General features: G+C 32.0%; 8 protein-coding genes across 9 annotated transcripts in view; 4 read left to right on the top strand and 4 right to left on the bottom strand.

Moving 5' to 3' along the window:
* Positions 1-4,858: 4,858 nt before the first annotated feature.
* LOC137832825 (double-stranded RNA-binding protein 2) lies at positions 4,859-8,709 on the bottom strand. Its single transcript, XM_068641217.1, has 3 exons — positions 7,854-8,709; positions 7,123-7,342; positions 4,859-5,808 (listed from the first exon to the last, which is right to left on the bottom strand). Exons 1-3 carry the CDS (start codon positions 8,097-8,099, stop codon positions 5,042-5,044), a joined length of 1,233 nt encoding a protein of 410 aa, XP_068497318.1. The 5' UTR covers positions 8,100-8,709; the 3' UTR covers positions 4,859-5,041.
* Positions 8,710-11,552: 2,843 nt separating this feature from the next.
* On the bottom strand, positions 11,553-18,118 carry LOC137832680 (vacuolar fusion protein MON1 homolog). 2 transcript variants are annotated; one of them, XM_068641101.1, is made up of 15 exons: positions 17,586-18,118; positions 17,415-17,494; positions 16,467-16,538; positions 16,246-16,285; positions 15,396-15,497; positions 15,112-15,233; positions 14,889-15,021; positions 14,728-14,819; positions 14,158-14,239; positions 13,777-13,841; positions 13,397-13,687; positions 13,187-13,278; positions 12,718-12,782; positions 12,010-12,129; positions 11,553-11,785 (listed from the first exon to the last, which is right to left on the bottom strand). In XM_068641101.1, exons 1-14 carry the CDS (start codon positions 17,832-17,834, stop codon positions 12,034-12,036), a joined length of 1,581 nt encoding a protein of 526 aa, XP_068497202.1. In that variant the 5' UTR covers positions 17,835-18,118; the 3' UTR covers positions 11,553-11,785; positions 12,010-12,033. The 2 variants fall into 2 exon arrangements, with proteins under 2 accessions (XP_068497202.1, XP_068497119.1); XM_068641018.1 differs by lacking the exon at positions 11,553-11,785 and having other exon boundaries at positions 11,962-12,129; positions 17,586-18,112.
* A 7,836-nt stretch (positions 18,119-25,954) lies between these two features.
* On the bottom strand, positions 25,955-26,839 carry LOC137827677 (protein S40-4-like). The gene has a single exon (XM_068633926.1). The coding sequence runs from the start codon at positions 26,691-26,693 to the stop codon at positions 26,187-26,189; it is 507 nt and encodes a 168-aa protein (XP_068490027.1). The 5' UTR covers positions 26,694-26,839; the 3' UTR covers positions 25,955-26,186.
* Positions 26,840-37,586: 10,747 nt separating this feature from the next.
* Positions 37,587-38,396, top strand: LOC137821498 (large ribosomal subunit protein uL11). Its single transcript, XM_068626121.1, has one exon. It carries the CDS (start codon positions 37,664-37,666, stop codon positions 38,162-38,164), a length of 501 nt encoding a protein of 166 aa, XP_068482222.1. The 5' UTR covers positions 37,587-37,663; the 3' UTR covers positions 38,165-38,396.
* Positions 38,397-50,025: 11,629 nt separating this feature from the next.
* On the top strand, positions 50,026-52,188 carry LOC137821491 (aquaporin PIP2-7). Its single transcript, XM_068626108.1, has 4 exons — positions 50,026-50,856; positions 51,072-51,367; positions 51,464-51,604; positions 51,747-52,188. Exons 1-4 carry the CDS (start codon positions 50,550-50,552, stop codon positions 51,858-51,860), a joined length of 858 nt encoding a protein of 285 aa, XP_068482209.1. The 5' UTR covers positions 50,026-50,549; the 3' UTR covers positions 51,861-52,188.
* A 5,581-nt stretch (positions 52,189-57,769) lies between these two features.
* On the top strand, positions 57,770-58,183 carry LOC137823211 (uncharacterized). The gene has a single exon (XM_068628385.1). It carries the CDS (start codon positions 57,770-57,772, stop codon positions 58,181-58,183), a length of 414 nt encoding a protein of 137 aa, XP_068484486.1.
* Positions 58,184-59,127: 944 nt separating this feature from the next.
* On the bottom strand, positions 59,128-60,734 carry LOC137821484 (uncharacterized). The gene is made up of 3 exons (XM_068626096.1): positions 60,580-60,734; positions 60,381-60,482; positions 59,128-59,454 (listed from the first exon to the last, which is right to left on the bottom strand). The coding sequence occupies exons 1-3, from the start codon at positions 60,598-60,600 to the stop codon at positions 59,338-59,340; spliced, it is 240 nt and encodes a 79-aa protein (XP_068482197.1). The 5' UTR covers positions 60,601-60,734; the 3' UTR covers positions 59,128-59,337.
* Positions 60,735-70,513: 9,779 nt separating this feature from the next.
* The window catches only part of LOC137810634 (protein disulfide isomerase-like 1-4), a 3,986-nt gene continuing 2,410 nt past the window's right edge, over positions 70,514-72,089 (top strand). The window contains exons 1-3 of the mRNA XM_068612019.1: positions 70,514-71,283; positions 71,398-71,527; positions 71,977-72,089. The exon at positions 71,977-72,089 is cut by the window's right edge and continues 53 nt beyond it. Of these exons, the coding sequence (XP_068468120.1) occupies positions 70,694-71,283; positions 71,398-71,527; positions 71,977-72,089 (833 nt within the window). The 5' untranslated portion in view covers positions 70,514-70,693. The remainder of the gene's footprint in view (positions 71,284-71,397; positions 71,528-71,976) is intronic.

The following is a 72,089-nucleotide window of genomic DNA, read 5'->3' as shown; positions in this document are numbered from 1 at the left end:
GGAAGCTTGAGATAACCCTTCTTCTTCTTCTCTTGTCACCATTATCTGAGATTTGCATTATTTGCAAAGTGAAATTTATGTCTCTTTGAACAGTGCTTCATCAGGGCTACACTGGAAGGTCTTGTAAATCAGCCACAGCATGAAAATGACTTGACAGGTTAGCATGCCATTTCATCTGGTTTAATGTGATTTCACATTTGAACCACTCAGTGTTTTCAACCCTCTCAGAACAACATTGAAAAACAGAAAATAATTGCAATGAAATTTTCTAGGCAAAAGGTAGGGTGAGGTTTGTGGATGGAGAATATTAAGATTTATAGTATCACTTTATATGTAATTGTTGAAGAAATTATTAGACGGTACTATATACTAATTTTAACATATACCTTACAAAGAGATGAAATAAAAATTCATAAGTATTTTTTTTTTAGAGAGAAACATGATATTTAAAGTTATTAACGCAACTTTTTTTTTATCAGTAATAAAAAATAAATAAAATAAATGCGAACCACTTCAAGGTGGTTTAACCCTTATATAATATTAACGCAGCCTAGCCATAGTTTTTGATAAAAGACCATTTACTAATTAACAAATAAATAAATCACTACTAAATAAAAATTAATTTTAAAGATAAAAATAATTAGTTGTTATATTAACTAAATTAGATATATTTTAAAGACTAAAAAATTATTGATATTTAAATTAATTTTTATTATTGACAAATAGTTTATAAATTAATATCTAATTAGCTATGTTTTAACTATCAATTATTTAAATTTTAAAGTTTCTTACTAAAACTTTGATATCTAATTAAATATTAATTTAGATATCAATAATATTTTATTCTCTCAAATTTAATTAATATAATTAATTATTTTTTTAAATTGATTTCTATTTTATAATATTATTGAAGTTTAGGCATTTAATAGAAGAAAAATCATTAATAATCATAGTAATAATGATATCTTAAAATAAGTCATTACACCATCCAATAATTATTAATTAAATAACCTTTTCTCAAAATTCAAATATTGAAATTTCTTCTGGATAAATTATATTTACAAAATTTTATATAAATATAAAATAATTTCATATAATATCTATATGCATCAAGATGAAGACACATTTCCAAATAAATATGAATAGTTTGATTAATTTTGTTATTATTGTTTAATTTTCAAAAATTTGAACAAAGGAAATATAACTATAAATTCAACAATTACGTTGTTAAATTTTACATTCTATTTAAAAACAATAATTATAAATTACATGGAAATAATTTATTATTTAATAATAAGAAGAATAACAAAATTATTTCAATACCTAAAAAATCTACCTCAAAGGCTAGAACTATTAGGTTTTGAATTGGACTAGTGGTGAAGTTGATGTGAAGACCACCTAAAAATGAGGTCACTTTTCTAGTACTGTGAACTCATAGTCAATCCAAGGCAAATTTATTGCACCATTATTGAGTTTTATTGCAGCTGTAATTTTATCAAAATCAAACAATAATACAAATATAAACAGATTTTTTATATTTTAAATATATATAGACACATTAAATTTATATAAATGAAGTTTCAAATTATTTTGAATTTATAATATATGATTAGTAAAGAAAAATGAAAAAGAACTTCAATAACTTAATTTTTCTGAAGGAGTTAGTGAGATCGATACAAATATTTGTAATTAGTTTGTCATTTACAAATCCATTTAAATCATACTTTAAAATAAAAGTGTTGAAGATCTCGTGATAATTAGAAATAAGATAAATTCATAACATACAATAATACACATTATTATATGTCGTTAAAATTAAAAGCTTCTATGTCTAAATTATATTATTATATATTTTCTATAAACATAAAAAGATAAAAATAATAGATAAATAAACAAATAAATATTATTGTATTTCTTTTATAATTTTGGTTATTTATTTTTAGTTTCTTAGAGAATGTTTTTTTTATCTTTATAAAACTAAAAATTTGTGTACTTTAATAGTGTTGTTGTTGCACAAAACTTATAATATTTTTACTCAGGTAATAATAATACATAAACTTTAAGTTTTTACATGAAGAAATACAAAGAAAAAACTCACATTGGAATTGTAAGCCAAATAGATGACATTCTAGAAAGAGAAAAAAACATTGATCCAATATTTTCAATTGTCTAAGATGATAACAACAAAAAATTGTAACACATCTTTTTACATGTTCCTTTAAAGATCAATATAGTTGACTTTATGGAGAGGCATTAAGCACAATTACACAAAATGAAAACATACTATATAGAAACAATTCACTTTTTCCGACCACCAACATCACAAGCATAATTGAAGGTATTGTTCTGATTGTCTTAAAAACAACAAACCTAAACCTAATATATTAGAATAATGACCATATTAAAATTTGTTGATTCCAAACAAATATTTTTTTATTGGTTGTCTTTAAATACAAGAAAACATAGTAAAAAAAAAGAACAAAATAAATATTTAAAATATGTTAAATCCTTGAAAAACATGTTTATATTAGAAAATTTTGTAGAAATATATATAATTGTTCCTATAAAACCAGATGTTTTACTCTTAGTCTCAATATTTTGAATATTCGATTTTTTGATTTTTTGGTAAGAATAAATACTATTATACTTCAATACCAATTTAGGTTTAAGTAAATGGTACAAGTTTATGGTCATAATTTCATTATCTTTCACCTTAAGATGTTCACCTATTTATAATAGTTGTGTTGAATCTTTATTTTTACGCATGACTAAATTGAACCAAATTATCCTTAATCATGATTTTTGAAAATATTTACTATGCAACTAATAATATTGTTAAGTTTGTCATGTTATTTGAACAATCACTCGTATAACGTGACGTCAGATAAAGTTTCAACGGATACTCGAGTGTATAATGTAAATTTAGTTTGATTAAGAAAAACAACTACATTCTAAATCCACTATTTGATTGTTGAATATTTTTTATATATACCCTTTGTGTGACTCCGTTTTCAAAAAAAAAAATTGTCTACCTTAGAAAAATACGTTATTCATTGATAATCCTTTAATTTTACAGTCATTTCAATCAATCTTACATTTACCTTCAAAAATACAACATAGATTACAATTCCTACACCGTCTTATTCATAATCAAATATTCAACAACAACAAAAAATATTAGGTAATTTAATACATCTTAAATGAGTTGTCACATATAGAGCATTACTTAAGTTACTAACTCAAAAGTTAATTTTTAAGATGTTTTGAAATTCATTACTATTCAAGCAAAACCAGATATTTTTTTTTGAAAACAATGCTACGGTGTGGGAACTACAAAACTACTAAAAATAATTTAAAAAACTTTTATAAAGAATTCCTAACAAAAATCAAATTTGATACGTTTAAATTTTGTAAAAAATAAAAAGCTTACTAAAAATCTTGAAAGCATTAAAAGTAAATTACCGATTTAGAAGGACTGAAAAACCGTATTTTACCTTTTAATGGTTTATTTAAATCTATATAGGCTAATATTTTATTTATTTATACTAATAGCTCTTTAGTTTATTTGGGCTGAAAACTTTGTTGGCTAGTTTATACAAGTTTTAACCTAAAACAAATCCTTAAATAAATGTTTAGGCTAGGTCAAACTCAATATAAAAAGTTAGATTGAGCTAAAATAATTAGGAATTGGATAAGATTAAAGTTTGCTTGAAAGATTAAAATAAAAAATGCACCTGACATTAAATCTTCTTATACGGAACATATTAAGCAATTTTCTTAACTATAACCAATAAGAATTATAAATCTAAGTCGTACAATTATAAATAGATTTTTTAATGTAATTTTTTATCCAATAATTGACCAAGAAAATTTAAAAATATTAAAATAAAAAAATAGTAAACATAATAAAATTTATTGTTTTTATTTTATTTATTTATTGCATATTTTCTTGACAAATTTATAAAAAAGTATACATAATACCTCTATTGTGTTTCTATTAATATAGGATGAATAATTAAATTTTAAATATTTGAGAAACTACAGAAAAGTATCATAAGTAATTCAAATTACTACAGTAAAATCGAGTATTGGCTAAAAAGCATTAAAAATATAATTGCATCATATACACATACACATTACATACATTATGAAAAAAAATATCATTTAAAAATGTAGAAATAGTAAGTTTAGAGATACAATCATGTATGAGAATTCAAGATTATAAAATAATCAATACATATATATTTTTCAAGAAGGCAACAAATTCTCTAACTCTATCATATTGTTTAAAATTCATTAGGAACTATAAAATAATCATGCTTAATAAGGTTAACTATGCCTTCTCTCTTAATTTTTTTAGCAATAATAATAGTACTTTCTTATAATAGACATGTATTATTGTTTATGGTGACAAATAGCTCCGTACTTATGATGCATCAATTTTTTTGTGTACTAGTAGTACACATTCAATTCATTTGACTTAAATTTATTATTATATTTATGATTTCTCAGATTTAACATCAACCTATCCAAAGGCAATGAACTACTTTCGAGGGAAAAATTCAGAAGTTGGAGAATCTGATGATGGTCAGATAGGTGCATTGACATGTCAAGAACAGTGAGCTAGGATGAGTCTAATGCAATTCGTGTCTGATGCTTAATGGCAATGAATGAGGGTTCTGTGACTGAACTAACAAGCAAGGGCGCCGTGTCCCACCTTTTCATTTCAAAACAGACAAAAACTCAAATCATGTCCCAAAAGAAACAAAGCCCCAATTGCCTGCTGAAAATAAGAGTGATGGCGCATGAATATGCATAATAGATAATATATGACTAACTACATAAAAAAAAGGGCAAATTATATGGTAAGCCGCTCTTGAATTTCACAGACATTTGGACCGCTGATGCTAACCGGCACCAACTGTCGGATTTTAACAGGACAAAAGGAAGGGATGATATTACATCACTCATTATAACATGAGAAGCAAACTCCACATATGATCACATTCTCATGGATTCAGACCTCAACTCCAATGAAACATCAAATTTTCAGCTGCATCAACCTCTGCACTGTCTCAGATTCAGCTGGAATTTTCTCGGTCTTGATCTCTATCTCTGGAATTTTAACTGGTAGTTTCTCTTCCTGGCTGGGGGAACTAATAGTTGGAGCATCATCTTTTGGGGTAGTAACAGGTTCTAGGCTAGTAAGGCTGGGAACAGGTTCGTCTATTTGAACAGGTGGAGCAGCAAATACTGGAACAGCTTGCCTAATAGTGACAGGAGGAGCAACTCGTACAGGAGGAGCTCGTAGTACTGGAAGGGACAGCGTGGCGGCTGTTGGCGGTGGTGGAGAGAATACAGGTATAGCAGTCCTTATCGTCACTGGAGGTGCCATTCCATGGCAAGGTGATCTCATTTGTCTAATGGGAACGTAAGGTGCTGCTCCAGCAGCAGGGAACTTAGGGCGACGAATTCTTCGGCTATCTGATGTGGCAAAAAGTTGTGGCATCGCAGAATTGTCACTGACTGCTGCTGCTGGAGATGCTGCGACAGGATGCCTGCTTCGAGAAGCTGCCTTTTGGCATATTAAGGGAAGAATCTTTGATGTAGCAGCAGGAGGAGGCTGAGGACTGGTTGGCCTGGGATTTTGAATCTGAAACTTCTTTGGAAATGGAATTGGCGCATTTGGATTTGACATTGAAATCTTTTCCTTCAGTCGGTAGGTCCGCAAAGCCCGTGCTATAGTGATCTGTTCTAGTTCGTCGTTGTTCTCAGGTTCAGTTGAAGACCTTGCAGTTTCTTTTGCCACTGTCAAGAAAGAAAGTTATCGTTAATTCATACTTCATCGTCTATACATAAAGTGTCCACATTTGTTAATGATAGATGATAGCACATAGCAGTCTGACCCGCAAACTCAAATTTGACCAGTATATTTAAATGTTATGGATACAAGATAAGTAATTTATCCTACACAAGAAAAAATAGTCAAAAACAAAAAGCTATCGAAATTAAAGGCTACATTATTAGTCTAGGTGCACAATCATACTCAACCTAAGGAAAAAACAAGTATATCAAACACAGGAAAATGAAAGCAGGAAAGTTGGAATGGCTGGAAATAGAGCAGTGGCTGGGGACTACTACTGTCTAACAAGTTTGTACGCTGGTCTGTCTATATACCGAACGAAAAAAAAAGAGTCGGTAAAGTAACAGGTGTAATCAAATAGAGAGGACATACTGTATCTATAAAGTTGTAGGAAACAATAGTGACAGAGAAAAGACCTGATAACATGCATATACTGGTCTAACCCAAAGAAGGTAGTTTTGACAGGAGAATGCTTGAACTTCTAGAATACAGTTGTAAAGCTAATTGGAAGAAAACTGAAGTGTAAACAGGTGAGGCTTTTTTTCTAAAGATAGAGTGTTTAGTTCACCTTAATTTGGAAAAATGATTACTTATTCTTGTAAACTTCCAGAGTTGAAAAATAAAAGATTATTTCATTGGATTTAAGCTGAGACAGACATGCTAGCAAGGATCTTAACCGTAAAACAGGGATTACACCCCTAGAGTTTCCAGTGCTATAGGTGCAGTTTTGCCCCAATTAATATTAGCTACAATTTGCTCTAGGCAGAAGCATTAAAATAGAGAATAATTTACAGCAGTCATGAGCCACCCCACCCTGCATTGCCACTATAGCAGTGTGATTTGCTGATATTAAAACTCACTAGAACAAAAAAGAGTGGATAAAAGGTAGTTTAAAGAGGCACATTCGCAGGTAAACCATCTGGCACATAATATTATGTTTCTCAAGGGAAAGTCGCAAGAGGCAAGGATGAATCATCGAAGATGGTCTTGGCCTTTACCACGAATAAGTGGGAACTATCAAGAGAATATATAGGGTAGGAACAGCAAGTACACTACCTCAGCAGATCCATAATATGAAAATTTCCACATGGTTAATTGCAACATTAGTTACACGAATCTGGAATACAGGGATGGGTCGAAATTGCCACTGTTCCCTTTTGTAACGTCTTGAAGCAATATCCATACGACAAACTGATGTAAAGTTCCACATCTTTTCACATGAAAGAAAAACATTCAGACAAAAGCTAGGTAGCACTTACATTGCTTTAGAGAAGACCAAGCCGCCATAGCTGCATTTTTCTCCGCCTGTTTCTTGTTCTTAGCAGGTTCACCAGTGAACATAATTCCAGCTAACTCCACTGTCCCAGTAAATACAGGAAGATGTCCTAGGCCTGACCTGAACGTAAAGTACTGCGGCAATGGCGCCCCAACCCTCTGTGCAATTTCCTGCAGGAGGTTCTTGTACACTCCCGTTTCATCCTAAAAATTTACATCCAATAACCACATCAACCCCAAAAATATAATAAAAACACAAACCACAAAATTACCTATAATATCTTCATACCTACAGTGAAAACGAAGCATTTTAAACATAAAATTCGAATAAAACGCTCTTAAACGTGCACAAAATATTCACACAGAGGAAAGAAGAGAGCAAGTTAACAAACAATGCTTACAATTATTCTCAAGTTAACACAACAAAAAGGAAGAGTGTGAGCATAAAATTACGAAAATTAACAACAGAGGAGTGAAAAGCTGAAGCACTTTTTAAGAAACAAATCTCACGATCTCATTCACAAATCCGTTTCTAATGATAAGAAATACTCAAATTAGCTCCCAATAACCTTAAATTCAAAACCAAATCATTTCACTGCAAACAAACAGCATTGCACAACAAACGAAGGGGAAAGGGCAGAGTTCACAGACCAAGGACAGTTCGGTAATTTCCACACGCAGAAGAAAAAAAGCAGCGATGGAGAGAGAAACTCACGAGGATCCTGGCGGCAAGGGAGTGAGAGGGAGCACGGTTGGAGAGCGAATTGAGAGCGACCTCGGCGGCGGAGTGCTCCGCCTGACGAAGCGTGGAGCAGTACTGAGGGCTCTCGAAGATCTCGCCGTTAAAGTTGACGGTAGCCTTAAAGCGCGGCGCGTGATCGGGACCTTCCCGAATGCACGTGTAAGAAGGCAGGTTGAAGCAGCTTCGCTGTGCCAGCTCCTGAAGCTGGTTCTTGTACATTTTCCCCCCTCACTCTCTCTCTCTCTCTAACCCCCAACCACACTTTCTCTCTCAAGAACTGATCCGATCCCCCTCCGCCGCAAAAAATCTCGCCGGAGATTCACCTCCGGCAAATCCACCCCCTCTCTCCGGTCACGCTTCTAACCCGCGCAAATGAGAATAAGACAGTGCAGTAACAGCACCGGCACAAAACCAGAGAAGAGAGAGAAAACGAAGAAGCAAAAGAAGAAGAAGAAGTTGAAGAGTTAGATAGAAGAAAAGAAAGAAAGATAGCTCTTACAACACAAGTACATTTATTTCGTGATTATTATATTAGTAAATTAAATTGCATTAATATTAATATTAATATATTATATTGAAAATTGAAAATTGAAAGCTCTTATTTATTGCTGTTGTGGTGGGAGTCAACTGGAAAACGTTTGAGTTGCATGGATTTCATCTTTCCCTACATTTTTTTAATCCCCTTCTTAAACTAATCATCTCTCTAATTACCTTAATTAAGCAACTCCAACTCCAACTTGTGTTGTTAAGTGCGATTAGTTCAATGAAACGTTGTTTGAGGGCGAGAGACAATTAATGAAACGCGTAATTGAATTGAAATGCGTTCTTTAGGTTTGTTTTTAGTGGGATCCTGCTATTTAACTCCAAACACGCACCAATCAATAAAGTTGTGCAATGCTTTATTTTTTTTATTTATTATATCACACAATATAGGAAAAGATGAAAAAGTTTTGGAGTGAAATAGTTTTGTAGAGGTGGAATCTAATTATGTTAGCATTAATAAAGAAAACATAGAATTGAATGAGTTTGGTTTGGACCACTTGGGTTTATTTGTGATTGATTTGAGGATATTTGAGTGCAGTGTAATTAAAGGGTGTGAGGGTTCTTAAGGAGAGTTGTTGGAAGTTGGAAGAGAAGAGGCATATGATGATTGTAAAACAGTAAGGGAGGCACTTAGTGTAAAGTAAATAATGGAAGATGCACTTAGGGTTGATTATGGTGGTGGAGTTAAGTGGGGAACATAACTTTTTGTGATGGGTTTGACAAAATGGAGGCAACAATGAAGAGATGAAGATGAAGATGGGGAACGTAAATGATGAAAGAGGGTTGGGAGCAAAAAGTTTGTTCTTATTTATTATATTTTCCCCACCCAACTAAATTGAACGCACCTTATCATCATTCACATCCATGCATTTAATGGGGCATCATATCTTCCTACACATGCCATTGCATCCACCATTATACACTCACTAATACATATCCTATGCTTCTGTTCTTTATCTTCTTTACAAAAATATTTCTCTTTCAATAAAATCACAATCCCTCCTCTTCATTTCTCCATTTAGTAACTTCTTCAACTTCCTCTTCAAATATATTTATTTCTAATCAAGTATATTTATTATCGAACTAGAACTATATTATATTTCTGTAAATTTTGTATATAGAGTCCATTTCTCTCAACCCTCTCAGAAAAATATTGTGAACTACAAAATAATTTATACATTAAAATATTCAATTGTCATAACTTTCATCAAATAATAACTAGGATTAATTCATATTGCTAAGTCTATCAATGCGACATCTCCAATAAACGATGCTTACAATAATTTTTTTTATAGATAAAAACATTAGTTTGATATGAATATAATAGATGAGTGATTTAAAATGAGAGTTTGCAGTAATCCTCTTTACTTTATGTAATAAATAACCTTTTTAAGTAACTCATATATGTATGAAATGCATATTAAAATAACATTTTTGTTTATAAACAAATCTGGTAAACAAATTTCATTAGAATGCTAAAACATGATAACACCATGGCTAAGATTAATCAATGGGTATTTTATAATAATACAACTTTAAAATTAGTTATTTATTAAAAAAATAGTCCTGATACTATCTTCATTACTGCAAAATGGTTAAGTCGTTATATAACAGTCCGTATATATATATATATATATTTATTTGTAAGTACAACTATTAAAACCAGAAATCTGAGTGAAATATCTCCTTTTAAATCGCGATTAGCACCTTATTGTTGCATTGCGTCTTCTGTGTGACAAAGTTGGAGAAAAGGCAGTTGTTAGGAGAATTGAAAAAGTTAACCCTTTCAAAATGAAGGAAAACACTTAAAATTGAGTTCAGTAGGTTAACAAATACAATAATTTTGTTTAAAGATACAATTTAATATTTGTAATTCGCGGAAATGTTACAATCGGAAAATTATTTCTAGGGATATCAAAAATACGTTTGGTTAACTTTTCATATTTCTGAAAATACTTTTAAATTAAATAAAAATAAAAATGGAAGTTATAATAGATGTTAGAAAATAATTTCTCCCCCATTCTTAGGAGAATATATCATTACTACAAAAGTAAAAGATACATAAGAATACATACATTTTTATATAACCTTGGTATAAAGATGAAAAAAATACATTCCCATAAAAAATGCAATAAACTCCTATGGTGGGGTGAGGAATACAAAAATACATTCCACATATAATAAGGTATGCAATCTTCATCCTGGGCTTTAAAGATACCCTTTATGGATTGGATCTTTGCTGGAGCAAAAGAGTTGAGAAACTCATTTGCTTTTGATTGAGCTTTTTGTGAGTGTGTGCATATTCATCAACATAATTAGTTAAAATTTGTTTAAAAAGTTCAATTATAAATGAGGTTTATTATATAAAAAAACTAGATCCAAAAGAATTATAATTTAAGAATAAGAGAAAAGAAATAGTTAATATTTTGGATACCCATAAACTAAAGGCAATTTCTTCCTACACCATATCATAATAGCACCCATTGCAAAATTTAAAACCCAACATTGCACTTGATTTCATTTACTTCTGAATGATCATTTTCAGAAGTGAGTTATGAATTTTTATGAATTTTCATATCCAGAATGGTGTGCTGTAAATAGTGTTGGGAATTGAGATCCAAAACTCATTTATGTTTGCTTACGAATCTTGACATCCGAAGGTTATTTATGTTGTCCAGGTAAGCTTCCGGATGATGAAATCCAGAAGTGACATATTAGTTTTGGATTTGTATATCCAAAACTTTGTGATTTAACTTACGAATATAAATATCTGAAAGACAAAAAATTTAATTCATTAAGGATAAAAAAGACATCCCACTTCAGTGTGTTGGGTCAGGTCCAAATTGATATGGTGTAGGGAGAATCAGCCTAAACTAAATGGCCAAACCAACCAAACTCATATAATGGACTAACCTTTAACCCGCTGACATTTATTTTGTTTGAAAAAGACCATCATCACTTTTGGGCTTTAACATTAGAAATCTGATCCAGTTAGTTCTGGGGAAAATTGATCAATAAAATTTTAAAAACTTAATAAAATATTGAAACAAGAAAGAAAGAAACCTTTTTTTCTTGAGTTTGGTCAAGTTCAAGCTGAGTCCTTACGTGAACATTAAAAAAAAAAACTCGTAACGTTCAAGCTGAGCACCACCTCCATTCTTTCTGTTGTTTCAAACTAAGTCACTCACAGGCAAGATTGTTTTGATATAAGATTAAAACAAATCGAAATTAAGTATACAAATACGTATCTAAATTGGGCTCTGGAAACAAACGTCCAAAAGAACTGCTTGCAATTGCAAATCCCTTATATGGTATCGGTATCTGTTCTATCGGCTGCCTCCTCCAAATACTTCTTCATATTACTAGAAGCGCAAAAACCAGTTAAACGTCTTTTTTAGATGTAAGGTAACAACCCTTAATACAGACTCACAAAACAATGAACACTTTAGGGCCAACACTCCACAAATTCTTAATATAACGATTGTGCAAGGAAGATTTTTTTTTTTCTATATGAAAAAAAATTTAAGCAAAAGGAATATTAAAAAGAATAAACTGCAGGAATTTTATTGAATAAAATTTACCGTACATGTTTACAGCATTTGCAAGGAAATCACCATGAAAAGGGGCTAGCTCCTAGCAAAAATATTTCATTTTCCACATCTTTTATCCACTGACAAACATGGTTGCATGTCTTGATTGCCAAGGCCTGCAAATATAATCATATACAGAAAAAATATTTGAAAACCAAGCCATCAAGAGTGGCACAAACAAATGCACTTTGTAACATTTGATAATTGTTGGCCACTTGTTTCTATTTTTGTTGAACATAAAGTACAGAAAATGCTTTTTCCAAGTCATAGGTCCAGTTTTCACAAAAAAACATTTCTTCCCCCTTCACCTGTTCTTTTTACTCTTTTCCCCAAAATCCCAACGATTAAAGATAAGATCATGAGAGTAAATGGCAAAAAGCTATCTAGTGTCACAAGAACACTAATTAAGGAATAAAAGGTGATTTTTATTATTATAAAGCGTTATTAAAGCCTTTTCACTATGATTTTCAATGCATCTCCGAAAGCAAATTTCAATAAAAAAAAACTTCGTTTATTGATTTCTTAAGCAGTGTCCTAATTGAATTGGTTAACAAGACCCATATAACTTAAAACATACTAAAGACGTAGTGCTAGATTCCAAACATGAAATATTTTTTACCTAGGCACTGTAGATAACATAGGTGATGGAAAAGTCACCATGATTAAAAGCTAATCAAGATATGAGAAACAAGCAAAAAATGTACCTTGTCTGCAAGGGGATCAAAGGCAGCATAGAGCTCAAAATCCTGTGTCACCCAACAGAGAAGAACTGCCACAAAAAGAAGTTTCTAAGTTTCATCTTGTTTTTAATTAGCGCAAGTCATAAAGAAGAATACTAACAATCTTAAACATACTTTTTCAAACACAGATCCATTAAATAATTTACACAAATCTAATGTAGCACCTCATAGTGAACATTTCCATAGGATAAAATCCTTTCTAAAAGTACCAGACCAGACCATCAACAAAGCTTATCGTTGAGAACAAAAGCCACAAAACATAAATTTGAACAGTCCAGCCCCCCCCAAAAAAAAAAAAAATTATCCATGATGCCATGCACGACCAAAACAAAAGGTTCACAAATTTCAAATAAAAAAGCTGCATCAGCTCATAACTTCATAATCAAACACTTCAGACCAAAAACCAAACACACTATGAGGTGTGATTTATTACCGTAGTTTTCATCTCTTCTAAATTGAGTTTTGTGAGGCCCAGTTCCTTTATCATGCATGGATGCAAAAAGTTTCTCGTAAGCTCTATACAGTCTGCAACAATGAAGACAAGTAATCCTTCTAACTAGAATAGATATGCATAAAGAAAATGAAAAAAAAAATCCATAATGAAAGGAATATGAAGTGAATAGGTGGCTATAACAGTTCATGCCTTTTCTGCAGCTGAGGCGTATTAATTGATGATGGGAACTCTGAAGAGACATACTGGTCCAGATATATACTGCGATATATGAAATGCCACAACCCAGCAGGACCCCCAATGCCAGAATTAGCTTCCCTAAATCTGTCAGGAGAATCTGATGGAAGCATGTGCTGGCCCAAATGAGATGACCCAGAATGAGATATAGGTGGCAGATCTTCAACATGCATTCCCCCGTTTAACAAGGATCTCTGAACTTCACTAAGGACACAAGACTTCAGAAGAACATTTTCAACACGAATCCTACAGAGATGGCAGGTAAACTTCTGAACCGTGCAAAAGAGATAATTACTATATAGAAGCATGATTGATTTTAAAGTATAAACCATTACCTGCAATCCTTAAGATGATAAAATGCATCAGAATTAGTGGTTAGTAACATCAAGTACGTATCAGCCTGTAACATAAATATAAAGCTCGGTCACAAATGTTCCATTGTCCAAAATATAAGAGGTCTACCTACGGTTAGAGAAAATGTTTTTAATTTTCACTTTTAATTACAAAATACCACCTTGTTTTCACTTTTTTTTTTCCAAAAGTTTGTATAGGAAATAGAGAAAACAATTGTTTTTATGTTTTTTAACAAATCTTTGAAAACAGATAATAAAATAAAAACATGGCTTTATTTTATGTAATTAAAAGTGAAAACAAAAAACATTTTTTCTGAAACCAAACGGCCATTAAATGTTCCAATGATGCATTATCACACTCACATCAAAGTAATGGATATATGCATACAAAAATGCTGAAGGGTTATATCTTGGCAAGCATATTGGAGAAAAGGATTCTGATGTCCTGCAAAATTTAATCCCCAGAAATAGAATTACAAGGAATGGATATTTAGACAACGCTATAAATAAGATAACTTAGAATGAAGCTAGAAATACCATAACATTGTCACCTCATCTAATAGAACAATATAAATTGCTTAGTTTCAAAAACTACGGTACAAACTCTACATGTAAACTTAAGTAGATTTCGGAGAAGTCCAGGAGACTACATGATATCTAACTTAATTACTTAATTAAATCAGTTCTTTATAAATAAATACCACATTTGCTACTCTTTGAACACCCTTATTTATTACCATTAGAGTGGTTCTCATAAAACATAATTCGCCTATAATTATTTCTAAAAGAAAACATCAGAATGTCTAAAAGTTCTATCACCAAAATGAACAATTAGTTAACTCTAATTAATGAGAGTAGACTATACAATCAAACCATCTCTGAGACTGAATGCATTTGATAAATAAAATCTGGATTCGGGACAATTCCACTTGCCTGAAGGATTCAGATGACATGACAAAGTTGGCCAGAAGCAGCATATCATCTGGATGAAGGGAAGCTTTCTGAGCACCGACAAGACTGATTACCTGCATTCAACCTTAAATGTATTATTTTAAGTCACTGGTAAATAGACAAAATCAAGCGCAGAGTCAAACCTTGTGCCTGCACATCAGTATTGCAAACAAAACACCTGAATCAGCAACATCTTGCAAAATAGCTCCTGCAGCTTGCCTTGTTGCGTATGCAAGAGGGAGACAAGTATAGGCATGAAGAAATGTAGCTGGGTTCCTAAATGACCAGACAAATAAAAACATTTACTACAAAAATACAAAAATAAAAAATTGGAAAACTACGCATGCAAAGAACATAGAAACAAACCAGCTGAAAGAGTGTATTAGAGAAGAGAAGACAATTTCTGTTCCACCTAGCAAGGGTGTCATATCAAATTTTGGGTTCTTCTCAAAACATCTATTTATCGATTTTGTTAGTATAACAAGCATCTGCACATAAATGAAAAACATGGAAGTATAATATATTCGTCACAACACAAGGTGTTCACTTGAATGTCCAAAAAAAGTAATAGCAATTTGAGAAGCATAGAAACATTAAAAAATGAGCAAGCAAATGAATCCAGAAACTTTTACAGTCCAATTCAATTATACCTGACCATATATTAGCTCTAACTGCCCCCTTAATGACTCGTAAGGTTCTTCTGTGGAGCTGATGCAGACTAAGTAAATTGGTCCTTTCACAAGAAAAATCACCTACACCATGATATCAAAATAGAGATTTACATCACGGAATAATTGCAAAATTCCTGAAGGAGACATAACAGAAAAACAAGATTCCTATATAAACACAATTTATATAAGATGAGCAGCTCACTCACAAAAGAGCCACTTTAAGGCTACGCAAGGATTAAATTTTGATTTTCCTTAACATATTCTTTGTGAAGGGTCAAGGAGCTGGTTTTGAAGTGATGAATGCTAAATGCTAAATAAAAGGATTGACATGGCAAAGCAATAATATTATTTGAAATTTTGTATTATTAGTGTTATTAAGGACCCCAACAATTGGTGAACTCATCCTCAAAAGCTAACAATTAAGGTGGAGAACTAAACACTTAAATAGTCTACTAATCATCCCATATTACTAGATGTGGAAGTTAGGCACCCCATACTACCCAAGTTCCTATCATAGCCCCTAAGAACTGACACCTTAGCAGCTTTAGTATGCGGTACTTCACTCAAATCCCCATCGGTCAGAACCCTCCAATACTGAGAACCATATGAACAGCTCTTTTCGAGACACCAACAAACCAGCTTTGATACTAATTGATAAGTTCATTGGATTGAGGGGGAGAACCAAACAATTACAATATGACTTTGCTTAACATATTCTTTGTAAGGGGTCAAGTCAAGGACAGGGAGCTGGTTTCCAATTGATGAATGCTCAAATGAAACATACCATTCAAGCACAAAAGTATGAAGAGATAAAAATGTATGACTGCACCTGATGCCTTCCAGCCTTCACCAATTTGACAGAATCGCCCCTAAAAACAGAAACCGAAGGGTTCATTGCAAATTATATTCAAATATCCAGTCTGTCAAACACATGAAAGGAATACATATAATTAACTGAAACCAGAAACAGTCACAATACCCATTCTCAACAAACAAAAACACATTAAGGGAATACATCTAATTAGCTGAAAACAGAAACAGTCACCATACCCGTTCTCAACAAAGGAAATGATTGCTTGCAAAGTTGCCGAAAACCCTGCAAGTCTGTGTTCATCTCCATACCTAGAAAGTAGTGATCGGTGTAAAAACAAGAACAGTACAAGAAGTGTAAAAGTACCAAGTCAATTATGCACCAGATATAAGTCAATTTGGTTTTTAACATTTATCATACAGCAAATTCATTCACTGGCTTGGACAACATTAATCAATTTGATCAGCGACCATTAAATAGTTTGGTTTATGAAATTACCAAAACTGGTTTGCAAAATACCAAATTTGATAACCTGCAGTTAATTTGGCCCCTAATGTTAAAGATCAAATTGACTTATGCACACCAACGAGAGAAACTATTAGTGGTTCCAAACCATTATGGTCTGTACTAATATCAATATGACACAAATACAAGTTACGCAGAAATTTATTTGGACCATGGACATGTAATGGTATGATACTACCTCATAATTTCTCCGCCAATGGAAGACTAAATTGACAAATAGTTGTCAAAATCAAATACTAGATCTATTGACAATTAATAAAGTGATCGAAGTACTCGATTGGTTTTCACAATGTCAAACATTTAAATTGATAGAAAGGGTCCACATGGAAATACTTTTCCATAGGCACTTGTAGGAGAAAAAATAAGAAGGAAAACTTGAAGTCAGTTTCTCCGTTAGCTAAAACTAACCCTTACATGAACTAATTTGTTGAAGTTGTTTTCTAATAACTTCTCTAAAATACGTCATTTAACTTAATTTTAGATTATGGACAAAGTTTTCTCTGTTTATGAAAATGTTCTCTCCAGGGAAACCCAAAATCATAAACTAAACTCGCTTTTTTAACTTAAACTATCAAACTGACCAGTGCACTAAATGAATGTTCTACCTTACCTTGAAGTTACCAAAGCAAATTGAGGCGCAGACAAAGTAGAACAAAACTAACCTGGAATATATAGGTTTGCCGGAATGACTGAGAACGAAGAAATGCTTCTTCCTTTTCCTCCACGATATGGAACCATCATCCTGCACTATAATCAATAAGCCAACAGAACACGGCACTTATGGGCATCAATCTTCACAGCGTGAGTGCTCGCACCAAAATCAACGCACATACCTCATCGAAGTGCCGTTTTCCGGCAATCCACGACGTGTGGGAATCCGATATCGAGATTCTGTCCATAGCAATCGTCGTGTCCTCTTCTATTTCTTCATGCTCAATTTCGAATTGTGAACCGGTGGTTGCGCTGGTGCTGCCTCCTTCGCCGATGTACCCGCTGCTACCGGGGCTGGATGGAGCGTCTTCCGAAGCGAGTTCGACGGAAGCCCTAATCTCTCCCTCTGACTCTGTTTCGTCGTCGTTCATAGTGATGATTTTAGAGAGAGAGATAGTGTGTGTGTGTATGAGTTGGTGGAGCGAGAGAGAGAAAGACGGTTGGGGTTTTGAAGCAAATTGTTGTTGCGCTGCCAGTCGCTGCTGGTCTCGGCTGGGTCTGACAGGTAGCTGGATGCAGTCAGCGGACGTTCGCGTTCAGACCCCGCCACGACTCGCCAGCTGAGAGAGCGGGCCGGGTTGGGCTAACACACTTTCTCCTCAGGCCCATTACTGTTTCTTCCTGCATCTTCCTATGTTCTTCTGTCACTTCATACAAAACGTGAAAATATATTTTTATCCTTCTTGTATCATCATTCCATAGAGTAGCTTCCAGATTATGTAATCCAGACACGTATTTGAAAAAAGACTTTTGGATTACATAATCTTGAAGTTAAAAAAGACTTACGGATTATATAATTCAGAAACTAATCATGCATCTAAAAAAAATGCTTATGGATTATGTAATCCGGAAGCTAATTACAAATTTGATAAAAGACTTCTGGATTATGTAATCAAGAATATTACAGAGAAATATTTTTTAAAATAGAAAAATTTATGAAGGTGAGAGAAAAAAATAGGGAGGTGCAGGAAGAAACAGTTCAGGCCCAATCCTTTCTGGCACCACGCTGGTAAATTCTTCCTGCACCCATGTTTTCCTCCTGCACCACCATACTTCTTAAAATATCAAAATTACCCTTTTGAAAATGGATTTAGGTATTGGTGAATGTTGGAGTTGGTAGTTTGTGGTGTTCCCTCCTTTAGTGATTTTCCTGGTGGTTAGTGGATGGTAGTGCGGTGGTGATATTAAGTGGTAGTGTAAAATTTGTTTTTGGTTAAAAGAATAATTTTGATTTTTTCATTTAAGATTATACAATCTGAAATACAAATTTGTATTTATAATATGCAATCTATAATACAATTGTACAATTCAGAATACAAATTTTGTTTTCATATTTTTTAACATAATTGTAGGACAATGATTGTTGAATTGTGGAGATTGAATCTTAATTTTGGAATAAAATATCTAATGAAATAGATAAAATATTGAATATAAAAGAATTCAATTTAATGAAGTTTATGGTCAAGACAAATGATATGGTTGGAGAAGATTGTGTTAGGGATTTTGCAACAAGTGAGGTAAATAGAGTTTTATTCGTTTGTGTAAAAAGTTTGGCAACTCATGCAATTATGTTGTAATGTATTTGTGTAGGTATTTGGTATGCGAACTTACTTTAATGGGTGTGGAGGGTGTCCTTCTGACTTGGTTTTATGATTGTCATAATTATATTTGATAAAGCAAATGGATAATATGGGAAAAAAACATATGTTTTGTTAGTTTGTGAAATGGGTGGCAAGTATGGAAAATAAAAACACGTTTTTGGAGGTGTGTATAATTGGTACATTAAAGAGTAATTATATTTTTTAAATTAAGGGGTAAATTTATGAAGGTGAGAGAAAAAAATAGGGAGGTGCAGGAAGAAACAGTTCAGGCCCAATCCTTTCTGGCACCACGCTGGTAAATTCTTCCTGCACCCATGTTTTCCTCCTGCACCACCATACTTCTTAAAATATCAAAATTACCCTTTTGAAAATGGATTTAGGTATTGGTGAATGTTGGAGTTGGTAGTTTGTGGTGTTTCCCTCCTTTAGTGATTTTCCTGGTGGTTAGTGGATGGTAGTGCGGTGGTGATATTAAGTGGTAGTGTAAAATTTGTTTTTGGTTAAAAGAATAATTTTGATTTTTTCATTTAAGATTATACAATCTGAAATACAAATTTGTATTTATAATATGCAATCTATAATACAATTGTACAATTCAGAATACAAATTTTGTTTTCATATTTTTTAACATAATTGTAGGACAATGATTGTTGAATTGTGGAGATTGAATCTTAATTTTGGAATAAAATATCTAATGAAATAGATAAAATATTGAATATAAAAGAATTCAATTTAATGAAGTTTATGGTCAAGACAAATGATATGGTTGGAGAAGATTGTGTTAGGGATTTTGCAACAAGTGAGGTAAATAGAGTTTTATTCGTTTGTGTAAAAAGTTTGGCAACTCATGCAATTATGTTGTAATGTATTTGTGTAGGTATTTGGTATGCGAACTTACTTTAATGGGTGTGGAGGGTGTCCTTCTGACTTGGTTTTATGATTGTCATAATTATATTTGATAAAGCAAATGGATAATATGGGAAAAAAAACATATGTTTTGTTAGTTTGTGAAATGGGTGGCAAGTATGGAAAATAAAAACACGTTTTTGGAGGTGTGTATAATTGGTACATTAAAGAGTAATTATATTTTTTAAATTAAGGGGTAAATTTATGAAGGTGAGAGAAAAAAATAGGGAGGTGCAGGAAGAAACAGTTCAGGCCCAATCCTTTCTGGCACCACGCTGGTAAATTCTTCCTGCACCCATGTTTTCCTCCTGCACCACCATACTTCTTAAAATATCAAAATTACCCTTTTGAAAATGGATTTAGGTATTGGTGAATGTTGGAGTTGGTAGTTTGTGGTGTTTCCCTCCTTTAGTGATTTTCCTGGTGGTTAGTGGATGGTAGTGCGGTGGTGATATTAAGTGGTAGTGTAAAATTTGTTTTTGGTTAAAAGAATAATTTTGATTTTTTCATTTAAGATTATACAATCTGAAATACAAATTTGTATTTATAATATGCAATCTATAATACAATTGTACAATTCAGAATACAAATTTTGTTTTCATATTTTTTAACATAATTGTAGGACAATGATTGTTGAATTGTGGAGATTGAATCTTAATTTTGGAATAAAATATCTAATGAAATAGATAAAATATTGAATATAAAAGAATTCAATTTAATGAAGTTTATGGTCAAGACAAATGATATGGTTGGAGAAGATTGTGTTAGGGATTTTGCAACAAGTGAGGTAAATAGAGTTTTATTCGTTTGTGTAAAAAGTTTGGCAACTCATGCAATTATGTTGTAATGTATTTGTGTAGGTATTTGGTATGCGAACTTACTTTAATGGGTGTGGAGGGTGTCCTTCTGACTTGGTTTTATGATTGTCATAATTATATTTGATAAAGCAAATGGATAATATGGGAAAAAAACATATGTTTTGTTAGTTTGTGAAATGGGTGGCAAGTATGGAAAATAAAAACACGTTTTTGGAGGTGTGTATAATTGGTACATTAAAGAGTAATTATATTTTTTAAATTAAGGGGTAAATTTATGAAGGTGAGAGAAAAAAATAGGGAGGTGCAGGAAGAAACAGTTCAGGCCCAATCCTTTCTGGCACCACGCTGGTAAATTCTTCCTGCACCCATGTTTTCCTCCTGCACCACCATACTTCTTAAAATATCAAAATTACCCTTTTGAAAATGGATTTAGGTATTGGTGAATGTTGGAGTTGGTAGTTTGTGGTGTTTCCCTCCTTTAGTGATTTTCCTGGTGGTTAGTGGATGGTAGTGCGGTGGTGATATTAAGTGGTAGTGTAAAATTTGTTTTTGGTTAAAAGAATAATTTTGATTTTTTCATTTAAGATTATACAATCTGAAATACAAATTTGTATTTATAATATGCAATCTATAATATAATTGTACAATTCAGAATACAAATTTTGTTTTCATATTTTTTAACATAATTGTAGGACAATGATTGTTGAATTGTGGAGATTGAATCTTAATTTTGGAATAAAATATCTAATGAAATAGATAAAATATTGAATATAAAAGAATTCAATTTAATGAAGTTTATGGTCAAGACAAATGATATGGTTGGAGAAGATTGTGTTAGGGATTTTGCAACAAGTGAGGTAAATAGAGTTTTATTCGTTTGTGTAAAAAGTTTGGCAACTCATGCAATTATGTTGTAATGTATTTGTGTAGGTATTTGGTATGCGAACTTACTTTAATGGGTGTGGAGGGTGTCCTTCTGACTTGGTTTTATGATTGTCATAATTATATCTGATAAAGCAAATGGATAATATGGGAAAAAAACATATGTTTTGTTAGTTTGTGAAATGGGTGGCAAGTATGGAAAATAAAAACACGTTTTTGGAGGTGTGTATAATTGGTACATTAAAAATTAAGGGGTAAATTTGTTCGCAACTCAGAAGGTTGAGTATTGAAAATAATATGTGAGAGTCATAATCATGAAATTATTGAGATATTAGTTGGTCACATGCTCGCAGATTAAACCCGAATAAACATTTTGTGATTATTAACATGATTAAAACTCTAGTAAAACCAACTAAGATATTACTTACTCTGAAAGACAATTATTATAATGTCACAACAATAAAACAATTGTACAATTTCAGATATGTTAGAATGTATGGCTGAAACAAAAGGGTGAATTGTTTTTGCAAATACTAAAGAAGATTGAAAAGATCAGATAAATCACTTGTTTTATCGAAATAACTGATTGTTTACTGCAACAGAATACAAAACAATATATAAAACATTTTATCAGAGTAAGGGAAGAGAAATTCACACAAAAAGATTTATAATAGTTTACTCTTAACAAAATACTACGTCCAGTCATCAAATTTACTGAGTAATTGAAACTAGATTACACCACCCAAGAATATTGATCTTGAATCCCTCAAGAGAACAACAAAACTCTTAAACAACACCACAATTTTCAAAAACACTATCTAAAACTCTTTTACGACATAATACATAATTGAAAGAAAGAAATAAAGTACACTTTGGCTTTACAAAGTTGTAGAACAATGAAAGGCTCTAATCTCTAGTCAATGTGGGATCTCCAACACACCCCCCTCACGCCGAGAGTGATAGATAGAAGCTCGTGCGTGGGACTATATATTATGGATGGTCCGATAGAGGCCCGATAGCGGGTGGCACAATAGGCCCAACACAAACACTCGCTAGGATAGACTCGAAATGGCTCTGATACCATATTACGAAGTGGACTTTAAGCCTAACTCAACCCCATAAAACCGGCTCATGGGGTGAGGTTTGCACCCACCTATATAAAATAAAAGGCTCTAATCTCTAGTCGATGTGGGATCTCCAACAAATCCAGATTTCTACTTCACACAAACAATGATCCAAGACTCTAAGAATGATTTAAAAACTCTTTTATCTTTCTCTTGAAAACGTTTTTATTAAAACATCCTTCTTCTTTTTGAAATGATAATAAAACCCGTCTTTATATAGACTTTAAAAAGTGGTTTAAATGGTTTGATCATTAATTGAAATTAGTTAAAAGCATTTAAAAACAATTTGAAAAACTTAACAAAATTATGTTAAAAACACTTGATTGATTTTTCAAACAAACTGATTGAATTTTTTTTCTCTTATAAAACTGAACATAAAAAACGAGTTCATTAATCGAAATAATTGATTGTTTTTTGCTTTACATAAAAGACAAAAGAAAACAAATCAATTTTAAATTCTTTCAAAAACTGTAAGTGTAATAAAATTGGTTGTCGCGATAAATCAACTTGTTGAAAAAGTTGTTGTAGTCACCTCACCAGACTTTAAACCTAAGCTTTCTCAACTGATTTAAAACACGAAACAACTAACTAAAACTAACACGAATTTGAAAACCAAAACATTCAAAAGAGATTTAGAATCATACAAACTTGGATTATAACTAAGTACAAATTAACAATTCAAAATCTACCTAACTACATACACACAACAACAAATTCTTCAAGTCTTCAAGCTTGATTTGGAAATCATCAAAGCAACCGTGTTCAACAAGATATGCATACAGAAGATCATTAAAAGAATTTAGAATTGAAATACAACCGTTAATGATGTTACTAAAGTTTGACAAATATATTCATTATAGTTCATTATAGTAGATGCAGTGAGTCTTCACATATGTGTTTTTTTTTATTCAGCAAAATGGTTGAATGCATTTAGCACTCTGTTGATGATAGATACCACTTACAACAACAAATATCACTAAAAAAAAAATGGTGTATGTGATGATAGTTATCATCATGGTAAGCACAAGTTCATTGGAATATGATATAACAATGCATTTTAAAGAAGTAGTTTTTAACATGTAGTAAGTCAACAATGCATTTTAAAGAAGTCGTTTTAAAAATTGTATTTACCAAATAAGATTTTTTGCAAAAAAATTACGTATCCTACATGCACGACTTGACCAATTCCAAAATAAATAAAAAATTACCCATTTCAAAAATTAGAAAATAGAATTACACCATTTAGTAGGGAAATGGCTATTGCATTCTACACCTAAAAATTGAAATTTGAATTTTACCTTATGAGATTTTAATATAAATAAGTTACTTATATTTGGGACCCACATCAGGGTTCACCTTCAAACCATGGACTGCATAATGCTATACATGTCTGAGTCTGTGTTGAACAATGTTCATAAAACAGTCCTTTTTTGTTACTTTTTATCTCAATTCACTCATGAGGGATTTGGAACTATTTTTTTTTAAAAATATTAAAATGTTAAACTGTTAAAAAAAGTATATAGTATAAGTTCATTTAAAAGAAGTAAGAGTTTAATTATATTTATGGATGTCCTCTTTACATTATTTAACGGTAATGTACATAGAAGAAGATAAATTTTAGTTATTTTATTAAAATTCACCATAATAACCCAAATCTATGAATATCTAGATTATTATATTATGATTAAAATTCACGATGAAAAAACATTTTTAATAGTAAAAGTCTTACTCTTTAAATTGAGAATTTTAAATTATAACATGAAAGCGTTTTTAATTTTGGAAATAAAAAAACTTATTAATGAAAGTGAAAAGAAATAAATAATAGAAAAAATAAAACTAATTTAATTGGGGGTTATTATCTATCAAATAGTAAAAGCTTGATGACAATAGCACATTTCGATGTCTAGTTTCAATAATGATGGAATTATATTTTGCATTATCTTGTCTAACTGGAATATTAAATCAAGTTGTATTGTTTTGTCTTGATGGAGTTGGATTGATTAAATTCATTTTGTTTTGTTGCATTCATATCACACCTACTTTTCTTCAATATTATTGGTAAAGAGAATTGTGAAGGAGATATTGTTCCACGTTTGGACAATTTAGTGAATATAATACTATAAAAGGGCCTCAATTTTTAGGAATTATTTTTGGGGTTACCTTTTGCATTTCCCTTTCTAATCACAATCGGGGATAATAACACAAGTAGGGTCACTCTCATCTTTGTACTGATATTTATTAAGTGAATCCTATGAATTTATCAATATTTTATTTTTAAAAAAATATTTCCATCGTTATTTTAATTATTCTAATAAATATAATTTAAGATAATTTTTAAAAAAATATATGGTAAAAATTGTTCGGGTCATTCTTCAACGTAAATTATTATTCCCTTCAAGCTTCTTGAAATTGTGAATGTTGGTACAAAGATCACAATGTCCAAAATGGGTTGGTTGAGAAACTAAGTGGCTCTAATTGCTTCAGTTTTTAACAGAACTGAGATATTTGTCTCAGTGTACTTTGTGTTCTAAAGATTTGTACATGAAGAGTGAAAATAGCTTTATTTATTTTCTCTATTTTTAACAATTACAAAGCAAATATTTTTAATGATTGTATTATGGGAAATATTGAGCACACGTATTTTTCTTTTAAGATATTGTATCAACTTAAGTAATAATGAACCAAAATAAAATTAATAGGTTGTTTAGGGTAAAAAAGAATCATACTAATTCTTAGAACTTTTGTTTGAAGTTTCAATTTGATGTTCCATCAATTTTAAATGGTGTCCTTCACCATCTCTCATTCACTTTTTTTTTTTCTTGAATGTAAAGTTGAAGAGGCTAGGAATGGATATTTGATGATTAGTGGCCACTAAGTTTGTGGTGTAGAATCATGTAGCCTTAGTCCATTGGTCCCAACCCTAAACGGCTAAACCAAGCCATATCATCAAAACCCTAACCCCACCACCAATCACCCAACAAGGCTACCCTACTTTCCTTTTCAGCTCCTATCATGGCTCCACCGTCCCCAACTTCCACTCACCCATTTAGATTTTTCATCAACACGACACCTTCCATCAAACTCACCCCGTAACAATCACCCAGAAACAAAAACTCAAGCTATCTATCTACACACCCATGCCGTAATACCACGATCAACGTTGAATGAAGAAAAACTTTTCATAGAGATATTTCTTAAGGGTACGCACAACGTAATTTTACAAAAGTAAAAACCTCAGGTTTCGGATTCATAATATTAGAAACCTCTTACAATCAATCACCTCGTCATATACGTGAACTTAACCCTCAAAATTAACAAAAAAAAAATGTCAATCAATTACAGTAACAAAAGTAGAACCAGAAAAAGACGACGAAGATTCTGTGTTTTTTTTTTCAGTCTTGGAAACCAGTTTTGGCCCAAATGGCGTTTCGGAGCGTGCTCAGATCCCTCCCCTTGAGGGTTCTCCCTACACCTTCATGCACGGAGAAGGAAGCAACCCGTGTTCTCGCCAGAAACTCGTGCGGTGGCACTCTCACGCTCCTTTCAAATTCATCATAACCCTCGTAGTGATCTTCGTCGTCGTTGTCGTCGTTGTGGTTGTGGTTGTGGTTTCTCTGAGTGTACTCGTGGCCGAGGATTTTGGACCAGTCGGGGATGTTGACCGGCACCGACGCCGAGGCGGGAGCGGCCGAGGAGGAGGGTTTTTTCTTGGCGGAGCCGCGGCCGTGAAGCGATCTGCTGAACTCGAACGAGTTAGCTTGACCCGAGTTGTAAATCTCGGACTCGTCGAATTCGAAAGCGGATTCGGAATCCATGGTTAGCGCTAGAGAGTCTCTGTTTGAAGCGACGGGGAGAAAACGGTGCCTTCGTGAAGTGAAGTAGTTCTTTCTGCTTGCCATTGTTCACATGCAGAGGTGGTGATGATTTTATAACGTTGGTTTTGTTTTTGTTACGTGAATGGAACTGTGGAAGAAGGTTCTGTTGTTTTTGTTTTCGCTTGGTTTTCTTTTCCCTTTCTCCAATGTTGTTGTTTATTTGGTTCCTTTGATGTGCTTTTATAAAGGGTTTGTTGCTATCTACTTCCCTTTTCTTTGAATAAAAATAGGTGTTGCGAACTAATTAAATCTCATTTTTTTCATTATTATTTTTGGATAAGAATAAGGAAAAAGAGAGAAATTAGAAACCGGTATATAAATCCTGTTATTCTTGTTGTCTTGTGTGAAATTAATAATAACAATAATAATAAAGAGAAAATGGCTCGTTACATTCCGGATAAGGTTCCATCTTCTTCGTCTTTTTTCTTTCTCAGACACTTGGGAGAAACTACCAAGCACCACGCACCCAACAAAATCATCTAGTTTGATTCACACAATTATACTTTGCCATCATTTTTATGCTTCAATCCTTATACTCGTTTTTTACCTTTTTTATGCTTTATTATGATATCCCTTCCATTCTATTTTATGCTTCAAGTCATAGTGCTTTAATTAGGAGGCATAATTATAATATTTTAAATTTCATAAAATCTATTATTTATCTTTCTCAATATGTATAAGACTAGTAAATGTTTCTCTCATTTGTAGTGCTTCTTTTTGTATATAAATTTTTTTATTCAGCACATGCTAATATATTTTATATCTTAATATAAAATAACGTATAATTTATTTGTTATCGTTGTTTTTATCAAGACAATTGCCATTGCATATAGTTGTATGGATATTTACAATAACTTAAGCACACCACTCAATCAACTTACATACACTCGCTTGCCAAATACAAGTTAATTTACAAAAGACTTTCATAGCACTTAATGCAAAATTATTTGTCATTTTATTTCTATGTAAACCATTTTAATTTATATATGGTTCCATTTGTTATCTTCCCTTGTAAAAAAAATATAGCTGGTTATACATGTAAATACTAAATATCACACATTCACTAGAAGATTGCTGAAATAGAATGCATTGAAGCATTAGTATCAATTTCGGTCCCATTGATTGAGTTTTTTTTTTAAATTGTAAACTATTTTTTAATAAAATAAATAAATTATTGTTTCGATTTTTAAATTATGTCTAATCTAAACTTTAATCCAAATAAGCAATATACTGAATTAGTGAAAAAGAATAATTGTTTACAATTGATCAAATCAAAATTGAATTCCATTAAAAAATATTTATTTATTTAATATTGAATTATATATCGAAACGATTGATTAATAAATGATAAAGAAAAATAAAAAAGTTGGTTCATTGTGTGTGAGAGAGAGGACAAATGCGATTATGCGATCTTATTTAAACGCGTTAACGTAGATAAATGTAGAACACGTGGCGTGCAATGATTTGGAGAAAGATTAAGGAGCATGATGGCACATGATGTAGGACCTCACTCTTATCATCTACTACAGCATATTCATTTTCCGACTTTGACCCTACACTTTAGTGTTTAGTTTGAAATAAAGAGAAAAAAAAATTGTGGTTAATATAAAATTAATTGCTTATTAATTATAGTCTTATTAGTTTACTTCTATGACATGTTGTTTTCCTACATCATCACAAACTTCTTATGTACATGTAATTTCTTTTTCAGATCCATTTTTAATAAAATCGTGAACCAACCAATAAACATACATCATAATATAAAAACCAATGCAACCAAAATTTATTTTATTCACATAATTACATTTATTATTGTTGATAATATGATATACTAATCTAATTAATATGGTAAGAGGTTACTAGTTGAGACAAACAATGTTAATGCAACATTTTACGATGGAACGGCAATGTCATTTCTTTTAGTATAGTAAAAAGTATTTTATATTTGCGTCATTAATTATATTTAAAAATAAGATATTTTAGTTATAAGATAAATATGATGACATACTCTACTTAATATTGGAGGTTTCATAAACTCCTTTTTTTTATAATAAAACTTTTAAAATAGATTACTAGTAGTTTAGTTATTATAATGGATTGATTACTTGTTACTACTACAAGAAATAATGATGGTAGAGTCTTCAAAAAGAGCGACACAACATGACATGAGACTGATGTGGGCTTAGTGTCCCAATAGAAATGGAAGGTAATTTTTTGGTGGTTATGCATTAGAGATGACTTCCAATGGGACACAAATTTATAAGGTAGTGTTGGTTAATCCTGCATAAAGAAAAATATATTATTTAATTATAGCGTAGGTTTGAGGAACACTAAAAAAAATGGATATAAAATTAACTAATTATTAAGAGGTGCACTTTAAACCTAACTCAACCTCATAAAACCGACTAGAGGGTGGCTTGATAAAACCCAACAAATAATCGTTAGGATAGACTCGAAATGACTTTGATATCATATTAAGAAGTGAACTTTAAGCCTAACTCAACTTCTTAAAACCAGCTTATAAGATGAGGTTTAGGGTTTAGGGTTTAGGGTTTATAAGATGAGGTTTGTACTCACTTATATACTATGAAATGTCTTAATCTCTAGTCGATGTGGGATCTTAAACAATAATTAACTTAGCGTGGGCTAAGGTGACAATAAAAACGTCCATATCACCTTAATATTGTTTAGACCTACGCTAAATGTAATCAAATATTAACTTGCATTCATTTTATGTCCACATTCTCAGTATCATTTTGCAACTTATTTTTGATTGCATCTACTTTGTGTTTCCATTCTAGACGCTAACTTATTATTATTATTTTAATAATTTTTAACTTGCATCCACTTTGTGTCCCCATTTTAGACTCAATATTATTCTGTCACTTAATTTTTTTCATTGCATCTACTATGTGTTCCCATTTTAGACACTATCTTATTATTATTATTTTAAAAAAATTTAGTGAACTAAAGGTCTCCATTGTGGACATAATATTTGACATTTATTTTTGTATCCAACTTAAGTAGACTTCACTCATACTAGTGACTTCTTTTTTATAGTCCTTACTTTTTGTTGACAACTAAAATGGATTTTTGTTATAGTGTGTCAATCTAACTTAACTTACTTATCTATGAGCTTAAACAACTATAATTCAACTTAAAAACGAAAAAAAATTATGAATGTGAAAAAACAAAACTTTATTATATATATATATATATATATATATATTTTTTTTTTTTTCAAAATATGTAGCTCGATTCAATTAATGATTTAAAATAAAAAAATCAACTCAAATGAAGTTGAACTATGATAGTTGTCGTTTTGCTGTCAAATTAATATGATTCTAGGGTAGACTTGTCTAACACTAGAGAGATGATAGTATAATTGTGGACAAATGTCCCCAAGTCGTCTCCCAACGAATCCAATAGTAAAATCAGTTGATCAGGGTTTAAAATCTATCTGCAAGCAATAAAAGTTAGCAATAACAATGAAGATGAAAAGGGGGTTTGAGATAGTTGTGCAAAAAATATAAAAGAGATTAAAATAGAAAATAAAAAGCGATTGATCCCAAGTTCTTCCACCATTGAATTCTTCACAGGTTCTCTAAAGATTAATCTTTTCTCAATCCTCCAACAGAGCTAAACCAGATTGAACATGCGCCGATCTGATTCAACTGAAACTCACCAGTAAAGCATGTGTCTACTAGTTTAATCAATACCCACTTTGTTCCATGCGTATACTCCATGGGAATACTTACCTTCTCTCCCTTGAATCATGCGCCCAAGAAATTAATTAGAACAATGCGAACTAACTAAGAAACCAAAGTTTAAGATAAGGAAAACTCTCAATCATACGTTCAAGTACAACCTCTCACAAAAACCAGTTTTCCAGGAGATTAGACAATAAAAACAACTGCTATAGAGAATTAAAAATCGAAACTTTTATTGAACAAAACCTCAGAACTCAATGGGGAATTACAAAAGAATCAACCAAAAAGGTTTAGCCTTCCATGCGGAGGCAAAACAAAAGAATTACTAAGAAGAAAATAAACTAAGAAAACCCTATGAAACTCTCCCTTTTCTCCTTGATGCTTGTGTCCTTTTATAGGCTTTTCTGCTCCAAGGATTTTGAGAGAATATTGTAGTTTATATTTTGTTAACCGTTTCTAAGTTTCCATCTTTTCAAAATTCTTGTATTTTGCAGAAGATTTGCTTCCAATTCTGTTTCTGAGATATTGTAGATTTTATTTTCTCTTTCTTCTCCTCAGAATTTGTTTTCTGTTTTGGTTCAAGAAGCAACTTGGACTTTTGCATATTTGGCCCATTCACAAAGGTAGATGCTTCCTCCGGATAATTTACTCTAAAAACACAAAATTAACAATAATAATAGTTAAGGCCCAAATAAACCCAATTATAAGAATATTAATTAAAACAATGGATTTATTTATTATTATAGTCCAATAATTTATGAATAAGGCTAGTGAGTGTGAATAAATATATGCTCATCAAACTATATAGTATATTATATTTTTTTATTGTTTGAAAATTATTATACTTTAATTTATACATGATAAATATTTAGACATTTGTCAATTGAAATTATTTTTAATATTATTGAATCTATTATAAATATAACATTGTATTTGTTTTTGACTTTTTAAGTCTCTAAACATGTTAGTTATTGTAAGTATAAAATTAATTGACTTTTCAACATGATAAATTGGGCATGATTAGTGTCGAGTGATTCATGAACTTTAGCATTATGAAGCGGAAAGTAAAATAAAATCTACAGTGGATGGGGTTCGAAACCAAGTTCCTTTAGTGACCAAAGAAACTTTAACCACTACACACTTTGGTTTTCCCTCCTCGTTTGTCGATTGGATTAGTACAATTCTTCATTCAGTTATGCTTTCTATAAGAATAAATGGTAGTTTGGTAAGTTTTTTTCCTTGTAGTATAGGTGTCAGACAAAATGATCATTTGTTTCCTTTACTTTTCTATCTTGCAGAGGAAGTTCTTAGTAGAGGTATCTCTAAGCTTGTAAATGATAAGAAAAATTTACATATGTTAGTCCGCAAGGTTATCTCACTTCCTCTCATATTTTATATGTTGATGACATATTTGTTTTTGGATACGATTTGTTTTTCTCTTGAGAATGGAGGTTTGAAGATTATTAATCTTCGTCATGAAAATAATGTATATATTCTTAAGCTTGCTTAGAACTTTGCTTATAGCAACAAACCTTGGTTTTTACTCTTGAAAGTCAGGGTTCTTAAATCAAAATACGAGTTTATAATGGTTTATAGATCCTCATCCCTTTGGCCTGAAATTAAGCAATTTTATTCTACTATACTTCATTATACTTATTTGACTATTGATACAGGTTCTTTTATTAATTTCTGGAATGATAAATGGTGTTCTACTACTTCTTTAGCAAATATTGCAGGGTTATGTGATGGTGCTAGCATTCCGGATACAATCTCTCAGTTTTGGACAGGTTGTGATTAGAATATTCCTTTATCTTTACAATAGATGCCTCATTTTTTAAATCATATCATGGTTAGGGAGGAACATGATATTCCTAATTGGATTCTAGATGAGTCTGGTCGTTTCACTCTTAAATCGGCTATAACTTTTTTTTGAACGAGGAGTTCCCAGTGGTTGGGGTAAATTAATCTGGTCTTCATCTATAGTACTCTGGAAAGTTTTTCATGGGCGGCTTCCTACAGATCAATATATTTAGAATAAAGGGTTCTATGTGTACGCTTTGTGAAAAGCATGAGAAATCTATTCAACATTTATTTTTTGAATGTTCTAATGCTTTGTATATTTGGAGTTTGGTTCGATAGATTTTTCTTACTTCTAATTTTTCTAATAAGGATGATCTTATTTCTTTTTATTAAAAGTGATGGTAGTCCTTTGGTTAAATTGATTAGGCTTGTTGTGATAACTTTTTCTATTTGGATGATATGGCGTATGAGAAATTATGCTAGATTCAGGATAAGTTTGAGGTTTCTAAGGCTATTTCGGTAATTAAATATTTAACTTGTCTGGTGGGAAATTCGTCTAAAGCTTCAATGAAGAATGATATGTTGGATTTCAACGTGATTAATTTTTTTAGTATTAATACTCGTAGTAGTAAAGTTCTTCGTTCTCTTCCTGTTAGATGGGAGTTTTCTTCATCAAGTTGGGTTAAAATTAACACTAATAGGGTTGCTAGGAGTATCCTGGTCTTGCTACTTGTGGAAATATTTTTCATGGGAGTATGAAGGAGTTTATTGGTGCTTTCTTTGCGTTTCTTGAAGTTCAGACTGCTATGATTGATGAGTTTTATAGAGTTATACATGCTATGAAGGAAGCTCAAAAGACAGGGCTTACTAATGTTTAGTTTATTTATAGATAATCATTTCATTGGTATAATAGACTTCCATCTAGTATGTTCTTAGAATTCTTTATGAATATGTATAGTTTACCTATGTATTGTTTTTGTTAACATATCAATTTTGGTCTACTCCCTTCATATTTTTGTATTTTCTTTCTTTTTTCTTTATTTTTAATAACATTCTTTTCATGTGATGACATATGATTTTTGTTACTTAAGGTGTTAGTCTGATATGTTAAGTTACATACTAATACTAATGTCCTATCATGAAAGCTTTAAAAAAAAATAAAATTAACACGTAAGTTTGTCTTTAAATAGTTTATTGTTAATGCTCTAAAATTAGATGATTATTCAATAAATAAAGTGTAGAAAATTACAATAAAATCAAATAATTGATCGGAGTTCTTATTTTTTATTATAATAATCACAATAATAAAAGTAGATGATTATTCAACAAATAAAGTGTAGAAAATCACAATAAAATCCTTTAAATTCATTCACACCATGATTGATCGAAGCTCTTATTTTATTTGGAACTGAGAATTTTACTGATGGAGCAGCATAAGGTTTCATCTTTTTTATTTGAATTTAATTTGTGTGCCGAGTGAAATCAACAACTCTCAAAGGGTCAACAACATTCCTTCCATTGTTGGAACCGAGAATAAGGATTTTATATAGAACAAAACTCGAAGCACCTAAGATCTTCAAAAACAGACTTTATTAACTTCAAAACGGTGGTTTTATTTTTTTTAAAAAGATTTAATTACATTCCATATTCCATATTCCATATTTCATGTGTGCAGTGCGTGCATAGCATCATCAATAGTTAAGGTGCGAAAACTTAACGAAATAGAACAAATTGAATCTTTTTAGAAAACCTTTAAACCAAATTGATTATTTTAAAAATTATTTTATTGAATTGAATATTGATCCTAAAAGTAGAGAAAAAAAAGTAATTAAATAAGAAAAAAGTAAGTGGATTATTCTTTAGATTTCTCTTGAGTGGTGCTTATGAGTTTTTTTCCTTATAAGCTATAAGACTCAATCTCTTTTACAGAATGTCATGACTTGACACTTTCTTACTTCTCCATTGGTTGATTTTCATTTTCGATAGTTTATATTTGGTCCAAAGTGTGTGTGAGGTATCTCGGACAAGTACTTGAAGACTCAAGTTAGATATGTCCTAGTTAAGTATGAAGATCATAAATTCATTATCTTTTAAATTACAGGTGTTCACCAATTCATAGTTGTTATTATGGATCCCTATCTACGAGGAGGTTATAATAGACCCATATAAGTTCATATCCTCCTAATCATGTTTTAGGGGCGTAATTGAGTTCATTAGTTATTAATTGTTATGGTATATTTTTTTTGATTAAGTCAAGAGGTTGAATGATTGCTCTTGAGTTTGTTCAATATGTCAACGTATCAAGATGTTGTAAGGTCTTTATTATGAATTCAATTACTTGATCACTCGATGATAAAGATTCTAATATTATTTCTAATTGTGAGTAAAATATTATTTTAAGATAAAAAAAATCTTGTCCAATTAAAAAAGACTGATTAAATATATGGTTAAATAATAAGTTCAAAACTACTAAAGTTATATTAACAATTTTATAAAAAAGTTATATCTTATTGCTCATCAATATGTATATAATAATCTTCAACGAAGAGAAACAAATTATTTTTTATGTGAGAAATAAAAGATTAATAAAGTAGAAAAAAAGTTAATATTAAAATAATATGTTTGGTTTTACTTATCTTAAATATTTTGATAATCATACAATAAAATAATTTACAAAGAAACATCATCAAGTGAAGACAATTTCAAAACAACACAACTTTTTTAAAATTTATTAAGCGGAACTGGATAGATATAATGAATTTTTGGTTGAAGGAAATTTGCCCAACAATTTAGATTTATTGAGTAAAATTATTCAAGCTTTAATTTTGAAGAAAATTCACTAAACGAATTATATTCATTCTATGAATCTTGAAGAAAACTTAAAGATTTTGCTTTAACTTTTTTAAATTTCGTTCAATGATTTTTTTAATATATATATATATAATTATAAGTAATGTATTTTTATTATAAAATCAACACAAATCATATCAAATATCTTAGTTTGAGTTTATTATGGATTTAAATTAGAATATATTGTTGGTAGTATCTATCTTAATTAAAATAATTTTTACTTACCTTAAATAAAAATATTTAAATTAGTATATAAATATTTTAATTACTTCAATAAATACATTGACGATTTTTCATAAAAAAAATTATCCATAAATATTTGATACTTTTTAAAATTAATTGATAAACGTCAAATGTCAAAATAAACGTGCTTATATAATATTTGTTTGCAAATTCTGTTTACAATTTATGGATAAAAACATTTTTGAGTGACTGTAATTTTATTTTTGTAATTTTTTTAAAAATATTACAGTTTTTTATTTGTTTAGATATCAATTATATTTTTAGTTTATAATTTAAATATTATATATATATATATATTATAACTTAAAATATTCCCGACCAAACTTAAAATGAAATAAAAAATACACGCACATCATATTTTCAGAAAGTTCTCTATATTATAATACAATAAAAAAATAATAAGATTAATCCAAGTAGTGGTAAACTAATCGTCTTGAGGAAGATAATAATACGTGTGATGAATCTGTGGTGAAGAAGCACCATGAAGAACGAAAATGTGTTTTGAACAGCAAAGAAAACATTGAGAACGAAAAAGTGTTTTGAACAGCAAAGAAAACATTGAGATATAACTCTATGTAACAGAAAGAAAAGGAGAAAACAGAGATGCAGTATGAATCCTAAAAAAAAGAGAACAGAAAGAAACAACAATGAACAATGATAATGATTGTGAATAGAAAATAAATATAATTTATTATTCAGTTATTATTGTGTTTAGTGATTATAAGGATGCATTATATAAATTATATAAAACATAAAACAGTAAATAAAGGGAATAAAGTATTACAAAAAAAAGCCCAAAATAAACTAACCCAACAAAGTAACAAACTTTATAAAAAAAGTTAAATTTAATATATATTAGAAAGGTAAAGGAAAACAACAATAGAAAAAATAGATTAAAGCTTAAGTTAATATAGTATTTAAAAAAATGTTACCAATATAGGTCAAATGTCAAAATATATAGATAAAAGAATTATATATGTGAAGAAGTAATTGTATTTTATTATATTGTTCATTTTTATTATTAAAAAGGATGATTATTTTACATGTGTCTAATTTCAGCATACTCCAATTCTGAATTTTGATAAAGAAAATAAAAATGAAGACAAGAAAATTATAAAATGTATAGAGAAAAACAAGTGAAAGTCAGAATAAAGGATTAAAATATTAATAAAAAGAATCTGCTGCTTCCGCGCTCTATTTCATTTACTATCTACACCCTTTTATAATGTATTGGAAAAGACTGTTTGAAATATCAAGAAAACAAAAACGTGTTCTAGAAAATATATCCTAAAATGTAAAAAAGAAAAACTTTTTACAATTTTTTTTATAATGCTTTATTTACCATTCAAAAATAATTTATCATGCCTTTTTTTTTTCTTAAATCTTAATATCTGAGAAAGTAATTTTAATAAAACAAAAGAGAGCAAATAAAATTAAAAATACTATTTTACTATTTTAATTTAAATGAAAGAATTAAGAGGGAGTTATTTAGAAAAAAGGTGAGGCCAATTGTTTCCCACACCTAATATTTTTGAATATGCACTCAATGCTTTTTCTAAAATGCAAATTTCCTTTGGACATTTTATTTTAAAGGAAAAACTCAAAAGTATGATGTATGTTGTTCTTTTTTAGTGATAATGAAGATAATGTTGAACTTCCACCAAGTGTAATGGAAATTTGATTATATTGATTTTTATGAGATTGAGTTAATTATTTCACGCAAGAAAAGATGATTAAACAAGAGTTTTAACATAAAATGGTGAAAGGTAGGTTTCTGAAAATTAGATTTAAAATAATTTTCGAGATGGATAAATCTACCATGTGTGTTCTTAGGTGTGTGGTTTCAAGAAATGAAAATCTAGAATATAATATTTTTTATTTATTTTGGAAAGGAAATTTTTAAAAAATAGTGGACTATGAATATGTTATCCTAAAAAGTAAAATATAAAATAAAAATTGCATTCTGGAAGATGCAATCCAAAGGCCAGACATGACTTCCACACATTAAGGGTAATTTGGTCAACTCAAATAAGCTAATAGGTGTAGAAAGCATTTGCAAAAAGTGAGTGTGAATAGTTTGATTGAAACAAAATATGGTAATTTTTAAAACAGAGCCCAATTTGCCAATAAACAAAATAGCCCACTTCAAGTGTAGACCCAAATTAAAGAGCCGTACTTTAAAAGACAGATTTATCCTTAATTGTATCTCAGAAGTTATAGTGCTAGTTACAAAATTGGTTATAACAGCGAGTGGCAAAACGGACCTTTAAAAACCCTAATACCCATTTTCCTTTATATATAACCCACTCTTATTTTCATTTCTGTCTGCTTCGCCTCATTCTCACTCACAAACCCTAACACTCTTTCTTCCTCTTCCATCACTGCAACACAATGCCGCCAAAGTTCGATCCATCCCAGGTCGTCGACGTCTTCGTTCGCGTCACCGGCGGCGAAGTTGGCGCCGCCAGTTCGCTCGCTCCTAAGATCGGTCCCCTCGGTCTCTCCCCCAAGAAGATCGGAGAAGACATCGCCAAGGAAACCGCCAAGGACTGGAAGGGTCTCAGAGTCACCGTCAAGCTTACCGTGCAGAACCGTCAGGCTAAAGTGACGGTGGTTCCCTCTGCGGCGGCGCTAGTCATCAAGTCCCTGAAGGAGCCCGAGCGCGACAGGAAGAAGACCAAAAACATTAAGCATAATGGAAATATCTCGCTCGACGATGTCATCGAGATTGCTAGGATTATGAGGCCGAGGTCAATGGCGAAGGACCTTAGCGGCTCGATTAAGGAGATTCTCGGGACCTGCGTCTCTGTGGGATGTACCGTTGATGGAAAGGATCCTAAGGACTTGCAGCAGGAAATCACTGATGGTGATGTTGAGGTCCCTCTTGATTGAGGAGGAAGAAGGCTTTGTTACTCTTTTTCTCTTACCCTCGTTTATTTCGTGTTTCTTTTTATTATATAAATTTGGGGCAACTATTGAACTTTTTGTTTAAGTTTATTTAATGTTTGGATAATTTAGATGGTTTCGAGAGATTTTATCATGGGCTTAGTAGTTTACTTCTGCTCATAAAATGATATGTTTTTCGATATAATTTTGTCAATGGAGTGTAGTTTATTTTTGCGAATGTTTTCCTCTGTTGGTCTGTTGGTTTTCATTAGGTAAGTTTGAGTTCGTGTTGAATTTGTCTTTTAATACCTTGAAGTGGGTATTGTTTGGGATTTGCTTATGGATTAATTATATTGTTCATTGTTCTGGTAATTTATTTCCCTGCATTTTGCTGTTTTGTGTTTGTTTTCTTAGCTGACTTTATTTTTTTATGAGTAGTTGGAATGAGTTATTTAATCAATGGCCATAGTTTAATTGATTTCCCATGTAGGTGAATCTGTCTTTCTGTTTTAGTGAAGTTACGTTGAACATTGTTGGGATTTGTTGATATTGTAAGTTCCCCGGGTGACTTACCTAAGTGTGTTTGTTTTGAGAATTATGCAAAAGCATAGTATGTCGAATTAATCCGATTGTGTTAGTGTCCAGTTTTAAGCAACATTTGATGTTTGCAGCATTGGACATAATGAACATGACGATTGATGTGTTTTTGTTTTGTATTCATATCGATTGATTTTCTGACAATTAGCCGTTTAGTGGAGTTTGCCATTGCATTGTTAATTATTTTATGACATTCGCATTTAGGATTTTATGTTTGATTGATGTTTGCCGTTTAAAAGTCTATGTTCTGCACATAAGCCTTTGTTTGTACCTTTTTAACTGTATACATTGGTTGGTTCAAGAACATTATTGCATTAGTATAGATGCCTTTCGCTGCTTTTCCCTATACATGCATCTTTTATACAACTTGTGACTAGCATGTTTTCTAGGAACACATAATCCTATATATACTATCATTTTTATAGTTGTATTGTCAACTAACGTGTAGTGTTTCTGCATTTTGGTTGAAGTTTGTAGTATGTGAATGTACGTGTGCAAAATGATGTATTGTTGGTGGGAAAGCTTTGCTTGTTTTTGCATTTAAGTTTGCGTCAACAAATTGCAATTTTTTTATCCTTGTGGAATGTGTTAATATTGGACAATTGTTAACTGCATTTCAATCTAATTCTAGCAGTTGATGGTGGTAAAAATTTCAATTATAAGATTAAGGTTCAGGTAAATTTCAATTAAGCCTAACGTTTAGTGATTCAGAAACTATGTTCAGTTTGATTGTCGAATTGTTTAATCTTTAATATATACGTTTGAGATTATGTTTTGTTTCGTTACGTTGAATATAATGTTTTTATTGGTATGAATTTATTTTAATCCCCTTTGGACGCAACTGAAATAAAGAAAAAAGCCTGTCTTCTCATAACTTCTAGACTAATATTAATCCAAGTAGTTAGTTCCTTCAGGTTTGTTGACGACGCAGTGACGTTTGTCTTTTATTTTTCTCTTAAGTATATCCCGAAACAGACAATAAACAAACAGTAGTATTTAATTAGTTGGAATTTTGATTGGTTTCCTAGAAATACTAGGAGTTATCTGAAATAGGACTTTTTCTTTTTACACCTCCATACCTTCTTGTGCCACCCCATACTAAATATGAAAATACCATAATCTGGAAGTCAATTTCATATTTAGAAAAGAGTTCCGGATTATGTAATCCGGAAACAAATAACACATCTGAAAAAAAGACTTTTTGATTATAATCCAAAAGTTAATCTTATGTATAGAAAAGACTTCTGGATTATGCAATCCGGAAGTTAATCACAAAAGATTACATAATCTGGAAGATCTAGAAAAGACTTTTGAATTATGTAATCCAGAATATTTAAAAGAGTATTTTTGGAATAGGAAAAATTTATGGAGGTGGTGCAGGAAGAAGCAGCCCTGAAATAGTTTATAGTTCATTCATAATTAAATTAATAAAAATCCAAAGCTCTGACAGTTTCTGCCTACTGTGAAACTCAGAAATAAATTATGTGCATATTTCAATTAACGAGGTTCAATTTTTTTCTGTCAAAAGTACGGGTTATTAAAGAACGTTTATTTTCTTGAAATTTTGGAAACTGATGTTTAAAACTTATTTTATGTAATTTAATTTTAGTTCATAAAGTTGTTTATTGAATATGTTTATAAAAAAGGTTAGTATTATGTGATGGTTTTACGCACGGTAATATACATACACGGGTTTGAATTTTTATCCAAGTGTAAAATTTAAAGTATTTTCTTGAATCGTGGTTTGATACATATTTAACTTAGTTTTTAAAGTAAATATATTCACCTCAATTTTTTGTGGTTTCTTCTTAATTTTGCTTGAATGTGTCTAAATTTTATAAAACTTGGCACTGTCACTAATTTTTTCATATCTTCACTAAAACAAATTCGGTTTATTAATAATGAATGATGTTGAGAAATGTTTTCTCTTGGAATTGTGTACCACTATTTTTATTAGCTTTTTCTTTCGTTTCTCCTTATAGTGTGCACATTTGTTGCATAAGAAAGCAGTAGAAAAACATTTGTTGCATAAGAAAGCAGTAGAAAAAAATAGTGTTCGGTAACTACTCTTTCTTCCTACACTTTCATATATTCTACTTTCACCTTCATAAATTTTCGTATTCTAAAAATATATCTCTGTAATATTCTGGATTACATAATTTGAAAGTTTTTTTCAAAATTTATAATTAACTTCTAAATTACATAATTCAGAAACCTTTTTTCAGATGTATGATTAGTTTTTGGATTATGTAATCCAAAAATCTTTTTTAGTTTTGAGATTATATAATTCAGAAGTCTTTTTTCAAATACGTGTATGAATTACATAATTCAAAAATTACTCTGGCCAAAAAAAATAAAAAAACGTTTTGTATGGGGTGACAGAATAAAGGTGCAGGAAGAAACAGCCTTCGGTAAGTCTCTGGCAATTGCTTTCTGCACGATATCACTGCACCCGATCTCAGCGGAAAAGACGAAACTATCCTTAAAATTTTTTTTCGAAATATATGTTTCGGATTTTTATTTTCGGAATGAAATTTTATATTACGGATTTTTTTTATCTGGAATCAGTTTTTCATTTTTGTTTCGGGATTTTCATTTCCAAAACACAATAATTTTTTTTTTGGATTTTTTTTTCTGGAATGTATTATTTTTCAATTCTGGATTTTTTTGTCCGAAATAAAATTTTAATTTTTGTTTCTGGATTTTTATTTTCGAAATTAAGGACATTTTTGGAAATTAAAAAAATATGTTGGGTGCATGTTAAAAATGATTGGGTGTAGGAAGCATTTGCCTAAGTCGCTACTGTACAAGTCTTGTTCGTCAACTGGGCCTTTCTGTTTAATTGTCCATGAAAAATCCAATGATTCCAATTATGAAATTTTTAAAATTATTCTTCATAACTGAAAATTTGGAATTCAAAAATATATTTTGATATGTTTTAATAAATTATGGCTCTAAAATGAAATTTTGGAAGAGAATTGAAAAATTAAAATCTCATTTCAGAAAAAAATTCCATAATACAAAATTTCGAATGAGTGAAAAATATTTTAGAAATCTAAATTTAAAAATGTATTTTAGAATACGAATACATTTTGACATGCAGTCCTTATTTTTATTTAAAAATTATAGAGAATATTTTGATATTTTGCATCAGTGATAGAGTAAAGTTCAAAATTATTGTGATGGAAGAAGTAATTGACTAATTGTTGATATAGTTTGGCTATTTTTCTCTTCACATTACCTCTCTCTTACCCGATTGAGCCCTTATTGAAGTTGGAACTTTAAACTTTATAACCTAAGTTTTAGATTGTCACTACAAATAAACTTTATACTAATGAAGTATGGAAAGGAAGCAAATAAAAATTTATGTTGAGTTACAAATGATGTTATTTTGCTTAAGTGAATAAAAGCATATAAAAATAATGAGTGTTAGAGAATTAACGTGGCCTATTCCTAATGGTGAAGATATGATTATAAGGGGTTTTTGTATCTTTTTTGGAATATAAGAGATGAACAAAGATAGAGTACTAAGTAAAGTGGGATATGTTAGAATTTATATTATAGTGGGTATAACAAAAGGGAAGCGATTTATTATATAGAAGAAGCTGAGAGAGAATAAATCCGTTGAGGCTCAACAAAAAGTGGGTGACGAAAGTGCTTATATGAAAACTTTGTTTCAGTTTTGTTCTACTGTTTTGTTTCTTTTGAGTATCTATACACTTCATATTTCTTTGAGTCGTTGTTGGGGTTCAATCTTGAAGATTTATATTTTCAATAATAGACTCCGATATAAAACAAGTTTTGCACTAATGATATGTATGGATGATAATTGAATCGAAATTCACTTAGCAATGACACTTCAATGAAGAAATTAACAAAAAAGAATATGAAGATAAAAGTGTAAATCCTAAATCATAAAACAACACTAAGGAACATCTCTCAATAAATATATGATTACATCGTGATTATATGAAAATGTCAGTACAATTGTTTATAATAACATAATTGAGATGACTTTCAATCCTCAATCTCTCGATGAGTATATGTCCATATTTTTTGTTGGAAGCATTTACAAGGTTATTTCTAAGATCTTGTCTATCAGAATCAAGAAAGTGCTTGAGTATGTGATTGACTCATTGTAGTCGATTTTTTTTTTATCCCAAAGAGATTTGTTAGATAGTATTTTAGTTGCCAACGAGGTAGTGGACGAACTGAAGAGAAAAAAGAAGAGTGGGGTGATTATAAAGATTGACTTCGAAAAGGTATATGACTTTGTCGGTTGGAATTTCCTGTACTACATGACGACTAAGATGAGATTTTGCGAAAAATGGGTGCATTGGATCAAAGAGTGCCTAAAATATTCTTCAATTACTATCTTAGTTAACAGAAGCCCAACTAAGGAATTCAAATCGACTAGAGGTTTTAGACAAGGGGACCAAATTGCACTATTCTTATTTCTTATTGTGGCTCAAGGTCTCTCAAGTTTAGTAAATCAAGTTGCTAGAAAGGAGTTGCTCTTTGGTCTGAAAGTCGACACCAAAAAAGTGGAGGTGAAGCTTCTTCAGTTCACAGATGATACTTTAATTATGTGTGATCCGAATATCCAAAATATTCGTGTTGTTAAAGTTATGCTTAGATTTTTTGAAATTTGCTCAGGGCTCAAAATTAACTTGTTTAAGAGTAAATTTGGTGTCATTGGAGTGGATACAAATTTCAGTGACTAGAAAAACATTAACCACTAGACTAGACAAGTTCTTTGATCATATTATAATTTTTATTATACTTATTATATTATTACTAATATAATTTATACTTATTATTATTAATAATAATTATAATATTAAAAAATTTGTTTGATGTAGTGGTTAAAGTTTCCTTGGTCACTGAAGGAACTTGGTCTGTATGTAATATCTCTTTATATACCGGATAAAATTCGTATATAATAATCCGTATATAATTTGCGTTTTTGTTGTAGGAAAATCCTGATAATGATGGAAGAAGGTTGAGAAGATCTGCCATTGTTTGATTTCACATACTTTGGCTTTTCGAATGATTCTTTTTCTTTCTTGAGAGAAGCAAAAGAAGACAAGTCTTGACTCATTTTCATGTTTTTTTTTCTTTTGAAACAAATTTGAATGCAGTGAGAGGTACTTTCTCAATCTTAACTTCTGTTTTGTGGTCTTAAGTTCTCTCAAGGGTGTGGGTCATGTGAAGTGTGATGCACTCAAAAATTGATTTTTTTTTTAAATTTTTGGAGGCTTTTTAGTTTCATTTGTCATTTTTTTTTCAATAAAAAATATAAGGAATAAAAATGAGTAGGTTATGTGTTTAAGCATATTCATGCTTCTTTTGGCTGATAGGTTTCTGTAGGTTTACTTTGAGTAGGTTTACCGCTGGTTTAAGATGGTATTTTGGGTTTGAAGACATCTACTTTTTTTTTTTTTTATATTGGTTAAAGCATCTAAGAATGTTCCACTTAATTTATTTATTTTTCTAATAAAAAATAATAAAAATGAGATATTTAAGAGCTATTTTAATCTATTATCTCTTAGTGTCTTCCCATACCCACAAATTAGTCCCAACCAAAATAACAACATCCTCAAAATAATATAACACTTTAAATGTGCTATAAGAAAATTAAAAAAAATTATTTCCACAACAAAAATGAACAATGATTAAATAAGACCCAAAAAATGTTGTTATCTTGCCTATGATGTTAGTTCAGTTTAGAAGCTGACAACTATGAGATTAACATCCAAAGATCTATAAATCTTCATTTTATTTCACAAGAAAAATATTAAGGTTTCTTTTTAGCTTTTTCTTAATGAAACCTCTTTTTCATTTGAGAAAGAGAAACAAACGCCTACATCTGATGCACAGGAAAAAACAATTTCTGCTGCTAAAGTGCAAAGCTTAGCTCATGGAATTGCACTTTAAATTTTAAAACATGGAAGCAGCCACCGTCCAGTAAAATAGTCATTCTCAAATCTTAGGTTACACACACAAACCAAAACAAAAATGTTTGTTTTTTCATATCCACCATCAAGTGTTCAACACATGCCACTCTTTCAGCCACAACACCATATTATATATATATTTGAAAACCAATATCAAAATCATACAATATTCTTCTTCACAATTCATGATCAAATGATAAACAACGAGATTAATCTGAACATGCACTGAATTAGAGGTGGGGTGGCATAACAATTGTCAATTCTCACCATCATCATCATCATCATCACCATCATCTTCTTCACCCTTTTCCCCTTTAATTCCCATCATCACAAAACTTACAAATAATATGTTGTTAATGTATATTTGCTGGTCCATGTTCATGTTATAGCAGGGTGGTTGGAAAATTAAGTCCACTATGTATTTCTAATCTTAGCTACTCTGTAAAGAGGACCAACCAAATTTGGTCCCATACAACTACTCATCAAGCCTGGCATCTATCTTGTTCAATTAGGGTTCCAATAATTCTAACTTGCCCTAATTAATTAGGGTTTAAATTTTTGTACTTTAGTCAATGAATCGATTTGTTTATCCGTGGATACATTTTTTTAGAGTGTTTTACATTTTTAGACATTTTTACAAGAGAAAAACAAATTTAAAGGTGGTTTACAAGGGAAGGGTTCTTTTTGTTGGAGTTTTCTTTGAATATTTTATCAATTTAAGACAAATAATTTGCATATTAATAATGGGTTTATATTGGTGAAGTTGTGGGGGTGGAAGGAGAAGTACGAAACATTAATATTAGCCACTAACTTGGAATAAATAGTTATGACATAAGATTTAATTAACTGCCCAATTAATTAGTATATTTTATAATGAATTTTGTGGTGAGGATCACTAGGACCCTCACTGTGCTGAAAATCCATTTGATTTTAGGTATGTCCAGATAAGTTCTTCCCACATGTCTTCATCATCCAACAAAGATAACAACTACTCTACTCTTATTTTTATAGATTCGTAATAATTGCAGTACAGAAAATAATTATTCATAACTTTCTTTTCTTTTCAGGATAATATATCTTAATCTCTTGATAATTTATTATGCTAATATTTCTTAGCCACTAATTATCATGTTTCACTTCAAACCCAAGTTCAACGGGTGTTTAGTCAATATTTTTAAAAAACTTTTGGTAATTAAAATGAAACTTCCTAGTCTAGAGAATTCTAGTTTTTAAAGAAGTTGTAACAACATATTTTAATGTATTCATAAGCTAGCTCTCTCTTTCTCTCTCCCAAACATGATTTGACATCTCTCTCTCTCTCTTAATCAAATGTTTATAAGTTCTAACACTAGTTAGAAAAAGCTCCAATAAAGATAACAAATTCTCATTTTGTTTTACTAATTGATTATTGTTAACATGTTTAACTTGAATTATTTTCCAGCCCTTTGTTTATTTTTTCAATAAAACACAAGTAGGTAGGTTCATGTCATCTAAATTTTATAATTAGGTCCTTAAGATTTTAATTTGTTATTAAATTTATATGAATATTTTTTCCACGAATTATTGAGAGTAACTTAAAAGTAATTAAATATAATTAACAACAAAAATAAGGCAGATAACAATATTGTGAAACTATATTAAAAAAGTTATATGGATTGTGAGAGAGAATTTCTTTTAACAAATATAACACATTTTGGATAGTATTTTAGCAACAAATGATATAAAATGAAGAGAGCAAAGAAGAGTGAAGTTATTGTTAAAGTTTAAGAAGACGTATGATTCGGTGATTTGAGAATTTTTATACTACATATTGATTAGACTCGAATTTAGTGATGAACAATAAAGTGAACCTAGTGGAAGGGTAGACAATGTCCTTTGTTGGCTACGTGTGCCTAATTAAATTTGTCCTAATTGCAATGACATTGCTTTATCATTTGATATTTAAAGTGCCTAAGTCAGTTAACAAAGAAATAGTCAAACCTCAAAGGAAGTTCTTATGAGGGAGGGGTTTAGATGAATAAAAAATAGCTTGGATTAAATGGGACGAACTAATTAGGCCAAATGAATAAGGAGGGTTGGGAATTAAGGATATTGTCAAATTTAATATTGCTCTCTTAGCTAAATGAAAGTGGAGGCTAGGGTTGGAACATCAAAGTTTGTGGAAAGAGGTATTGCAGTCTAAGTATAGCTTATGGAGGATTCTGGATAAGGGGGTAAGGGCAAGAGAGGAATCAATTTGGTGGAGAGACTTGTGTGTGGAGAACATCAAGGAGAAACTATTTCGATAGAAAAGTAAGATGAAAAATAGGTAGAGGAAAAAACATTTTTCCTATACTTTATGGAATATCTGAGGATAAGGAAAAAACAATTGGAGAGGTAGTGGGAGAGGGTGAACAAGGAGAGTTGATATACCTTATTCTGGGATTTAACTGCCTCTCTAGCAACATAACATGTATCCTGGAGAGTGCTTTAGGATAGAGTACCATCAAGGTCAATCTCACTTATACGGGGTAGGGTCAACTAACAAATTGTGTAAGTTGTGCCAACTTGAACAAGAAACTGCTATACACATATTCATTGGCTGTAAAATGTCAAATAATATTTGGGTATTGTGTGATACTTGGGCTAGGATACAATTTGTACATTACGAACATCTACTTGATCACTTCCAACAATTTCATCTCATGGATTTGACTGAAAAACAAAATAGAGTATGGAAGAGAGTGTGGATAGGGATTATATGGATGATCTGGAATGATATGAATATTATAGATTTTAAGCAAAGTAGGGTAGATGCACAATAAGTTTTTTGCATGGCATAACTGAATGTATGGACATGGATAAAACATAAAATCCCTAAAACACTATTCTCTTACTTTGACTGAGTACAATGTCCAAAATTGTGTTTGAAAATGTTGTGAACTTGCTTAAAGACCTAACTCTCTAACATGAATGCATACAATGCCTTATATGAGTTTTACTGTGAATATGACTTAAGTAAATCATACAGGAGAGAAGTAAAAAAAAAATGTAAAATTTGGTATATTATAGACTCTGCCTTTGATTGTGACAATACTAATATGCATGTTCTAATAAAAGAATGGTAAACACTATTAAGGGTGTGTGCGTAAATTCACTAGTAGAGGGGGTCTCTTGTAGATTCAACAACATTATAGTGTCAACCACCCTTGACTATATACCAGATGTATGAGCATGGAGGGAAGGAAGGAAATCGACAACCATTACTAGAAAATCATTAAATAAAAACTAATTTTAGAAACAAAAAATAATTCGTCATTAAATTGACTAAATTATATATTATAGATATCAATATTTTTTTTAGTCTCTACAATAATATCTAATTTACTCAATATAGTGACCAATTATTTTTTTGTCTCTAGAATTGTTTTTTATTTAATGATTTTATTGTAGTGAACAATACCAGCCTTACAAGTCTCATGTGATGTTATGACAAAGCCATTGTATTGTCAAGCTGATCACAATATCATTTTTGTGGGACTTTAAGTCAACTCTCCTAACTCTCCTACATTTTGGACGTCAACAATTGCACCATTTTGAGTTTTGTTTTCTTTGTTTCTTGAAAGTGTATTTTAGTGCCAATTTGTATGACCATAAGTAATGCCTAATTATGACCTTGAAAATTGTATCACAGGTAGGTTTATCTAAGGTATAAGAGTGGATACTTTGGGAGATATAAGGAATACCTATGATATGGAGAGCTTTTTGTACCTGTATGGACAAAGAGAGACCTAGATAGTACATGAAACTAGTTGTACAATTACTAATGTATCGGTAGTCTCCTTGTTCCTTCCTTCAAGTCTTCTCATTTTGTTATCGGTGCTCGGTCGGGGTGGACCTGAAAAAGGTACTCAAACGCTATGTGTAAAGAGTGTATATTGTAAAGTTGATTAAAGCGTATTACACCTCTGTAAAGGGTTTATTATAGTGTTTAGTCACGGACCCTTGCCGTGGAACCGAATCAATCAAATATCAATTGCTAATAACATGATTCCTGATTTATAGGGAGATATGTTAGTATATTGATATCACCTGAATTTCATAGGACATAATCATAATTCGTAGGAAATTTTCATAATTATTATTGTTGTCATTTATTGAGCGTCTTCAATATATATTAATGTAGTCGGTCGATCATCAAAACCGACCGATACACTTTTTGTTTATGTTTGTGTATCATGTAACATACACATTTTTGCATAAGGGTTGGAATAACTTGTTTAATAACACTACAAGAAAATCATGAAATAGAAACCAATTTGTAGAAACCAAAATAATTAGTTGCAATAGTAACTAAATTAGAGACCATTTTAGAAACTAAAAAGAAATTTGGTTTCTAAATTAGTTTCTATTATTTTCTATTATTGTTAAATAGTCTCTTGGTATCTAATTAGCAACCAAGGTTTTTGCTACCAAATTTAGAAACTAAATAATTGGTAGTTAAAACCTTAATTGCTAATTAGATATAAATTTAGAAACTATTTAACAATAATAGAAAATAATATAAACTAATTTAGAAACCAATTTTTATTTTAGTTTCTAAAATTGTTTCTATTTTAGTTTCTGTTGTAACTAATTATTTTGGTCTCTAAAAATTGTTTTCTATTTCATTATTTTCTTGTAATTTAAAAAGCTAGTTGGACTTAAAAGCATTTTATACCTATTTTTAAAGAAATTTTATAATTGATATTTTTCTTTAAATGGATACACATTCTAGAATCAATACGATATATATAAAAAATAATTATACCTATATGTGTACGTAAATGAGAGGCTTAGATACATTGTTGTAATACTTTTCAATAAGAACTGACCAATCGAAATAAATAACAATGTACACTTGAAAATTGTTGTCTTTATTTGTTTTCTCCCATGTGCAATGAAGGTAACAAGATAGACTTAAATAGCTGGTATCATTATTATATATATATATATATATATAAATTAATTTGAAATTGTTTCAATTTAAAAAATCTCAAATTTAAGTTTTAAATATTTATATTTTGTAAACACTTAAATAGAATTGATGCATTCACATTATAAGTTGATATACATAATTTATTAAACTGAAAAAAAAATCGCATTTGATATCACCATGTACAATTTTTTTTTCTCCAACTATTAACAATTATAATACATGATAGTTTTCTGATTCAATACATTAAAATAATTCTTATCAAAACAAACATTTTAAGATTATTTTGTAATGAAATAAATTATAATGCCCTAAAGAAAAAAAGACATAAGGACTTAGGAGGACCCATAAGGGACCATAGTTATAAATCATCCTTAGCCAAACTTGTGAGAGACAAGGCAGTAAAAACAGTATATTGCTGTTTAATGTGCCGTTCTAATAATTGCTTTATCTACTGCATTACACAGCAATGCAATCTTCCAATTTCTACACTTTCCCATAATTAACCACATGTAGCCGTTGATACAAAGAAAGCTTTTAGATCAGACTTGGCCATGGCCACATATATATCTCTGTGTGTATGGTACACATATACACATGCTATGTATATGTATATGTATATGATATGAAGAAGTGCCGTTGCAGTGGTGGCCATGGAGTGGGGTCATGCAAGCGAAATCAAGCTAAGAGGGGCGGCAAAAAACTATGTTAATCATGTCATTGTCCATAGACAAAAAACAAAAGAAATGGTTTAATTATTCCATTCATCACCATTCTCTCTCTCTTTCTTTTGTTACTTAAATACCACCTCTTTCCACTACACTTTGGCACACACCATATCACACACAGTTAACTAGCTATAGCAGTGATTGAGGCTTGAGAAATGGCTAAAGATGTTGAGGTTCAAGAGCAAGGAGAATACGCTGCCAAAGACTATCAGGACCCTCCTCCAGCACCCTTGTTCGACCCTGAAGAGCTAACACAGTGGTCCTTCTATAGAGCCCTTATCGCTGAGTTCATAGCTACCCTTCTCTTCCTCTATGTCACTGTGCTAACCATTATTGGCTACAAAAGACAGACTGATGCCAACGTTGGTGGCACCGAATGTGATGGGGTTGGCATTTTGGGCATCGCTTGGGCCTTTGGTGGCATGATCTTCATCCTTGTTTACTGCACTGCCGGTATTTCAGGTACATATCTCTCACCCCTTTCAATTTCCTCTCTCACAAGCACCACAATTTTGCTCTTCTAAGGTTTCAAGTTTCAACTTTTGTATTTCAAGAACTAGGCAATTGTAATTTGGTGGTTCTTTTTGTTGGTTTGATTGGATATTGGACAAGGAACGTGTATGAATATGCATGCAACAAGAACTATAACATGTTTTTTGATTTGGTGAGTGTTGCAGGAGGACACATAAACCCGGCTGTGACTTTTGGGCTGTTCCTAGGACGCAAGGTGTCGTTGATAAGGGCGTTGTTGTACATAGTAGCACAGTGTGCTGGTGCTATCTGTGGCACTGGACTGGCCAAGGGGTTCCAAAAGGCATACTACAACAGGTATGGAGGTGGTGCTAACTCTGTTGCTGATGGCTACAACAAGGGTACTGCTTTGGGTGCTGAGATTATTGGTACCTTCGTTCTTGTCTACACTGTCTTCTCTGCCACTGATCCTAAGAGGAACGCTAGGGACTCCCATGTTCCTGTAAGCACCATATATGTTCCAAAACAATTTCTAAAAAACTCTCATTAGTGGCCAAACTTTATTACTAATTCATGCTCTCACTTTTTCAATATGAAGGTACTAGCACCCCTCCCCATTGGCTTTGCTGTGTTCATGGTTCACTTGGCTACAATCCCAGTTACTGGCACTGGCATTAACCCAGCAAGGAGTTTTGGAGCAGCTGTAATCTACAACAAAGAAAAAATCTGGGATGATCAGGTAAAAACTTTTTTAACAGTGTATATAATATATTTCAAGATGAAACATATTTTTACTGAAGAAAACAAAAGGGTGTTGAAGGTTATGTTGTTATGGATGTTGATAGTGGGTGTATTAATTATGGTGATTTTTTTATGAACAGTGGATTTTCTGGGTTGGACCAATTATTGGAGCAGCAGTGGCAGCATTCTACCACCAATACATCCTTAGAGCAGCTGCTATCAAGGCACTTGGATCATTCAGGAGCAATGCTTAATTACTTAATTAATAATTAAGCTACTTTTGTAGCTTCTTAATCTCCAACAAGGCTATGGTGTTTCCACGAAGAATAATAATTTGTATGTTGAGGAGTGCTAGTCTCCCTAGTTTAGGCTTTTTCGTCCTTCCTTTCATCAGCTACAGTTGTTGTGGGGTTTGCAGGATAAGGCCAAAACCATATGGGGGGCATCAAATTGTAGATAAGCATGGTTGTGTCCAAGGGTGAATTTTGCATCCCTTTTGTGTCTTTTCTCTTTTTAACTTCCTTGTATATGTATTCCCAGTGTTCATCTTTTCATAATTAAGTATTCATCTTTTCTTAATCATCATCATCATCCATGTATGTAATGTACCTTGACTTGAGTAATATCATTAAGTTCCTGGCTTCTCTAAATTGGTTGTTTCACCACCATTAATCCTAGGCTTGAAAAAGGACAAAGTGAATAACAAGTACCCTTTTGGAATTAGGCCAAAATTATTGTCCTTTAAGTACTTACTAATTAAGCTTTTACGAGATCAACATTCATCTATTTGCGTGAGTTGCGGTTCTTGAACCTTCAATGTTGTCCAAAACAGATGCTTATCCTAATCCTAATAATGTATATATTAAACTAATGCAAAACTTGTAGCAGTGAAAGAGCTTAATAAGGACCACAACTAAACAACTATTCCACTCAAAAGCTTGACTATTTATTAGATAATATAACTCGGCTTTTGTGGTGGTGGTTATTGGATGTGACGTTAAATTTTGGATTGATTTTGAAACTCATCTGTTGCTAGGGACACTATAATTTAACTAAAGAAAAAAAATGGAAAAGAACTAAAGATAAAGTAACATGTTAGGTGGATGACTTGGGATTCCTTACAAGTGCACCCCTCATTTCTTATAATATATTGGTGAGCTAATATACGTTATCTTCACCCTATTTTATGCCTCCATGATTCTGATTAGCTAGGTATGTGTTAATTGTTTTATAACTTTTTGTTTTGTGCACAATTTGTGCTCACAAAGGTACTCTTCATTTTTATGGCACTTTTTTTACCTTTTATTCATAACATTTTCTTTGCTGCAAAATAGCTGTTGGATTAGTCTCAACATATAACACAATTGTAAATTAAAAAGAAATGAGAGAAAACAAGGCTTGGATTATTCGTTTTCATATGTATTAAGAAGTGAGTTTTAAGCTTAATCTTATTTCTAATCGATATGAGATCTCCAACACACTTTTGTGAGTGATCTAATAAGTCCAACAAATTTTAGTTAAAATAAATTCAAAATGAATCTGATACCATTTTAAGATATGAACTTTAAATATAAGTTAACCTTATAAAAACTAACTTTTAAAAAAAAAATTACAGATACTTATATACTATAAGATATATTTAATTGATATGAAATCTACAACGTACTAGTATCTCTTATATGATAAAGTCACTACAAACAATAAAAAAAAATGTCTATTTGAGAAAGAAAAGAAAAAAAAGTTGGGTTTCCGGCATATTCTATTCTCAAGAGCATATTATCCATGGTTATAGAAGATGAAGGTGATGGAACATTTGAGATTTTTTTAGAGAAACAATCATGATCATGTAATGGTGCTTAAGTTAAGTATCTTAGAAAAAGTAAGATTATGACGCATTAACAACTGATGGAGCTTTCATTAATTAGTCTGGTAAGTTCCATTAGTTCTGTAATTATCATATTAAGCCAACGTGTTACTTTGAACTTTCTCGAACTACCCACATATTCTCAAATGTTAACTCCCATATATTTACTATATATAATGCTTAAAATTCTTGAAATGTAGTTTACAATGATAGAAGATTTTTTAAAAGTAATTATTGAAAATCAATATAATTACGGTGTGAGTTTATATGTAACTCAATTCTTTTTTGTTTTAGATTTTTTCTTGTGTTATTTAAGTTTGTTTTTTTTTTCAAATTTTATATAACTCTACACCTCTGTGTTTTTATTGTTGGTTCTTTTAATTTATTTTTGGTGTCTATATCCATATATCAATTCATGGTGGGCACAAGCTTTAAGCCTAACTTTTTTTGGTCAATGGACCTAAATTAAGCTTAAACAACAAATCTTTACATGGCAGTTTCTTCCTGCACCCCTACATTTTTCTTCCTGCACCCCCAAAAGATTGCGCAAAGACAAAACTGTCCCTATATAAATTGTACATTTGTTTTTGTATTCTGGATTATGAAATCCGGTAAATTTTCGGATTGACGCTTCCGGTAAATTTTCTTGACGCATCCGGTAATCTCCTGGATTGATGCTTCCGGTAGTACATGAATAATAGTGTTAATCCAAAAAAAAATGCAAAACATCCATAATTGAAAAAACCATTCCAGATTCACCAATCCATAATTCAAAATATGCATTCCGAATTCAGAAATCCATAATTGAAAAAATCATTCCGGATCCACCAATCCATAATAGAAATTGGGCTTCCGAATTCAGCAATTCAGAAATCAATATTTATGCAAACTTTGCTTCCGGAACACCTCCTCATCTGAAATGCAACATGATTCACTTCTGGATTGATAAATCCATAGCACACTCCGAGATCCCAAAATTGTGGGGGTGCAGGAAGAAAAATGTAGAGATGCAGGAAGAAACTGCCTCTTTACATTGTTTTGTACCAAACCAGTCCCAACATAAGCCCAATTGATAAATTACGTGTGCCTAAAAAATCTTATTATATTTTATATTTGTCTATCTAATTAGAATCAAATGTCCATGAAAACTGGAGTAAGAGAAACATTTTAATTGTATACAACGGTTTGGTGTATAAAAGGTTAAAAACAACCGCGTGTAGTCTTATGTTCAAAAAGTAAAAAAATAATTATTTAATCTCTTTAGATTCAAATAAAGAGAAAAAATAATTATTTAATCTGGGTAAAAATCGTCATTTTACAATTTCCTATATATATAATATGTGCATTATTATTAATTTTAAACCCTAAATCTTAAATAATTATATATATAATATTTAATTTTAAAATTGCAAATAATATTTCTAAATATTTATTGAAATTCATACAATTATTCCTACGTAATTATTAACCATTCAAATGTAATTTATCAGTTAAAATTTTATGAAATTTGGTCTTGGAATTGTAATTTTAATTCTAAAATAATCAAAAGTTTCAAAATCGCAAAACTTAGATGAAAGGTTACAAGGTTGGTAAAACGTCTAAAAAATATAATAATAAAATTTGCAAAATAAAATTAAGTGATAGAATTCAAATTAAAAAAAAAAGGCTTCACTCTAAACTCGGCCCAAAGGCCGTTACGGATTTATTCTATTTAACTTAAACTATTTTGAAACGTTTTTATATAAGGATGATCCTATTATCTAAAATAATATAATTAAAGAAGGTGATTCCTTCATTATTGAACGTGATTTCTTTACATAAATATTTTTATAATCAAAACAATTTAAAAACTAGAGTGCATTCCTTAAGGAATTTCTGTATATTTTATGTGAACATAAGGTTCACAATTCCAGTTTTTTCTCATTCATTTTGAATGTTACGGGATAGATATTAATTTATTTTTGAAATAAATTTCATTAATAAAACTAAAAAAATTACATATTATTTTTTTACAATTACTTTAGTTAGTTATTTCTAATTGAAGCTTTTTTTTAATTGTTACGATTATGTAAGTATAGGTTTCTAGACATTTTGTTAATTTGTATTTTTATGAAAACTGAGTTAAGTAATTTACAGGGTAAACCAACTGTTTTATTTTTACTCTCACAAATAAAAGATCAAGTAATTAATCTTAAAAAATATAGATTAAACGAACTTTTTTTTTTCACTTTCACATTTTAAAAATCAAGTTAATTATTTTTTTTAAAAAGTATGTAAAATTGTAAAAAAAAAAAAGGAAACCAACTTTTTTTTACTCAAACTTTTGATGTAGTTTTTCTATTTAAAAAATCTTAATGGTTAATTTACTACAAAAACCATTGTCTGAAAAAATAGTTGTGTATACGTAAAAAAAAAAAAAACATTTAAACCTATATAACAATATCAATAAATCATAGTTGACTATTCTAACATGTTGGTTTAATATAGAGAAAATGTTCAAACTTCAACTCGAACTAAAAACTGAATCGTCAAACCATACACAGTACATGTTATAGTCTTTTTGCTCTAATAGTAACAAGACTTTCATTTTTCTCCTCATAAACCTTACTTTACCCTATTCCTATAATTCGTCACCAACTCTTCATAATAATTTCTACAACTTTGACAAAAACAACATGAAAATCACACAACATCAATGTTTCATTTCATAATCCATTGAATAAAAAATGTATTACCGACCGACGACGACAACACTGAAACTTTGAGGAAAACACCAAGACACTAATTAACTCAACGATAACAGCAAGGCACTAGAGAACTCAAGGAAAAGAGCACGAAACACATGACAGAAGATCAAATGAAGAAGAAAGTGAAATAGCAAAATGTACATCTAAAATGTAAAACTCAATTTCCCCTAACTCTAATTTCACAATTCTACCAAAGGTTAAACCTTTTCAGAATGTTTTGTGGACCCCACGATAAAAATTAAATATTAGTTTTTTTGTCACCTGAACAATTGTATACTGAAGCAACTACATCACCGATTGTTCAACCAACATTTTCCTTTAATATATTTAATAATAAAATATGAGCTAAAATGTGAGACTTTTATCCGTGATTTCATTTAGCACATTTTGACAATTTTGATAGAGAATCTCTGAGCGGTGCCATGGAGAAGGAAGGATTAAAGAGAGTCACAATAGGAGGCATAGAAAAGGGGAGAAAGCACGAAAGCTGAGATGATTTTGAATTAACATCGCTATGATTTTCACACATAGTGTGTGGCTGAGGAAGAGCAGAATGCATTTGGTATTAAACTTTTGCATGCGTTTTGTGCCCTCGCAATAATGTGACGGAGCAGGACAGCAAGGCTCTTTGCTGCCCCTCTAAGCTAAGCTAATTTTATGCTATAATTAATTTTGGTTTTCCACTTTGAGACAAAGCAAAGTACACAACTTTTTCATGATAAAGTATGAGAAGCCTAATACTGTCATGCTGAAATACCCAGGTGCATTCAATACTCTGCACATATGCATATTTTTCCTGGTCTCTTGAGATGGGTGGTTAGTGTTCTCATTCTGCAAGGATGCCAATTAGTGTTCTAATGATTTTAATCTCTATTGTATTTGTATGCATTAGAGTAAAATACTGAAGCACAATCATGAAAAAATAAGTAGTGTAGTACATACTTAAGTATAAGAATTATTTTGCAAGTGTTTGAGTGAACCTTTTCTTTTGTGGGGACTTCACTTCGATTATAGAACAATCCATTCATCGGTGACATAATTTTCTAACATTTATTTTTCAGAAGTTGATAATTTTCCATATGGTGGGATAGAATTGATGACACTTCACTTAGTTAACACTTTTAGCATTTACCCTTCCCTCTTTCCACAATAAAGATATCAGCATCATTATTCATTTAAGTACAAGCATAATTTTTTCTTAGAGCCACCTCTGGCTAATAATATAAAGCAATAGACAATCTTATGACAGTAATGCCACTGCTGCTTCAATCAAGACAATCTTTAAAGCGGTGTAATTGTACATTGATGTACGTGTGTCACATATAGCCATGGGCAGTTTGGGAATTGCAAAGGCTCTTCAATGTTGGGGTTAGGGTCTGTTGAAAGCAAAATCCACAATTATGTTCCCTCTCTTATAAAATCAGTCCAAGGAACAACCACTTCTTCAGAACCTCAACACATTTATAAAAGCCAGGGCAACCACCTACAAGTTTTATCCAAAAGCTATCTCCTTCTCTGATTCCAAGTGATCTACACAAAACAAAAGAGAAACATGAGTTCCATTGGTTTGTCCTTCCTCTTCCTCCTTTCTCTAGCAATTTTCTCTATTGCTAGAGGGCAAGAAAGGGCCCCTCATGGGCTTGTTTATGAGAACCCTATAGCTTTTCCACCAGCAGCATACGACTTTTTTCATCCCAATGCTCAAAAGCCTCAGAATAGAGACTTCTGTGCAGCATCCAAATGTTCACCGCTGCCTCTAGCAGCTCAAGTGGATGGCACTCAAATATATCAAAACAAAGCTTCAGCAACACAGAAAGGTGGGAAACAAATCGGAGCTGGGGGTGTAGCTGGCATTATCACTGTTTTTGCTTTTGTTGTTCTTTTAGCTATGGGAATCTACTATGTGAAGGTCACTCGCCAAGCCAACATGAATCGAGCAAGTAGTAGTGTTCAATCTCATGCTTGATGTGCTTTCTTCTAATCACATCAAAACCTAGCTTAGAACAAGGCATAAATACTCCTTTACTTTGCCTAAAGTCCCAAAAAATTGTTTCCTTAACCATATATGTGTGTATCTCATTTTCTTATTCTTAGCACTAGTTCCATTTCCAGTTGTTCATGATTAACAATGCAACTACGGTTTTCATAGTGATTAATATCAAATTTGGATGTTTTCACAGTTATCATAGTCATGTGTTTCCAATTTCTTACTAACTACTGAAAATAATAAGATAGATTCAATGCGAGGCAACATCAGACACAAAATAGCAGGTCAGTCACAGAACCTGGACAGTGTCAAACACACAAAAAGAGTGCTAAAAACTTATTCTAAAATCTCATTCCAACAGATTCTAGTTGGTTGAAATTCATGTGACCCCAAGAAGAGAAAGTATTCGAAAGGAGTGTTAAAAAATGTGTTCCTATCATCTCTAAACAAGTTACGAACACGAATCCTGAACCCATTGCAAGCAGACAAACGATACACACATTCAGAGTTTTGAGAGGTTTCCCGTCTGTGATACTAAACCCAAGATTTTATCCTATTCGTTTAATCAGACCAACATCAACTAGTACAGTAAACTAAATAGCAAACAATACAATCTTCTGCAGTCTACAAAAAATTCTGCTACCATTTTTCTATTGACTAAGAAAAGTTAAACTTAAAGTTTCTCTTAAAAAAGAAACATAGAAAAAAAACACATTTTTGTATTCATTTACATACTTTCCTCGTAGAACTTGAACATGAAACTGTCCAAACTCCAAAGCGATAAAATCACAGCAAAACATTGCTTATCAGTGTGCGAGTCATTAAGTGCCTTTACATTTTTGCTGAAAACAGGCACCTAGGGTGCTAATTCATAAGGACAATGTAAGTAAATTCTAATATCAGATATATAGTACTGCTGCAAGGGAGAAAAATCAGGTATCGTGATTCATATATTAAAGCAACACCCAAGTATTGCTGGATAAATTACATTGGTGTTCAAACAACATTCGCGCTGTCCATGTTCACAACAATTTAAAAATCTAAAATGTCAAGGTAAAAATAAGGCCATGTATGGTATGTTTTGATATCACAATTACAAGGGATAATACTAAAATAAATTGCTCAGAACATTTCTACCATCCGCGTGAGCTGAGAGACTTTATCAAAGGTCCAAATGTCTGATCCACTGTTTTGTTCCATGTATGAGCAAATTCAGAACGTGTTTTTTTTCCAAATATAGGTTCTTTGACCTGGTAGAGAGTGAAAGCTGAAAGGTTATAGTTTAAAAATACCAAATCATACTGCAACAATCAAATTCAAACTTGAAATTTAAGTCAAGGATGACCATACACGATAGACTGAATGATCAGTATTTCAGATATAGAGCAACTCAGGAAAGTGGAGAGAGAATTCTTTCAAGTAATTCCAAGTATAACAAATAACTCGATAAGAATCATAAAGCACATGTAAGTGCAAACTATTGTGCAAGGGACTGTAAAAGAGAGTTAAGTTTTTATTAATTTCCAGTATAATTTATGATGCGGATGTATATACATGGCTTCATAAAAAAAAAAAAACTTATCTACACCATGTATCTCATTATGATTATTCTCCGGAAAACTTCACATTATGAACAACGACACGCATGAATATTGAGAACAATTCCATCTTTCCCTTGAAACTATTCCCATGTGATGTGACAGTATAGCCAACAACATAAAAATATAGCAACGAGGTGGTTTCATTTCAGTGACTCAGTGCATTTCCGGGGGCAAGTTTCAGCTCCCCGAATGCACCCCTACATTCCATAAAAATGATTTTCCAAAAAAGGGGGTTGTAGGCTTCCAAAAAGCAATTTTGAGGTAAAAATTTCCAAACACAAATCACAAGACTTCAAACTTCAAAACAGTTTTAACCAAAATTAAACGTACAACATTTTTCAGCATACCACAGATTAAAACACAATGAAGAAATAGCTCACCCCCAACTGAACAAATTGGGGATTGTTTTTTTATCAAAAGAAAAAGGATAGCCCAACAAACCATTCATTCAATCAAGAGTCAATAACAATGTGAATTCATCTGGTGTATCTAGTATCGGTGATTCCTTCTACGCAATGAGATAAATTGAATAGAGAAGGAATAAGGTAAGAACGGAGGGGGAAAACGAGTAGTACCTGAGATTGGTTTTGGGAAATAGAAGCGTAGATGTATCGGCGTTGCTCAAACACAACCACCCCCGCCAATACCACTCCCAGTGAAGCTCCCAGAAGCCGTTCCTATTCCAAACCCAAATCCACCAATAAAGTTCTCACCTTAAAATTGAAACAAAACAAAAAATTTACACTGATCATGTTCTGATAGAGGAACACGAACCTGGGTGATAATGCTAATCATCCTTTCCTTTTTGTTTGTTCGCTGCAACAGATTTATCGGAACAACACTTCTCTCTCAAATGCCCTGTCTGTCCCGATCTTGCTTCGGGAAAAGCCTCCGCTCCTTACGACGTCGTATTCGCCGCTTACTTCTCCTTGCTTGGGCCTGTTGTTGGACTGCCCAAACCACACTGGGCCCAAATAAAACAATTTTTGCACCTTCAGAATTCCTTTCTACATCTCCGTTGTCTTTCTGATTTGTAAATAAACAACTATTAAATTATGGAATCTGAAAATTATTTTTAAATACATTAATTATATTCCAACATAATTTAAAACCTTTTTAACTTATACAATTTAAAATTAATATATTTAAAATAATAAAAATTGATCATATTGTGAATAATATAATCTCGAACTATATCTATTTTTTTCATATTCTAGATAGTATAGTCTAAAATATTGTTTCAAATTATATATTTCAAAAATTATATTTCAGATGCCATAGTCTTAGTCCACATTATATAATCTTTTAAATTACAGCGTGTAAAATATTGTTTCAGATTTGTGTTTGGAAACCATATTCCAAATTATATAATTCTACTATAGATAAATTATGATAAGGGCATATTAACAATTTTTTGTATTGTGAAGGTGATATTTCAAATGCTATATCTATGCTCATAATTTTAGGCAATTTTTGAAAAACTTTTTTTCTCTTTGTCTTTTATGCTTGCAAGGGACTTTGTTTATGATGATGTTGCTTGCAAGTCATTTAGAGGTAAAGTTATTATGGCTACTGGCAAATTTTTGTTTATTTTTATTTTGTTATCTAAAACTATTTATGGATAGAGTACTGCATAATATAACTCAATAATTTTTTTCTTGTTACAATTGTTATGTTTTGAAAAAGTAAATATTGCATATAAATGTTTTTACAAGTTTTGAAGTAAATAATTATACTTCTTTTTATTTTCATTGCATTTTGGTTTTTCAGTTACTAGATTTGTTGACTTTGATTATCTTTTAGTTATATAGACTTAAGCTCACTCTCAACTATTGGGTATATGCTCATTTATAAACAGATAAATCTATTTATAATGTTTATATTGAGTTTTATTAACTTAATTGAACTTTTACTTTTCACATCCTATCTTTATTAAATATAATTTTATCTTTTTTTAACTTATTTACTTGGTCTTGATACAATATTAACTATTTTATTATTTTTATATTATTATAACTTACAGTTTTTCGACCTAGTTAGTAGAATAAAAATTATGGATTATATTATAAAAAAAACACTCATTCAAATAACTCTAGATTGTAATTATTTTATCAAGTTTTAAATAGGTTAATTGTAAACTACTTAGAAATCATCTAGTTCACGTGATTTGTGACTTGTAGAAAAATTAATCAAAAAGTTAATATGATAATTAAAAATTAACTTATCCATAGTAACTATCAAATTAAATAATATATTATTATTTGTGTTAAGTTTTTTATTAGTTATATTTATATTTATTTTTAATTAAATATGTTTAAAATAATTATATTTTTTTTATCAATATTATTGAAGAACTTAATATTTTAACAATGGGATTTTTAATAAGTAAAGAAGTTGAAGTTATTAATTTATAAAATAAACTAAACATCTCTATTGAAAAAAATAAAATAAGATGTATACATTAGAGAAATAGAAAAAGCAAAATAAGATAAATAAAAGAGATGAAATATGAAGAAAATTAGCAGACCTGGTGAAGTGGTGATGAAATGTGGAGAAGAACATTTCACCCCTCTCTCCCCACTCTTCCCCAATAAAAGGCATCAATCTCTCCACTTTCCTGCGAGTTAAGTGAGAACAAATAAAATAAAATTTTAAAATTAAAAATATGCTTATTTAATAAAGAAGAATATCAATTTAAAACAGAAAAGTAACCAATCTCTCCACTCTCCTACCAGTTAGGTGATAACAAAAAATAAAATTAACGTATCAATCTCTCCATTAAGTGAGAACAAATAAAATATTTTACTTCCAAATGATACTCACAAAAAAAGTGGATCTTTAACTATAAAAGATTTTCATCTATGACATCAAAATATATTAATTATTTATTTTAACACATTAATGATCAACACCCTTTTTAACACTACCTTAATAATCAGCATCATTTTTCTATAAAATCCCAAACTAACCGCAAATAAAAAAAATTAAAAAAACAAATAATAAACTTGTATATATTGATTTATTTATTTTTTTGTTAAATTCTTTTTGTTTTAAAAAAATTAAAATCTACCGTTTATGTTATTATACAATGATCTTGCATGTTGACCGAAACGCTGGAGCTTTGCCTCGTCAAACTTGGATCGACTTCTGCGTCGTGTTAGCCTCCGTCCTTCACCGCGATCCACCTCAAGAACCTGCAAAAGACGAAACGGCGCCGCTGCGGCCGATCACGCTCCGACGCCCAAGTCAACGACTGAACCACCAATTACTTAAGAGTAAAACTCAAGAACTCTAAGGAACCGTGACCAGTTCTCTCTCAGTGTACTCAAGACTCGCAAGCGTAAAGAAAACAATCTGAACGTGCGTACCTCAGAAGTTCGTTGGAAACTCTTATATACCTGGGCACTTTCTCTCTCCTGGCAGTTACACATCTGGACACGTGGCTCGCGTCCAGCTGTACACGTGCCATCATCTGGAGCATCCTTGACTTGGGCGCTACTTCTGACTCTTCTTTGGCTAAGTTACTTATGCATGATATACTCAATGCATAGTTGCCTTGGAGCGTGACCTCTTCTGGGTGGCGAGTTCGGATGCCTTCGTACACACCTTCCCTGTGGTCTTGCCGGCCGCCTTCATGATCTGCCCTACCTGTTTCACCGTGTATGTTCAAGTGTGCTATCTCCCGAGCTCATCCTCTGGCCAACTGGGAAATGACCATCTGCCTTCATCTTCGGCGATGTCCTTGTTTCGGCGATCTCTAATCACTTGGTCGCCTAGGTTCGCATCTGGCGACTTCATCTTCAACCCGGTGACCGCTGGTTCAGGTATGCTGGGGATCGGAGCACGCCAACTTAATAACTGGCGACTGCACGAGCCCCCCGACTTCCTTCCCTTCTGCCAGCCAGGTGTCCCGTTTAGCACGCCTATATGATAGCTCGATGCCACGTCATCACTTCCGACTACCAGAAATATTGAACAAAAACAATTTAAAAAATGAATGATCCCATTATAACTCAGATCAACTCAAAGATAATGGTATTTTTTAAAAGATTGGTATAGTTACTGGAGAGGAGAGAGACGTAAATAATAAATTATTATAAAAGAACGAACAAAAAAAAGGAAGAGAGAGACGTAAATAATAAATTATTATAGAAGAACCAACAGAAAGAAAAGAGAGAGGTAAATAATAAATTGGAAGAGAAGACAAAGATGTAAATAATAAATTATTATAAAAGAACGAACAAAAACAACTACAAAAAATAGAAAGGGGAGTTGTTATGGCATTAGTAAGCGGTAGTAACGTGCACCAATTGGAGCGGAGTAGCGTGCACCAATGAGAGTCACGGAGAGTTGCGCCTGTCTCCCTTTCAATTAGGTGGTTGACTCAGTGATGGTACCTTTGAATTGCATATGTTAAGCCTTCTTTCCAATAAGTCCATCGGAACCATTCTTCGTCTTCGTCACTCTCTGTTAAGAGGAAACATACTAACAAAAATAAGGAACATATAGAAGAACACTTATCTTTCTTTCGCCTTCTTCTTATTCTCCGAAAAATAAAAGTAATAATTTCTCCGAAGAAGATTGGGTGTTAGTGACTTAAAATAAAGAGTTAAAGGGGAGCATTGTTAAAGGACTCAAAATAAGGAGTTAACAGTTAAAGGGGAATAGTGGAGGTTAACGCAAAGTGGGGAGTTAAAATATTTATGAAAGAAGTTAAAAGAAGATGTTACATTTCAAAATTGTTGTCACTACTTTGTCCACTACTCACGTTTCCTAATATTTGTTTATCTCATAATTTTAACAGACACTCCCTCATTTATGCAATTTCAAAATAAATCATATCTTTCAATTCAAAATCGATAATCTATTTCAAATATTTTTAAATAGTAGAAAATGACGCAATAACCAAAATAATGAAATAAAACCAAATATTAATCTAAGGATAAAATAGGAAAAAATTTGAGAGCAATTAAAGAGGGAATCCCCTTTATATATAGGTATAGATATTATATTATCGGTTGTTGTCATTCTCAAGACCATTTTGAGAAGGGTGCTCAATCTTGGATTGTGGTAATGTTACCAGAAGAGAATATCTCTGGTTAAAGAAAGGTACCATGCAAAAATGGTCACAAAAATAGTCACAAACCAATTACATTTGTCATTTTATACCCTTTCACTGAGAGGACGCTTGTTGGAATAGAAATCTGGAGTTAACTCTGCCTAGAAATCAAGTAATAGAAGTCAGTATTTGAGTAACAACAATCACCTTTTTAAAAGGGTTTTGGACGAAACACTGATTCATCAGTCGAGTTGGCAGCATCCTTGAGAGAAACCTGGTGATGCTTACCAAACATTAAACCATTGATAAATACACTGAAATGTTGATTTTGGCTTAATCTCAAGTCCCACATCGGTGAGTTCATTGTTTGGGAGGAGGTTTGAGGGTTATAAATTAACCTCTCCTCCTTCACTATTATATATCCCAATTTGTAATATCTTCTCCCATAATAATAAAAGCGGGCTATTTTGTTGTGCTCGGAGATTAGGCTAAATTGGCCAAACTCCGTTAACAATTTTCTGGTGTGTTTTTTTCCTCTTTATCTCTTTTATTATTCCGCTTTATTTATTCAATATTATTTGTTGGGTAGCTCTGTTAGGGTTTTGTTTTAGTGGAAAAATTACCCGTTTTTCCCAACAAGTGGTATCAAGAGTCGAAGGTTCGCCCTTGGGTTGTTTGAAATTATTTGTAATATTGAATATTATATTTTGAGTTTGTAATGGCAAATCAAGAAGAAGAAGCGAAAGATGTATCCAGAGTGTCGGGCTCCTCGTTATCATGGTCGAGGTTCCCAGTGTCCACTTTGAAATTGGCGGTGGAAATATTTGATGGCACTGGACATTTTGGCATGTGGAAAGAAGAGGTCTTTGACTCTCTTTTTCAGCAGGATCTTGATATTGCTATTGAAGGAGAGAAACCAAAAGAGGTAGAGGAGAAAGACTGTCCAAAACTGCAGAAGAAAGGGAAGGCTCTGCAAGTTGCAAATGTTGCAGAATGCAAAAGTGATGTGGAATCAGATATCTCTTTAATTGTCTCGCTTTCAACATCATCATATCTAGATGAGTGAATATTGGATTCAGGTTGTACCTATCATATGTGTCCCATTCGGGAATAGTTCTTTAAATTTCAAGAACGTGATGGCGGGGTTGTTTACATGGGTAATGATAATCCATGTAAGACAGTTGGGATATGTTCAATCAAGCTGCGGAATCATGATGGATCCACCAGAATTTTGCGGGATGTACGGTACGTGCCAAAGTTGAAGAAAAATCTCATCTCATTGGGGGCTTTAGAGTCTAAAGGCCTGGTTGTGACGATGCGAGATGGAATTCTTAAAGCAACTTCAGGAGCACTGGTGATGTTGAAAGGCGTGAGGAAGAACAATATGTATTACTACCAAGGTAATACAGTGGTGGGGACAGTAGCGACAACAACTTCTAACTCTAAGAAGGATGCTGAGGCAACGAAGTTGTGGCATATGAGGTTGGGACATGCTGGAGAGAAATCCTTGCAAATTCTTACCAAGCAGGGATTGTTGAAAGGTACGAAGGCTTGCAAACTTGAATTTTGTGAGCATTGTGTTATGGGAAAACAATGAAGAGTGAAGTTTGGCACTACAATTCACAATACCAAGGGTATTCTGGATTATGTGCTTTCAGATGTGTGGGGACCTGCCAAGACTCCGTCAATCGGAGGTAGGCATTATTTTGTCACTTTTGTGGATGATTTTTCCAGGAGAGTTTGGGTGTTTACTATGAAGAACAAAAATGATGTGCTTGAAATTTTCCTTAAGTGAAAAGCTCAAGTTGAAAACCAGACAGGAAGGAAGATTAAGGTTCTCCGAACAGACAATGGAGGAGAATACAAGAGTGATACGTTCCTGAAGGTATGCCAAGATTGTGGCATAGTTCGACACTTCACTGTTAGAAAAACACCACAGCAGAATGGGGTGTCAGAGCGTATGAACAAGACACTTGTGGAGAAAGTTCGTTGTATGTTGTCTAATGCTGAGTTAGGCAGAGAATTTTGGGCTGAGGCTGTGACATACGCTCAACATCTCGTCAATCGTTTGCTATCATCTGCTATAGATGGCAAAACCCCGTTAGAGGTATGGTCTGGAAAACCTGCAACTGATTATGATTCTTTGCATGTTTTTGGTTCTATTGCATATTATCATGTGATTGAATCAAAGTTGGATCCACGGGCAAAGAATGCTCTTTTCATGGGCTTTAGTCCTGGAGTGAAGAGATACCGTTTGTGGTGTTTAGAGGCAAAGAAGACGATTATCAACAGGGATGTTACCTTTGATGAATCTTCCATGTTAAAGAAGGTAAATCCAGAAGGAGCTGATAGTACTCCACAACAGGTGGAATGTGCCCGAAAGCAGGTGGAGTTTGAGCCGACAGTGGTGATCCCAACACGAAATACCACAAGTGACTCTCCTATGGCAGAAGAAGAGTCAGATGAGGAAGAGGTTCCTACCCAAGAATCTCAACAGCAATCAGCGCCAATTGCAGTTAGAAGACAGAGACGAGATATTCAGAAGCCTGCTCGTTTCATGGATATGGTTGCCTATGCACTTCCAGTTGTTGATGACATTCCATCCACTTACCCAGAAGCCATTCTGAGTTCAGAGAGTGGTAATTAGGCAGGTGCGATGGAAGAGGAGATGCAGTCTTTGAAGAAGAACAAGACGTGGAAGTTGGCACAATTACCAAAAGGTAAGAATGCAATTGGGTGCAAATGGGTATTTGCAAAGAAAGAAGGATTTCCTAATAAAGAAGATGTTCGCTAGAAGGCAAGGTTGGTTGCTAAAGGCTTTGCTCAGAGGGAGGGAACTGATTATAATGAGGTATTTTCTCCAGTTGTTAAACATTCCTCCATTCGAATTTTGTTAGCATTGGTAGCACAGTTGAATTTGGAGCTTGCTCAACTTGATGTAAAGATTGCGTTCCTACACGGTGATTTGAAGGAGGAAATCTATATGACTCAACCAGAAGGATACAAGGTTGATGGTAAAGAAGATTGGGTTTGTAAACTTAGCAAATCGTTGTACGGACTGAAACAATCTCCGAGACAGTGGTACAAACGATTTGATAAGTTCATGAAGGATCAGAAGTACAAGAGAAGCAAATATGATCACTGTGTGTATTTGCGCAGACTTGAAGATGGTTCCTACATTTACTTACTCTTATATGTTGATGATATGCTGATTGCAGCAAAGAGCCAAGTTGAGATTGACAGGTTAAAGGCTCAGTTGAGTAAAAAGTTCGAGATGAAGGATTTGGGGGAAGCCAAGAAGATTCTCGGCATGGAGATAAACAGGGACAGAGAGAGGGGAAAACTTTGGCTGTCACAGAAGCAGTATTTGCAGAAGGTATTACAACGTTTTGGTATACACGAAGATACAAAACCTGTAAGTACCCCACTTGCTCCTCATTTGAAATTGAGTAGCTGTTTATCTCCGACGACTGATGAAGAACGAGAATACATGGTGAAAGTCCCATATGCAAATGTAGTTGGAAGCTTGATGTATGCAATGGTGTGTACAAGACCAGATATTTCACAGGCTGTGAGTGTTGTTAGCAGGTACATGCATAATCCGGGCAAGGCACATTGGCAAGCTGTGAGATGGATTCTACGGTACCTCCAAAATACCTTAGATGTTGGATTGACATTTGAGCAAGATGAATCACTTGGTCAATGCATAGTTGGATATTGTGATTCTGATTATGCAGGTGATTTGGATAAGCGACGGTCTACAACTGGCTATTTGTTCACTTTAGCAAAAGCGACAGTTAGTTGGAAGTCTACCTTGCAGTCTACGGTGGCTTTGTCTACGACAGAGGCAAAGTATATGGCGATTACAGAGGTTGTGAAGGAAGCAATTTGGCTTCATGGGTTGCTTAAAGACTTGGGAGTTGGTCAGAAACAACTTGAGTTATATTCTAACAGTCAAAGTGTTATTCATTTAGCAAAGAATCAAGTCTTTCATGCACGGACGAAGCACATTGATGTTCATTATCACTTTGTGCGTGAGATTCTCGAAGAAGAGGAGATTGTTCTCCAGAAGATTCACACTACGGAGAATCCTGCAGATATGCTCACCAAGGTGGTTACAAGGACCAAGTTTGAACATTGGTTAGACTTGGTTAATATCTTGCACATTTGAAGTTGGCGCCCGGAGGCGCAAATTTGAAGCACTGCAAAGTTTGTTTTTGTTATGTTTTGAGAAGATTTGTATTAGGTGGAACTTGAAATTAAGTCAAGGTGGAGATTTGTTGATTTTGGCTTAATCCCAAGTCCCACATCAGTGAGTTCATTGTTTGGGAGGAGGTTTGAGGGCTATTTTGCTGTGCTCGGAGATTAGGCTAAATTGGCCGAACTCCGTTAACAATTTTCTTGTGTGTTTTTTTCCTCTTTATCTCTTTTATTATTCCACTTTATTTATTCAATATTATTTGTCAGGTAGCTCTGTTAGGGTTTTGCTTTAGTGGGAAAATTACCTGTTTTTCCCAACATGAAAGAGATACCAAAACCAGACAAAAGTCAGTTTTCACCATTAACGACAAATAGCAAAGGCCTCCTTAAAAAATGTGAGCATTCTTCATAGACATGTCAAACAACCGCTAACAATTTAATTCCTTTAAAGGGGTGAAGATGAAGATATGAAGGAAAATCTAAAACTGAACAGAAATCAAGAAAGGGAAATTGAATCAATAATATCTTTTTTAGCAGCACTCCCTTGCGTATCTTCTATAATATTTTTCTCTCTCTCAAATTTGAAGAGACATTCCCTCTTTTTATGCAACTGTTTTTTAAAATTAACCACTCTTACCATTCAAAACCACTAATCTTCTCCAGTATTTCCACTAATATATTTTTTACTCTCAAATTTGAAGAGACATTCATCTTTCTATGCAACCGTTTTTAAAAAAGTAACCACTCTTTCAATTCAAAACTGCCCCAACCTCTATTTCAATTTAAAATTGTTCCTCCACATATACTAAATATTTTTAAAAAAATAAAAAATGTCAACAATATCCATAATATAATAATATAATTAGATATTAATATAAGGATAAAATGAGAAAAAAAAAACAATAGCAGTTAAGAGGGAAATCCCTTTTATATATAGGTATAGATGTAATCTAGAATATTTATCTGTACTTAAAGAATATTTATTTTAGAAAATATTTTTTTTAGGAAATTTAATTTAATATTAATTAATTTGTCTCACAGAATTGTCATAGGTGTTCAATTTAGAGAATAAGACCTAGTTTTATATTTGGATACAGAGATATTCTTTTCTTTAAACACCATTTCAAAATGCATAGAAAAATCATTGATATATAAAATGGAGTCGATATTGTATACACGATATTGTATTGTATAGTTTTAGGTGATATTGTGTAGGGTTTCACAAAAATATATTTATACACATCAAAACAATCATCAATGCAAAACTCCATAAACAAAATCATTAAAATAAATAAACATATATTAAATTTTGTAACTACTAATTAATTAAATTGACACACTCATATTATTACCTAAACACACAACTCTTTACAATTTTTATTATTAGATGATATTATGTTGTAAAATAAAGATGATATTTATAAAAAAATAGTGCAAAAGTTCATAAACAAAACAATGTATTGAAATAAAATATGTATTACATTATATGATATGATATAGTGAAGAAAGAGATAGAGAAAGGGATGATGGTCAAAGGTTGACTACTGATACAGTGAATTGATTTACTTCACAAACTCCAATTTCTTCTATATTTCACCGGCGTTCCGATCGATCTTGATCTCATCCACAATGTTAACTCGTAAACGACTCGTCGTTTCGTTCTCCCTCGCCACTCTTCTTCTCTTTTCCTCCCTCTCCCTCTCTCTCTCCAACAAACCCTCTCTAAACGACAACAAAAACAAGGAAAACGACAACGACGACGATGAAGATCTCAGCTTCCTCGAGGAACCCGATCACGTCGCCGCCCCTTCGCACAGCGCCCACTTCCCAGATCCCGACCACTTCAACGACGATGACGACGACGAAGACGACTTTGGCGACTTCTCCGGCTTTGACTCCTCCACCGAGGAGGCATTCAAGGAGCCCGAAGTCGACGACAAGGACGTCGTCGTTTTGAAGGAGCGCAACTTCACCACCGTCGTGGAGAACAACCGCTTCGTCCTGGTCGAGTTCTACGCCCCCTGGTGCGGCCACTGCCAGGCCCTCGCGCCCGAGTACGCCGCGGCCGCCACCGAGCTCAAGCCCGATGGCGTTGTTCTGGCCAAGGTCGACGCAACCGTCGAGAACGAGTTGGCGCATGAGTACGATGTCCAGGGCTACCCCACCGTCTTCTTCTTCGTCGATGGCGTTCACAAGCCTTACACTGGCCAACGAACCAAGTAAAATCACTGCATGTTTTCGATCTTGGAATTTCGCTTTCAATTGGCGTGGCATTGTTTTTGAATTTTCAATTGGAATTGACTGTTTGACTTCTTTGCTGCATTGCAATGCAGAGATGGTATAGTGACATGGATTAAGAAGAAGATAGGACCTGGTGTGTCCAACATAACCACCGTGGATGAAGCTGAAGGCATATTGACCGCCGAAAGTAAAGTTGTTTTGGGCTTCCTGAACTCTTTGGTTGTAAGTTTTCAAACGCAACTTGTTAGTCGAATTATTCGATAATTTAAGTTTGTATTTCAACACTGTTTAATTAGTTTATGTTTATAGTGTAAAAGGCTTTTATTACTAGGAACCAACCAGAAATCATGATAGATATGACTTTTAAGGGAATTAGTGTTAAAGTTAACAAACTTATCATATATGGTAGTTTGTAACTAGATGACAATGTAAAATCAGGTGCATATACTGTGTTCTCTTACGTTCATTATGCTCATACTGAGGTAAGTTTTGTCTAAGAGTAAGATACAGTGATACACTGCTTCATTTCCAAATAAATACGTGTAATAAAAGGGCCATTTGTCATTGTTGGTTTTCTGGTTTAGATTTGGTCGATCTTACCTTTGCTAATTCAATCTATCATACTGTTGATTGTTAGGCTTGATCTTTGCTTATCCTGTTATAATGTGCAGGGTGCCGAGAGTGATGAGCTAGCTGCAGCATCAAAGCTCGAGGATGGTGTCAATTTCTATCAAACTGTGGTACCTGATGTGGCAAAGCTTTTCCATATTGATGCAAGTGTTAA

This window comes from Phaseolus vulgaris, chromosome 11 (assembly GCF_000499845.2).
Source record: "Phaseolus vulgaris cultivar G19833 chromosome 11, P. vulgaris v2.0, whole genome shotgun sequence".
NCBI classification, from domain to species: Eukaryota; Viridiplantae; Streptophyta; class Magnoliopsida; order Fabales; family Fabaceae; genus Phaseolus; species Phaseolus vulgaris.
The sequence above is the reverse complement of the archived record's forward strand: the minus strand, read 5'-3'. Positions and strand labels throughout refer to the sequence as shown.

Coding starts and splice junctions, on each gene's coding strand:
- LOC137832825 (XM_068641217.1), bottom strand. CDS start 8,099: ATGTACAAGAACCAGCTTCAGGAGCTGGCACAGCGAAGCTGCTTCAAC. Junction 7,343..7,853: donor CCCTTGCCGCCAGGATCCTC/GTGAGTTTCTCT, acceptor GTAAATTTTTAG/GATGAAACGGGAGTGTACAA. Junction 5,809..7,122: donor TTGGTCTTCTCTAAAGCAAT/GTAAGTGCTACC, acceptor CTTTCTTGACAG/TGGCAAAAGAAACTGCAAGG.
- LOC137832680 (XM_068641101.1), bottom strand. CDS start 17,834: ATGAACGACGACGAAACAGAGTCAGAGGGAGAGATTAGGGCTTCCGTC. Junction 16,539..17,414: donor GGCAAACCTATATATTCCAG/GTTAGTTTTGTT, acceptor ACTACTTTCTAG/GTATGGAGATGAACACAGAC. Junction 13,688..13,776: donor TATCATCTTAAGGATTGCAG/GTAATGGTTTAT, acceptor CCATCTCTGTAG/GATTCGTGTTGAAAATGTTC.
- LOC137827677 (XM_068633926.1), bottom strand. CDS start 26,693: ATGGCAAGCAGAAAGAACTACTTCACTTCACGAAGGCACCGTTTTCTC.
- LOC137821498 (XM_068626121.1), top strand. CDS start 37,664: ATGCCGCCAAAGTTCGATCCATCCCAGGTCGTCGACGTCTTCGTTCGC.
- LOC137821491 (XM_068626108.1), top strand. CDS start 50,550: ATGGCTAAAGATGTTGAGGTTCAAGAGCAAGGAGAATACGCTGCCAAA. Junction 51,368..51,463: donor CTAGGGACTCCCATGTTCCT/GTAAGCACCATA, acceptor TTCAATATGAAG/GTACTAGCACCCCTCCCCAT. Junction 51,605..51,746: donor AAAAAATCTGGGATGATCAG/GTAAAAACTTTT, acceptor TTTTATGAACAG/TGGATTTTCTGGGTTGGACC.
- LOC137823211 (XM_068628385.1), top strand. CDS start 57,770: ATGAGTTCCATTGGTTTGTCCTTCCTCTTCCTCCTTTCTCTAGCAATT.
- LOC137821484 (XM_068626096.1), bottom strand. CDS start 60,600: ATGATTAGCATTATCACCCAG. Junction 60,483..60,579: donor TGATTAGCATTATCACCCAG/GTTCGTGTTCCT, acceptor GGTTTGGAATAG/GAACGGCTTCTGGGAGCTTC. Junction 59,455..60,380: donor TTTCCCAAAACCAATCTCAG/GTACTACTCGTT, acceptor ACTCTCTACCAG/GTCAAAGAACCTATATTTGG.